The following is a 57,929-nucleotide window of genomic DNA, read 5'->3' as shown; positions in this document are numbered from 1 at the left end:
TACTAGGATTTACTGGCCATACTCAACAAACGGGAGCGGCTGTGTTCCAGTAAAACTTAATTTATGGACAATGAAACGTCCATTTCTTATACTTTCCACCGCCACTGGACCGGATTTGGCCTCTGCCCTGCGGTAGACAGACCCCTGCTCTACGAAGATGGCAGACAAGAAGGGACTTGGAAAAGAACCGAGATTGTGCAGCAGATACCAGGGATCAGATCGCTGCGGGGCCAGGTTGTCAACCTCCCTGGACGCCAGCGACCTCTTAAATGGGGCTGTGGCCCCCATGTCGGGGTGTGCGATGAGGGTTAGAAGAGAACACACGGGGAAAGCTCAGAGCTCGTACGAGGTGCTCCTCAGTGGGTAATTCTTTTTCAGCGGCCTCGCCTCGGAGGGGCGGACCCCACCCCGGGCGGCGGCTCCGCGGGGCCAGGGCGGCGGCGCGGGGTGAGGCCTGGCCTGGCCGCGCGGCGCGAGTCGAGGGCGGGGCGGCGGCGCAGCGTCGTCGTCGGCGTCCCCGCCTCCTCCCCAGGGGCCGCGTCGGAGCCTCGGCGGCGGCGGCGCTCACAGCCTGAGGAGAGCGGCTTGCCTGGAAGCGGCGGCGGCCATCCAGACCCACCCGAGGCGCGTCCCCCTCGGCCTCCCCGCGCTCCCAGGCCGCAGCGCCCGCGCCCCTTTAGCTCGCTCGCTCGCCTTCCTTCCCTGCGGCCGGCTGCGCCATGGCGTTGGCGTTGGCGGCGCTGGCGGCGGTGGAGCCGGCCTGCGGCAGCCGGTACCAGCAGGTGAGCGACGCCGAGTCCCGCCCCGGCCCCCCGGCCTCCAGTCCTCGGTCCCGGACCCTGCCCCGGCGGCCGGCCGCTTCAGGCGTCTCTGGCCCCAGCCTGTGGCCGACGCGACGCCGCGGCTTAGCAGGCCGCGCCCGGCCTCACAGGGCCGGGCGGGCCCCGCGCTCGGATTCGAGGCCGCCGCGAGCCCGGCCCATCCCTCCGCGACCTGGGGCGGCACTCGGGCGGTGGAAAACCTCTGCCCCGCAGCGTTTCCCGCAGTTCCCGCGGCGGGCGGGTCCCCGAGGCAGAACCCGCGACCCTCGGAAGGCAGCGACCGGGGGCAGTTTTCCTTGCTCCTCTTTTGGTTTGATGTCATTGGAAAGAAGAAAAAAAAAAAAAAAAAAAGCAAGCGTGAGATGGGAAAGGAAACGAGGTGGAGAGAAAAGATTAAAATCGCTGCTACTGCGGCCGACAGCTCCCCGCGACGAGATGCGATTGCTCAGGGTTTCAGAGCCTAGTCTGTTTGTCGAAACCCATCCCCCTCGCCTCTGGCTTTAAGACAAAAGTCAAAAAATGAGACGAGAGGCAAGTCCGCAGTTTGCAGTAGGTTTGGGAAAGGCGATGTTTAATTGGGGCGATGCCCCAAAATGTCGAGCTTCATGGAAGGCTGCAGGGCGTGTGCCTGGGTGTGTGTTTTGAAAGCTTGGAAATGACGTTTAAGGAGATTTAATAGCATGGCTGGGGAGGAAATGTATAGGGGTTGATTGGAGTATTATCCCGGTTATAATTTCTAAATTGAGGCCCTAGGGAAAAGAGCTGCTTGTTTTACTCGCCTGTCTCTGTAGCTGGGTTCCCCTCGGAAATTCAGAGACAATCTGCAGGGTTTTTAGTGGTATTTAACCTAACATATCATAATTGTGGGAATTAAGCCAGGTAGGAACTGGTGTTGATTGGAACCGCAGATAACTGCTTGCGTTTTGTCGTTTCAGATGTTTTTGATATAATTTGCATACAAATGTCAGTCGTGCTTTTATGATATTAAGTGTCCTATCATTGATGAGCTACAGTTTTGCGTTTTAGAAATAAGGAAAACCAGTATGATTAAAACATCTAGATTAACCCAATGCAGCCAGTTACCAGTTTGTTTTGCTGTCATCAGGGCTGTGTTGTAATTTCCTCCCTCCTCCAGCCGGACTTCTGAAATGACTGGTTAAGAATTTAGCTTCTTGGTTTCATAAACACGCCCAAACTGTGGCAGTGCAGTCTAGTCCTCAGATCTCTCACAGCCTGGGGTCTGGCACATGCTTTTTTGTATGACCTTGGGCAAGGCTCTGGGTTCCTCCCTGCTTTAATAAAATACAAATGACAAGTGTCACTTAACTGTCTACACAGTGTTCAAAAATCACATGTACCCCACAGTGTGATCTAATTCATTCTTTTCATCCTGCTTTGGATAAGGCAAACAAGCAAAAAGCTGTGGCTTTTCTTTGTACTGCCATCTTCTTGAGCTATTAGGTAATGCTGACATATTGCTGGAATACAAAAAATTTGGTGGAGTATCAAAACTATGCATTCCTTGGTGTAGTAGTTAATAGCTTTAAAGATGCCGAATTGAGCCATGTCAGGGAGAGACCTCATCTTTATTTTATTTTTAAAAATCATTATGTTTCAGAAATAACCTCCAAAAACCATGAAAAAAAAGAATCTTCCTAGAAAAATTGCAAAATATGAAAGCCAGCCCCCAAAACCCCACAATAAAAATCTATCACCCATAGGTAACCAAAGTTAATATTTTGATGTGTATCTTTGTGGACTTATAGTTATGTAAATATATGTAAGTATAAATCAGTATACATGTGTACAGATAAGGAAAGCTAATATTGACTGAGCATTTACTACATGCCAGTCACGGTACTAAGTGCGTTACATCCATAATTTCACTAATCCACATAAAACCCGCATGAGGCAGGGTTTGGTATTATTGTATAGATGACAAAGTCAGGACTCCAAGAGGCTCATTAACTTAAGGTCACAGGCTCTAAGTAGTGATTACAAGGATAAATACACACTCACCTACTTAAAACAGGCTCACATTCCAAATACAGGCATGTGCATTTAGCAGATGTATATGTGCATATGTATTTTTCTCTTGTACCCATACATATATACAGGCACATCTTTGTACACGTGTACCATTTCATGGGCCACTGATTATACTTGCACACATTTGGTGCATATGTGCACATGTGTATGTTTACACACGCACTGTGCCCATGTGTATCATGTTCTCAGACACATGTGCATTCACAAATTTGCAGGTACGTGTATTTGTTTACATGTATGTACAGAGGCACACAATATAGCTATATAGGGTGGTTTAATATTTTCATGTCTGCATAGCATGTAACTGGTTGTACCATAGTTCAAGTCAGTTGCCTGTTGGTCACTAAGTATGTTCATAATTTTTTTTATTCACTGAAGTTTCATTTACATACATCTTCATCTCTTTTCCTTAGTATAAATTTTCAGATGTGGAAACGCTTGGTCAGAGAGTATACATATTTAAAAGGCTTTTGCATTATAGAATATCGGTGAGTTGTCCAGGCAACTTGATAGGAGCATGATACTCTGGTTGTCACAAAAGGCAGTTCTGACTTCTGTTCGATCTGGTTAATCAAATAGAGCTGGTTCTCTAGTAAAGTAAACGCAGTGGAAGACTGTATGATTCATTACTAAAGACAAACACAAGTTTGCCTTTATGGGTTTTTTATTGGGAGTGCACTATGTGCACAACTTGAATTTAGCGTTATGACAGACTGCGCAGAAAGCCTGGGCTCGTAGGTTCCCCATGGCTTTATTTTTTTCCCCCTTTTTGCATTTTGAAGCTGAGATTGTATATCCAAACATTCAGAAGAATTGTTTCAGAAAGGTGTAGGGAGGCCCAGTGTTGTGAAATTTGTAATACGTCGCTCTCTCTGCAGGTGTTTATTCCTGTTCATCCATTCCAGGCCCTCTTTGCCTCACTGGACTGTATCTTTGCCTGTTGTATGAATTTTGCCAAATACTTCCTGAAATGTTTTCAGCTCTTTTGATTTGAATCTAATCTAAGGAAGCAACAATGACACTGCCATCTAGGCTTAAAAATAGACTGTGAAATGTTTAGTTTCAGACTTACTGCCTGCTGAAGAAGTTGCCCACTTGTAAGCATCACTAATAGGCTTGTAATGCAGTCTGATGACATTGTAGAGCTGCTTTGGGAATGATACCTTTTTGTATAAATTCTCTCAGGATTGTGGAGGAAGGTTTTGATAGATCAGGGAAAGAATTTCATCTCTGCCAAGCCAAACCATATTTATGCTGAAGTGTTAGATGAAGTCACGATCCCGGAGGAAGGGGCAGAAAGTGCCCATGTGGTTTTATTTTTTTAGTTTGAAAAGTTGTAATTATATCTTGGAATGCCCCTTAGAATGTTACGTCAAGATTTTAAGGTTATTTTGCTGTATTTGTGGCCCATATGTGCAATGATCAAAGAAAACTTTTCAAAAAATATTGAGATGGGTAGAATTGTTTTTTTAAAACTTTTTTTTTTTTTTTTAAAGATTTTATTTATTTATTTGACAGAGAGAGACACAGCGAGAGAGGGAGCACAAGCAGGGGGAGTGGGAGAGGGAGAAGCAGGCTTCCCGCAGAGCAGGGAGCCCGATGTGGGGCTCGATCCCAGGACCCTGGGATCATGACCTGAGCTGAAGGCAGACGCTTAACGACTGAGCCACCCAGGCGCCCCATGTTTTTTTAAAACTTTTAAAAATTGTAGTAAAAAAATGCATATAATTTACCATTTTGACCATTTTTTTTTTTTAAAGATTTTATTTATTTATTTGACAGAGAGAGACACAGCGAGAGAGAGAACACAAGCAGGGGGAGTGGGAGAGGGAGAAGCAGGCTTCCCGCCGAGCAGGGAGCCCGATGCGGGGCTCGATCCCAGGACCCTGGGATCGACCCGAGCCGAAGGCAGACGCTTAACGACTGAGCCACCCAGGCGCCCCCCCATTTTGACCATTTTTAAGTGTACAGTTCAGTGGCATTAAATACATTCACATTGTTGGGCAACCATCACCACCATCCATTTACAGAACTTTTTCATCTTCTCCAGCTGAAACTCCATACCCGTTGAACGATAACTCCTTTCTTTCCCCTTTCCCGGCCCCCATAACCATCATTCTATTTTCTATGAATTTGATTACTCTTAATACCTCATGTTAGTGGAATTATATAGTATTTGTCCTTTTGTGGCTGGCTTATTTCACTTAGCTTCATATCCCCCAGGTTTATCCATGTTGTACAGTCAGAATTTCCTCCCATTTTAAGGCTGAATAGTACTGTATGCATATAGCATATTTTGTTTATCCTTTCATCCAAAGGTGCCCATTTGGGGTGCTTTTGCCTTTTGACCAGTGTGAATAATGCTGCTGTGAATATGGGTGTACAGCTGTCTTTTGAGTGCCAGCTTTCAGTTCTTTTGGGTATATACTCAGAAGTAAAATTGCTGGTTCATATGGTAATGCTTTTTAAAATTTTTTGATTAAAAAAATAGTTTTCCATGGTACCTACACCATTTTACATTCCTACCAGCAGTGCATAAGAGTCCCAATTTTTTTTTGAAGAGTTCCAATTTTTAACATCCTCATCAACACTTGTTATTTTTTGATAAAGCCATCCTAACGGGCATGAAGTTGTATCTCACTGTAGTTTTGATTTACATTTCCCTAATGATTAGTGGTATTGAGAATTTTTTTATGTGCTTTTTGGCATCTGTAAATCTTCTTTGGAGAAATGCATGTTCAAGTCCTTTACCCACTTTCGAATTGGGTTCTTTGCTTTTTGTTGAGTTGTAGGAGTAGAGTCATTTCTTAGTAATATTTACATTTTCACCTTTTTACTATGAAAATTCCAAACATGTACTAAAATGTATAATAAATCTAACAACAGTAATCAACAAATGGGTAATGTTGTTTCATTTATACTCCCCACCATTATTTTGAAGCAAACCTTAGAAATCATGTTATTATATCCATAAATATTTTTGTGCGTAACTCTAAAAGATGTTGTAAGCAGTTCGTATGTGAGAAATAAATCATGAGAGCCCTTTTGTAATCTGTTAAGAATATGGAAACAGAATTTGTGTCAGGAGCTGTAGATCTACAACTGTGATTCTTATTTGACTCCCTCTTAGTAAGCAGTGACTTTTTTTGTAGCGGTGATGGATACTTGCTGATTCATTCTTAATTTTCTTGCCTGCTCCTACTGGTGACCACTTGTTAGGGGAGATTTAATTGGTTTTATCATTCTCTCTTTGCACTGAGGGACTAAGGCCCAATTGAGGAAATCCTGGCATCATCTCAGCTGACGCCACCCCCTGGTTTGCCTGCCTGTAACTTCAAATTACTTTATGCTAGACACCGATTGTATCATATTACTTTACATAAAATTATATTATAAAATAAATCCTTCTGTGAGAGTGACTTTGTATTCTTACTAATAAAAAAAAAAGGAAAGGCTTGAAGAGGTTCAAGTGCCATCTTCTGATTTATCTGTTTTTAGGGCTTTAAAATAATTACTTTGGTTTCTTAATAATTTACTTTTATGTTGTCTTTGAACAAGTACAGCTGTTTATGGGGTGCCTGGGTGGCTCAGTCGGTTAAGCGTCTGCCTTCAGCTCAGGTGTCCTGGGATAGAGCCCTGTGTTGGGCTCCCTGATCAGTGGAGAGCCCGCTTCTTCCTCTCCCTCTGCCCCTCCCCCCCCCTGCGCTCTCTCTCGCTCTCTCTTGCTCGCTCTCTCTAGCTCAAATAAATAAATAATAAAAAGTACAGATGTTTAGTGGAACATACTCTCGTAGTAGTGGATGGTGCCCATTTAGATAAAGCAGCTCCTAACAATTTAATTAGAAATTGATGCTGATAATAAGCTTGATGGTCTTATCTTTGTTCTCAAATCATTTTTGCCAATATAGGCAGTTGGTAGATACCATACATTGAATTTGTTGAGCTTTATATACTCCAGTTGTAATTGATCCTAGTGGCTGTCTAGATAGATGTGCAGGATGTGTTATTTTGCCTTCACCAAGTGTGGTAATAAAGTGAGTGTTAATAGACATCATTTAGCACTTCCTGCTGTTAAAATTAGGATGACTCATTTTTTTTTCCTGAATAACACAATTTATTATATTAAAAGTTATACATACTGGGTCTAAATACTGATCAAATTTAAGAATGTTTCTGGTGAAATATTTTCTTACTGATAAAAGCAGTTTGTTTCACATGTATGTTTTTTATGCCCCTTAGCAATTGAATATTGACATTTTTTTGGTTAAATTCACATATCGCACTAATATCAGTTACTAGTTAATGAGATGCTTGAATGTGATTTGGAGGTTTTTCTGGAAATTGGATAGTTTATGAATAGAAATACATGGGTTTAGGGAGTGACTTCTGTTTAAGTTTGATTTTATGTATTATTCAGTGCTTAAATGTGGCATTTAAAATTAAACATTTCTTGTTAGGCATTAGTACGCAGATATTCTTCATAGCCTCGAGTCAGACAGTACACTTGTAAAGGAAAGCTTGATTTCCCTTCCCTTCCAGTCTCTTCTCAGAGGTGTAAGTGTTCAAATTGCATTCTTCAGGCTTATTAAAAAAAAAATTTTTAAATAACCTTTAATTTTTGTAACATTTAAAAAATTTCAGAAACATCGAGAAAATGTAGTTTCCATGTACCCCAGATCCAGTTTTCCCTATTAACATCTTACATTAGCGTGATACATTTATGACATTAATAAACCAATACTGATACATTATTATTAACTAAACTCCATACTTTATTCAGAATTTTGTTTTTTAATCTAATGTCCTTTTTTGTGTTCCACAATCCCATACAGGTTACCACATTACATTTGGTTGTCATGTTACTTTAGGGTCCTCTTGGCTGTGATTTTCCTTGTTTCTGGTGACCTTGACAGTTTCGAGGAGTTTTGGTCAGATGTTTGTAGACTGTCCCTCAAATGGGATTTTTTTTTTTTCTGCAGTTTTATTGAGAAAATTGACATACATCACTGAATAAGTTTAAGGTTTACAGCATCATGGTTTGATTCACATATATTGTGAACTGATTACAATAGGTTTACCTAACATCCATCTGCTCGTATAGTCAGTTGGATTTGTCTGAATCTTTTTTCATGATCAAACTGGGGTTGTGGGTTTTAGTGAGGAAGACCACAGAGGTAAAGTGCCATTTCCATCACATCATACCAAGAATGCGTACAACCAATGTGACTTAACACTGTTGATGTTGACCTTGATCACCTGGTTGAAGTAGTATTTATGAGGTTTCTCTATTGTAAAATTATCCGCCGCCCTCCCCGCCCCGGCTTTTCATACTCTGCCCTTTGGAAGGAAGTCACTATCTATGTACAATATGCACTTAAGTATTGAAGAGTTATGCTCCACCTTGTGGAGGGCAGGGTATTTACATAAATTATTCAGAATTTTTCTGCACAGGATAGTTGTCTCATCCTATTAATTTATTTATTCAGTGATACCAGGATGAACTCATTTATTTTATTCTTTGGGTTATAATCCAGTACTAATTTATTTTGTGGCTCAGATATTTGCAGTTTTGGCCATTGGAACTCTTTCAGTTGGCACTTGTGTCCCTCTAACATAATTCCATCATTTTGGGTTTTTTGAAGCACTTCCTTCCTTTCTGGCATGAGGCTCATTGTGAATATTTCCTGTCCCATCCCGGAATCAGCTATTTCTCCAAGGAGCCTGGTTCCTTTTATTGGACAGTGATACTAGAAACCAAGATCTGTGCACATTGCTACTAGGGGGCCATTGCTTCTAGGCCTTCTAAGTTAACAGAGTAAAGAAATAGATGTGTGTATATGTATCTGTAAGTATTTCTATATGTAATCACCTGTATCTATATGAAACTAACCAACTCTAACCAATTACTACATGGATCACTGTAGCCTCCTGCCCTGGCCTGTCTGGAAACTCCCACTTTAGCAGTGAGAAATCTTGCTCCCACCACCCACCATCCATTTACTTAATTCTTCAATTCTAACATACGTGTGTAGTGGTGTCAGAATTGTTAACCTACACCTCTGTGAGAAACACTTTTATCAGCTAGAGGACAGGGCATTTATACAGTTTCTTTTGCTGTTAGACTTACTCTACTAGTTTCCAGAGTTGCTTAGGTACTTAGGTCAGCACCTTTCCCCTCACCTTCTTTAGTGGTGTTGTTTGATACATTTATAATAGGTTGTTAAGAAAAATGGTAGGAGTGATTTCTCTTTTTTCCCAAAGTTTCTGTTAATAATCATGTTTTGCTTTTTAAAAAATTCATGTAACAAACTTACTTGGAAATAGTTTCAACTTACAAGTTTCAAGAATAGAATAAAGTAACACCCATATATTTATTGCTCACAGTCACCTCAAACATTAAGGTCTGATTAACAATGAAATACAGTGCTATAAAAATTGAAAGCACTATAGGTAAAGCCCAAGTCCCTTTAACCTCACAATCCTTTCTCTATAGAATTCTATGCTTATTTTGCAATTTACTTTGTTATTAAATTATTTTTAAGTTATTTTGTCCTTGTGAAATTTAAGTGAGATTTTATGGACTAGGGAATCAGGAATGTGGTGTTCTTAGTATTTTGAAGCTCTCGTTTGAGGAGTTTTATTTTATAGCATCCAAACTTTTCATATAACTTTACGTTAATAAGCAGGGTTGTTGTTTTGTTTTGTTTTTTTTACAGTAATCTCTGTACCCAGCGTGGGGCTTGAACTCAAAACCCCGAGATCAAGAGTTGCATGCTCTACCAACTGAGCCAACCAGGTGTCCCAATAAGCAGTTTTTGAAGCTTGTAATGTAGACTTCAGTATCTGGAAGGTTCACTTTGGACATTAAGTAGAGACTGATTCAGGAGAAGGTAAAAGGACTTTATTAAAACATCTAATCAGTAATAGTCCAGCTCCTGTCATGAAGTAAGAGGTTATGTGACTGTAGGTGAGAATTTTAATCTCCTTCTAGCCTTATTTTCTCTTTTGTAAAATGAAGTAGTTGGACTATATCACTTTGACTCCTTCCAGCTTTATAGTTGTTTTTGTATGTAGAAGCTGGTGGCTTTGATCCAAAGAGATGGCATTCTCTTGATGATTTAGCAAACTTCTTTCGTGATGAATAATTATTTTTAAAAGTGATGTCATTAAATATAGATGGTGAGTTTATGCTAAAAGATAAAAGAAATTATGCATTGTTCAAAAATATAGAAAATGTCTCCCTAATAGTATATTTTCAAAAAAATGGGTCACTGAGTACAGAATACCATTTTGTCATTTTTCAGTACTAGTTTTAAGTCTTTCCCTTCTTGTCAGCTTCAAACATTATATATCATAGCAAAAAATTAATAATGCTTTTAGAAATCAGGAAAAGTAATAATTACAACTTTTTCAAATACATTTTTTTAGAGGGGGTGGGGCAGAGGGAGGGAGAGAGAGAGAATCCCAAGCAGGCTCCACGCCCAGCATGGAGCCTGACATGGGGCTGGATCCCACGACCCTGAGATTTACAACCCAATCCGAAGTCAAGAGTGGGACGCTTAACTGACTGAGCCACCCAGGCATCCCAATAAACTTTATTTTTTTTAGAGCAGTTTTAGGTTCACAAAATCATCACCCACTGTCACATAATTTTATTACTTCATAATAGAAGCTGGACTATTACTGGTTAGATGGGTTTTTTTGTTTGTTTGTTTGTTTTTAAAGATTTTATTTTTAAGTAACCTCTATACCCAATGTGGGGCTGGAACTCACAACCCCAAGATCTAGAGTCACACACTCCACCAACTGGGCCAGCCGGGTGCCCCTGATTAGATGTTTTAATAAAGTCCTTGTAAAAATGAGAAAAGAGTAATTTTAAAAGTTCTGTAGCTTTTTTTTTTTTTTTTTTAATTAAGCTGGCTCTTTGAGTTCTAGTATTCTCATTCACTGCTTTTAGTAGTTACATTTTCACAAGTTTTGAAATTCTCATGTAACTTGAAACAGAATAAGAAGTTTGATTTGAGGGTAATCTGCAGTTGAGCATCTTATACATGATTGATGGTTGATACTAGAGTCTTTTCAGCAGTTTGTCCTCTTGTAGCTGAATTGCGTTTTCAGATGTAGTATTTTAAACTGTGCTTAAAATCAGTTCTCCTCAGTCATGTATGTGAGGGTAGGCAGCATTAATTATCTCTGACATGTTGACCCAGTTTCATTTTAGGTGGCTAAGTGAGGTGATCAGAGTTATGTGATCTTGTGAGTTTCACAGCCAGCTTGCCACCTTTCAGCTGTGGCCAAAATGACCAGCTGAGTAGAAGGGGAGAAAGTTTATGGGGGGCATGAAAGGTAATCATTGGCTTATTATATTAGCATCTGCTATTATTTGGAAGGTTAAAATATCTTTTCATGTATCAGGTTTAATGTAATCCAAATGCCATTTTAAGTTTAATTTCTCATTTCAGTGAAATATTAAAGTAAGAATCTGTAACTGTGTTTAAAAGGATCTCAACAATTACTGGGGCATACCTTCTTTTTTTTTATTATGTTAATGTTAATCACCATAAATTACATCATTAGTTTTTTTTTTTTTTTAAGATTTTATTTATTTATTTGACAGAGAGAGAGATAGCGAGAGCAGGAACACAAGCAGGGGGAGTGGGAGAGGGAGAAGCAGGCTTCCTGCCGAGCAGGGAGCCCGATGTGGGACTCGATCCCAGGACCCTGGGATCATGACCTGAGCTGAAGGCAGACGCTTAACGACTGAGCCACCCAGGCGCCCTACATCATTAGTTTTTGATGTAGTGTTCCATGATTCATTGTTTGCGTATAACACCCAGTGCTCCATGCAGTATGTGCCCTCTTTAATACCCATCACCAGGCTAACCCATCCCCCCACCCCCTCCCCTCTAGAACCCTCAGTTTGTTTCTCAGAGTCCATAGTCTCTCATGGTTCATCTCCCCCTCCGATTTCCCCCTCTTCATTCTTCCTGGGGCATACCTTCTAACACTGATTTTGTGTTTCTCTTAGCAGATTGCTTTATTATTTAATTGTCCCGGGTTAATGCTGTAGTTATTTCTGAGAAAGGAACTTTTTTTTTCCCTTTAAAAAATTAAGACTGACTTTCAGATCCTGCAGTGGTACTACAAAAGGTTATTTAATGAAGGAAAATTCCACCATGCAGTTAGTGAAAAGGTTATTCAATTATTTGTATTTGCTCAAAAGTCTAGAAGGATAGCTGAAAGATCAGATTGGTGGTTTTTATTTTCTTCTCTATATTTTTGCCTTTTGAGTGATTCAAGAGAATGTATTATGGTCTTGATATAGTACTAATTATATTAATACAGAGAATGAGATTGTAGATAAAAGACATCATTTTAAGATGGAAGAGCTCACCTGGTTCCAGGTAGGAAGCTTCTGAGAAGATGAAACTTAGCTTGGCCTTGAAGGATGAGCAAGATGTAGTGAGGGAGACAAAGATTTGGGGGAAGGAGTGGACTCTCATGACTTGTTGTTTCCAATGGGAAATGTGTTTCAGGGCCAGGGCCTAGAGTGCATCACCCTCTCTGGTCTGGAGGCCTCCTCTTACTCTGTCCTCTCCCTGGAATGCTCTTTCCCTCTTAGCCCCCCATCTTAGTTTAGGTAGTCTGTCGTAAGGGGAGTTTGAGTAACCCCCACTCCCCCATTAGGTTAGTTTCCCCTGAGCATAGTGAGATTCCTTTTTTGTGACACATTTTGTAATCACATTTTATGTTTTTTAACTTTCAATTTAGTTTTTATATCAAAATTATACATGCATATAGGTTAGAGTCAAACCTTACAGGCTTATTACTAAACACAGTAGTCTCCTGTTTACTTGCCTGCTTCTTAGCTCTTTTAGCTGTTTCTTTCTTTTAGCTGTTTCTTTTACTGTTTTGTTATTATCCTTGTAGCTAAAGAACATTTTATAGTGTGCTACTTCTTGATTTTTCAGTTTTCACTGTTGAAAAAAAATTGACTTCACCGCTATGTGGTGTAAGGATTTGTCTTTTACCTCCCTCCCACAGTCGCGTATACTCCTACTTCCTGTCTCTTCACTTTTCTGATATAGTTGTATCCATTATGTGGTTAGATCAATATTCAGCATTTACAGTAATTGAAAGTAATAAATACTGTTCACAGCTGAGATATTTGGTATTCTGTGGTTTCTTGTCCTTGCCTGAACAGTACTTTATTTTCCCTGAAGTTAATAATTATTTTGGGGGGTGGGGAGATGGGTAAAATAGTGATGGGGATTAAGGAGTGCACTTGTGATGAGCACGGGGCCATGTATGGAAGTGTTGAATCGCTATATTGTACTCCTGAAACTAATACTACACTGTATGTTAACTACTGGAATTAAAATAAATTTTAAAAGGTAATTATTTTTTGTTTTCTTAATTTCTATGTACATATCATAAATTGCTAATAGCACTAATTCATCCTCAGGCTCTTAACTAATACAACCTCATAGTTTTTTTGATATGTTCAGATACATCAGGTATTTTATTGATATCATTGAGGGTGGGAAGGGGTCTTTCCTGGCCTTTTGACCCATTCTAGAAGATTGCTCCCAAGGTCTGCTGTTCAGTTGTCATCCTGGGGGTTTCCTTTCCCAGGGTTTTTAATTGAAGCCCCTTTCCTTGATTCAGTTTTCTCTCTTGGTTTATTGCCTCGTTTTCCTAGAACACAGCCTTCAGTATCTTTCTGAGGAAGAATGCATGGGAAGTTAAGCCCTCCCCCCCTTTTTTGAGACTTTGTACATTGAAGACTCTTTTATGTTACTTAGACTTTTGGTCTAGAAACATTTTCCTTTAGAATTTTGAAGGCATTTACTCCATTGCCTTCTAAGTTCAACTGTTTTGCTTTTAGGAAGCATGAAGTCAGTTTTGGTGTCTGATTCTTCAAATGGGGCCTACTTTCTCTAGCTCTCAGTCTCGTACTCTTGGAAGTTTTTAGGAGCTTCCTTTTGTTTCTAGTATTCTTAAATACTGTGTTGTACCTTGAGAGCTACTTTCATCCATTGTGCCAGGCATTCAGGGGGGTCCTTTTGGTCTGGAAGCCCATGTCCATCAGTTCTGGTAAATTTTAAAAAGTTTTTGTGTCCAAACTGTGGAGAGAGCCCAGATGTCCTTTGACTGATGAATGGATAAAGAAGAGGTGGTATATATACACAATGCAATATTACTCAGCCATCAAAAAGAATGAAATCTTGCCATTTGCAAAGATGTGGATGGAGCTAGAGTATATTATGCTAAGCGAAATAAGTCAGTCAGAGAAAGACAAATGCTGTATGATTTCACTCATATGTAGAATTTAAGAAACAAAACAGATGAACATATGTGATGGGGGAAGAGAGAAACTATAAGAGATTCTGAATGATAGAGAACAAACTGAGGTGTGATGGAAGGAGGTGGGTGGGGGGTGGGCATTAAGGAGGGCACTTGTTGTGAGAGCACTGGGTGTTACATGTAAATGATGAATCACTCATTTCTACTCCTGAAACCAACATTGCACTATATATTAACTAACTAGAATTTAAATAAAAATTTGAAAAGAAAAAAAATAAGTTTTTGTTTGATTTTTCACTGCTTTGGTTTTTTTTTTCTCCTCTCTTTGGATCTAGAACCTCTTGTATTGATTTAAAAATTATTTAGCCTCGTCTCATATTTTTCATCTTTGTCTTTTTTTTCTACTTTCTATGAGATTTCTCAATTTTAAATCTTCTTTTAAAAGTTTTATTTATTGGGGCGCCTGGGTGGCTCAGTCGTTAAGCGTCTGCCTTCGGCTCAGGTCATGATCCCAGGGTTCTGGGATCGAGTCCCACATCGGGCTCCCTGCTCCGCGGGAAGCCTGCTTCTCCCTCCCCCACTCCCCCTGCTTGTGTTCCTGCTCTCACTATGTCTCTCTCTCTCTGTCAAATAAATAAATAAAATCTTAAAAAAAAAAAAAAAAAAATTTTTATTTATTTATCTCTGCCTAACAGGGGGCTCAAACTTATGACCCCAAGATTAAGAGTCACGTGCTCTTCCAACTGAGCCAGCCAAGCGCCCCGAGATTTCTCAATTTTAGATTCTTTTTGATAAATTTTTAATCTGTTAGTTTTAATTTTCAAAAACTCTCTAATCCCCCCTTTTTTCTTTATAGTACACTGTCCTTGTTTTATGGTTCTGATTTTTTTCTCCTCTGAGATTATTGAAAACTTTTTCCTTTCTTTAAGTTTTCATCTTCCTGCCTACTTGTTTCCTCCACATTGCATGTATTCTCTTTGTTTTGGTCTTTTATGACCTTTAGAAGCTTTCATTAGGTGTGTGGTGATCTTCGCCTGCTTGGTTCAGAGTGTACAACCAGTAAAACCGTTTGGAAGCTCAGTATGCTTGATGGAGTCTATTGCTTTGAGTGACAGTGTCATTAGGTCTATTCTCTTGGGTTGCTGCATTTCCTAGAGAATAGGCCTGGCTGCTAGTAGGAAGGGAGCTGAATGGGAGGAAGAAGGCTGGGAGAGCTCAACATTTAGTACATAAGCGTCTCACTTCATCACTCTTTTCTGATATGCTACCCTTTCTCCTAAACTGTGTCTCCAGCCCAAAACTCTGTTTTACACTCTCCAGAGAATAAATTTCTAGTCCTCTAATGGGGATCTTGGGAGCTGTGTGTTTCTGGCTGCGTCTACAACCTTTCTGCTTTTAAATCTCATTGTCATTCCTACTTCCACCAGTACCTGCTGCCACTGCTTGAGCTTTTTGAGGATATAGTGCAAGACAGATTGCTTTTCTGCCTTCTGGGTTAGGCTTCAGTTTTCCTGGGTCTGCTGTGGTAGTTGACACCTGTCATCCTGCTTCTGGCTTTCAGGATTTTACTGCTGCTTCCTTTCCCGGCGCTCGGCTCTGTAGTTTTTTGCCTTAAAATTAAAACTTTACTGACATTTACATTTAAGATGGTTTTGGAAGGGATAAGAAGTGCGTGTGTGTGTTTAGTCTTTAAGTGGAGTATTAAAATTGCACTTAATTCTTTTGATTGTCTTTTCTTTGATAAACTGCAGACTTAAGCTAAAAACACCAGTCACCTTTACTGTTGAGTCCTTTACCCCACACCAGTCATGGCCTAACTTGTTCATTGAGTGGTGTTAAATTAATCTAGCAGTTAAACACTTGCATAATGGAACATTCTGTGATGGTGGAATGGAGGGAAAGATATGTAATGCTTAATGCATCTCTCTGTTTCTTGGCTCTCATTGTTCTTGGAGGAGAAGGGGACCTCATGATCAAACCTAAGTTAAGGCAGACTCTCTTGAATACCTTTTCCCATCCATAATCTCTGCCCTCGTATGCTCTACTCCAGGCATAATAATAATAATACAGTAATAAGCAAGCATAGCTTTTGGAACTTCTCAGCCTGAGAGAGTTCTGGTTGTTCACGGGGCTAGCAGAGCCAAGCAGGCTGCAGTCAGCGCTAGTCCCTGGCTTCTAGGCATGTCTGTCACTTTTGGTATCTGGACTTTGACTTTACTGTGTTTTTAATGTAGAATATTCCATTTCTTGGATATACCATTTGGTTGTTTTTATTTTTATTTTTTAAAATATTATTTATTTATTTATTTGACAGAGAGAGAGAGTACAAACAGGGGGAGTGGCAGGCAGAGGGAGAGGGAGAAGCAGGCTCCCCACTGAGCAGGGAGCCTGATGTGGGGCTCGATCCCAGGACCCTGAGATCATGACCTGACCTGAAGGCAGATGCTTATCCGACTGAGCCACCCAGGCGCCCCTTTATTTATTTTTTTTAAACTTTTTTTTTTCCTTTAAGATTTTATTTCTCCATTTGAGAGAGAAAGAGAGCACGGCAGGGTGGGCCGGGGTGGGGAGCGCAGAGGGAGAGGGAGAAGCAGACTCTCCGCTGATCAGGGAGTCCAACTCAGGGCTTGATCCTAGGATCCCAGGACAATGGGATCACGACCCAAGCCAAAGGCAGACGGCCAACCAACTGAACCACCCAGGTGCCCCCATTTGGTTGTTTTTGGAAGAAAAAAACATTCTAGGAATGACAGTGTGATTAAAATAGTAATTTTTCTTCATATGTACCACCTTTATTGAACACCTGTTTATACCTAGTGTACTGTGCTAAGTGTTAAAGGTTGAATACCAAATGTTAAACGTTTCTTATTTCTCAGGAGATAAACGTTGAAGAAGTCTGTTTCTCCTTTGTGTTTCTTAAGCTTTTGTTGCCATTTATTTGAATATTGGTAATTATAGAATCATAATGTTCTTTTTTTTTTAAAGATTTTATTTATTTATTTGACAGAGAGAGACACAGCGAGAGAGAGAACAGAAGCAGGGGGAGGGGGAGAGGGAGAAGCAGGCTCCCCACTGAGCAGGGAGCCCGATGCGGGGCTCAATCCCAGGACCCTGGGATCATGACCTGAGCCGAAGGCAGACACCCAACGACTGAGCCACCCAGGCGCCCATCATAATGTTCTTTTAATTTTTGTTATGAAATACACAATACATATACAAGGAATACATGTAATGCATAAGTTTATAAAGCCTGCAAATAAATCAAACACCTTTGAGTTTATAATCCAGGTCACAGCAATCTTCTGAAAGTTTCTTTTGTTTCTCACACCTCCCTTGCTTTTGGACCAGTCAGTAAGAAAGAGTAAGCTTTGTCTTTGTTGCTTTGTAAAGCCTGGTTTCTCATCAGTTTTCTTCATGTTTATGTGCTCCTGGTGCTAAGTAGTCATAGGGATGCCACCGGCTGCTGATGCTCACTCACGGACCTGTCACCACTGTCCCTTCCACAGATTCGGCACTCATCTGCATGTGGCTACATGCCTTGCCTGTACATGTATTTGGTGATTTGTAAAGTAATGTGAATACTTGAGATAAATGTGAACTGGTAGGTTAAGATGGCATTAAGATAAGCCACCGCTTTTTCAGGTAGATTTCTGTTAAAGCTACACCTCCAAGCCTGCTTTAGTCAGCATGTGCTAATAAAGTACCCCTGATGTGCCACTCACCGTTCAGTGCTGAGGTGAATACAGTGATGAACCATGCAAAGGTCCCTGTCTGCGTCATGGATACTCTTCCAGTCTCCTTTTCTTCCCTTCCTGAATTGTTAGTAAAGTATAATTTACGTACAGAACCATACACAAATCATAAATTGCACAGCTTAGTGTTCAAAAAAAGGTGAACATGCACTTCTAACTAGTACCCAAATCAAGAAACAACATTACAGCACTCAGAAAGCCCCCTTCAAGTGCCCTTCCAGTTACCCCAGGGTAACCACTGACTGGCATATGAGGTTTGCCTGGCTTTGATCTTTATATAAATATAATCATACAGAAAATGCTCTTGTTTCTGGCTTCTTTGGCTCAACATTATTTTTGTGAGATTCACCCATGCATTGTATGTTGTCGTAGTTTATTCACATTGCTGTGTAGTATTCCATTGTATGGAGAGACCACATTTAGTTATTAATTCATTTTTTTTTAAAGCATTTTTTAAGATTTTATTTATTTATTTGACAGAGAGAGACACAGCGAGAGAGGGAACACAAGCAGGGGGAGTGGGAGAGGGAGAAGCAGACTCCCCGCAGAGCAGGGAGCCTGATGTGGGACTCGATCCCAGGACCCTGGGATCATGACCTGAGCCGAAGGCAGTCGCTTAACCGACTGAGCCACCCAGGCGCCCTAGTTATTCATGCTGCTGCTGTTGATGGGCATTTAGGTAGTTTCCAATTTTATAAGTAATGATGCTTTAAACATCCTGGTGTGTCTTTTGGTGAACATATATGTTTCTGTTGGATATGTAACTAGAATGGAATTGCTGAGTCATAGAGTATGTATAAATTCATCTTTAATAGATAAGTGCCAAACAGTTTTCTAAAGTGGTTGTACAAATTTACAATCCCAGTTGGAGAGTTCTGGTCATTATATGCCTTCATCAACATTTGGTATTTTCTGCTTTTAAAATATCATCTGTGGTTTTAGTTTGCATCTCTGTGCTGACCAGTGAAATGGAGCACTTTTTAATAAATTTATTGGCCATTTGGATAACTTATTTTGTGAAATGTCTATTTAAGTCTTTTGCCTGTTTTTCAGTTGGGTGGTTTCCTTTTTCTTTTTTTCCTTTTTCCCCACTGGTTTTTTAGAAGTTCTTTATGTATGCTGGTTATGAGTCCTTTGTCTGAAAAATATATCTTTTCCCACTCTGGGTTGTGTTCATTCTCTTAATGGTGTCTTTTGAATGAATAAAATTTCTTAATATGAGAAACAAATGTGGGTGGACAGCTTCATGTCCTTGGACACGAAACAACTAACCATGAAGGAAGAAATTGATAGTCTACTTTTGAAGAACAGCAGTAAGATGAATATCTACTACAATTGCTGATAAAAATATGCCATCCCCTGTGATGACCCAAACACGAAGCTAATCACAGGGTAGAGAATACTGACATAACAAAACAAGTAGAGCCCAGAAGAAAGCAGTTACTGTACCTAAGAAACGACTTCCCTAGGTATTTTAGTGTAATGGTATATAGGAATAGTTCTTCTGTCAACAGATTTAATGGAACAGTTATTTTGTCCTTGTTGATCTTGATCTTAATAATTGTACATAAAACATCATTTAACAAATATCAGATTAACTTTTTAACATCCAAAATTATCAGCCTAAATAGTATTATTATGGCTTCTACTAAAACCAGTTTTCCTAGTAAATGGAAAAAATGGAAGTGTTCTTTCAGGAGCATTAAGGGGAAAATAATAAAAAATTGACGTCATCCTGGCATTTGTTAGTGCCTGGTAAAATTTTATTGAATGAAATATTCAAATTTCTGACTATCCACGAGAAAAGTTGTTGTGGGCTGTGGCAGAAGAAAAGGCAATGGAGAGAAGGGAAAGCTTGAATCACAATATATTTACATTTGATTATACTCCTCTAAGTTATATATCCACATTAATAGGAGAGGGAGAGTGCGAGAGCATGAGCAGTGAGAGAGGGAGAATCTCAAGCAGACTCCACATTGAGCATGAAGCCCCACGCGGGGCTCAGTCCCATGATGCCAAGAGCATGACCTGAGCTGGAACCAAGAGTCGGTCACTTAACTGACTGAGCCACCCAGGCACCCTGATAGGCATATAGTTTTATTATTTATTGTTTATTTTTTAAAGATTTTATTATTTATTTTTGCAAGAGAGAGGGCATGAGTGGGGAGGGCAGAGGGAGAAGCAGACTCCCCTCTGAGCAGGGAGCCCGACGCGGGACTCGATCCCAGGACCCTGGGATCATGACCAGAGCCAAAAGCAGATGCTTAACTGGCTGAGCCACCCAGGTGCCCAGGACATAGTTTTAATAATAATTTTGCATTGGACTGATTAAAAAGGGTTGAGTTCTTTTGTAATTTTAATATTACATTATATAATTGTTTTACAAGTCAGGATTTGGGGAGACATAGTATGTATGTTATACGTATCCTTAATGTGTGTATCTTGGTACATACATCTTTATATACACACCTGTGTGTATTAATGTATATGTGTGTGTGAAAATCTTAATAGAGGCTAGAAGTGTTCTCTATGCCAAATCCAGAAATTGGACTTGTTCTTAAGTCTAAAAGAATCCTTGAATAGATGATGCCATGCTCCGTTGGGACAACTTCCTTTCTTTTTTTTTTCCCCCAGAAAGCATTGCTTAATATAGCATTTTAAATGGTGAATATAATTAAGAGGTTGCTTTTGCTTCCATGTTGGTATTTTATAGCTTTAACATTTCTTAGATGAATACAACATACAGGGTTTTAAAAAAAAGCACAAACAGTATTTATCACTCTTGCATTTAAATTATGGACTAGACTTTATATATATATATAAATTATTTAAAAGTGAGTCTGTCTAGCTACTATTTTTATGTTGTTTATTCTCTGAACAAAAGATGAATGGTTTCTACCATCCTGTTAAAAGCAAGGGGAACAAGCCAAGTGCATACTTTTCCATTTCAGCTTGTCTTTGTTAGGACTTTTAATTATTTCTCCAAGTAGGCCCTAGAGCTCTGAAGCCTGAGTTTTCTTTATGGAATCATGAAGTGGAGAAGAGGTAGGACTCAGAATGTTACAGACGACATGGATTGGTTAGTAAATAGTTTGCTACTTCTCAAAAGCTAAGTTGAGAGGCAGAGAGACCTATTTGAAAACATTGCATGAGTGCCCCTCTTATTTCTCCAATCTTTATAAAACCATGAAGCCTAGGGAGGGTGGGGCTTATCATTAATTTGGAAGGCTCTCGGCTACAGATTTTGCTGAAGTTAAGTGCCAGAAAACACTAGGCTGTCATTTCCTTGACGCTGTCTTGGTGAAGCTATCAGTGGTGGAAATACTTGAACATAAGACATGGATCCCAGGAGGTGGCAGGTTGATGACAATTTTCTGGTCCCACCCAGAAATCTCACAGTGCCACTATCATAGCCATGGTTGGCTCATTTAGTTTGTGGAAGAGGAGTGATTTCTGCGAGTACCTTGGCTTCTTAGGAAAGTTGAAGTTGGAGATGAGTGGCTACTATCTTGCCTTCCTCTTTTCTCTCTGGATGGTATTCCTTGTTACTTGTATCTCAAGTGAAGAAACAAGAAAACTTATCAAGTTGGTAATCATACTTCATAGCATTTACTCTCATTTCTAAGGACTAAGATAAATACTGTATTTTCTCTCCTTCCAAACCAAATTTTATTCATCAGTTTTATTTATGTGTGTAGCAGTGATAACCACAAAAATCTTTAAAAAGCTTTATAAACTGATGGCCTTTCTAAGGGGATTTGCTGTGGTATTAGGATTTTCTTTTCATCTGTTACTGCATTGACTTTTTAAGGCATTATTCTGATTTCTTTTGCTTTGGTGAAGTTTGACTTTTAATCGTGTTTTTATTTTGGTATTAAAAGAGGATTTGCATTTAATTTTTTCTTCTGACATGAGACATATTGTTGGGGATAGTCTAATTCTGGTGTTTATTTTTAAAATTATCTTTAGGGAAGCTCTTGAAGTAGAAAAATTTAAATTAATGCTGCTCATCCTCAGCTCTTAAAATAGATTGTTAGCCAAACTATTTTGATTTCTTGATCCTAATATTTTTGTCAGGAGGGGAGAATATTAAGGAATTTTTTTTTTTACTACAATTACTTTGCAGCTCAGTGTGTTATTTTTCTTTATTTTTGTCCATTTGCAAGTATGTGTTCCATGTTAAGCCCTTGAGGATACTGATGGGATCAGGACCGTTCGCTCCTATTAAGGGGCATAGACATGGATTTAGCAAGAGAATGATGATTTGGAGCAGTTAATTTTCAGGGCTTTTTCTCCCCACCGTAAAAATGCCTTAAAGGTAGTGTCTTGTACAGTGTGTGACGTTACAACAGGAAAAAGAGCAAGTGCGCGCAGAGACGTGGCTATCCGAGAACAGGTTGTGAGTGAATAAGGAGCTCACACAGCTTCCATGCTTTACTGGCTCACAGCTCTAGGCTACCTCTTCCTCTGCCTCCTCCTAGGACTCGCCCTCCTCCTTGGCTGTGGTGTCCTGGTCCTGCTGGTAGTCGGACACCGGGTCATTGGTGTTGCTCTCGGCCTTGGTGAAGTCCGTCTCGTCCCTGCCCTCGCCTGTGTGCCAGTGCAGGAGGCGCTTGCGCTGGAACCTGGCTGTGAACTGCTCTGAGATACGCTTGAGCAGCTCCTGCGTGGCTGTGAACTGCTCTGAGATACGCTTGAGCAGCTCCTGCGTGGCCGTGCTGTTGCCGATGAAGGTGGCAGACAGTTTTAGCTCCCGGGGTGGGATGTCACAGCTGTTTGCATGTTGTTGGGGATCCACTCCACCAAGGAGCTGCTGGTCTTGTTTGGGATGTTAAGCACCTGTTCGTCCACCTCCTTCATGGACAAGGAGCCCCTGAACCCTGGGGCCACAGTCAGGGAGTGGCCACAGTCAGGGAGATGGCGTCACAGGCAGCCATCACGTTCTTGGCCTCAGATATCTGCTGGCTGAGGTCTGGCACCGTCAGGGCCCGGTACTGTGGCTGCCTCCGCTGGTCAGCGGGACAAAGCTGGGCCTGAAGAAGTGCAGGTGGGGGAAGGGGGACCGTGCTGACAGCCAGCTTGTGCAGGTCAGCATTGAGCTGGCCAGGAAAGTCCAGGCAGCTGGTGACCCCACTCATGATGGCTGACACCAGGTGGTTGAGGTCCCCATAGGTGGGTGTGGTCGGTTTTAGGGTTCTGAAGCAGATGTCATAGAGGGCCTCGTTATCCATGCAGTAGGTTTCATCTGTGTTTCTTACCATCTAGTGGACTGGGAGGGTGACATTGTAGGGTTCTACCACTGTGTCTGACACTTTGGGCAAGGGCACCACACTGAATGTGTTCATGATCCGGTCTCAGTACTCCTCCTGGATCTTGCTGGGGAGGAGGGTACCCACCCCAGACCCAGGCCCTCCACCCAGGGAGTGGGTCCGCTGGAAGCCCTGCAGGCAGTCACAGCTTTCAGCTTCCTTCCTCAAAATATCCAGCGCCCAGTCGACCAGCCCCGTACCTTCCGTGTAGTGCCCCTCGGTCCAGGTGTTCCCAGCACCACTTTGACATAAGACGAAGTTGTCTGGCCCGAAGATTTGCCCAGAGGGTCCCGAGTGCACACAGTCCATGGCACCCAGCTCCAGGCTCACGAGCACAGGTGGGGAAGTACCTGCCACCCTTGGCCTGGTTGTAGCACCCGTTGATCCATTCCAGCTGCAGGTCGCTGTCGCTGTGGTAAGTGCCTGTAGTGTTGCTGCCCTGCTCTCTGATGACTCCCAGAACTTGGTGACGGTCTGGTTGCTGCGATGGCTGGCCTGGTGGTGGTGGCATGGGTGGAAGGATACACCAATGCGAGAGCTGAGGAGCGGGTGCACAGAGTGCTCTGCAGTTTGGTTTTTTGAGTTTTTTTGGTGTGTTTCTTGTTTTTTGAAGTAGGCTCCACACCCACCATGGAGCCCAACACAGGGCTTGAACTCACAACCCTGAGATCAAGACCGGAGATGAGATCAAGAGTCCCACGCCTAACTGACTGAGCCACCCAGGCACCCCTCTTCAGTTTTGTTTTAACTAAAATTCACATTATGTAGGTTTGTGTTTTCAAAATTAGAAAATACTTTTTTTGAGATGTAATTCACATACTGTAAAATTCACCCTTTTAGAGTACACAGTTGAGTAATTTTTACTATATTCACAAGGTTTGGAACCATTACCAGTATATAACTGCAGAACATTTTTATCACCCCCCAAAAGAAACCTGTGTCCTTTATAGCAGTCAGTTACTCTCTCCTCTTCCCTTCCCCAGCACCTGGCAACTACCAGTCTTTCTGTCTCTTCTTGGATTTGCTGTTTCTGGTTATTTTGTATAAACAGAATCATAAAATATGTGGTCTTTTGTGACTGGTTTCTTTCACTTAGCATACTGTTTTCAAGTTTCATCTGCAATGTAGCATGTATCAGTACTTCTTTCCTTTTTTTTTTTTTTTTTTTTGATGGGATGGATTATTCTTAGCCATCCTTTTGTATGGATATACCATATTTTGTTTATTCATTCATCAGTTGATGAACATTTTGACTATTATAAGTAATGCTGCCATGAACATTCATGTGCAAGTTTTTCTGTGAAACTATGTTTTCGCTTCTCTTGAGTATATACTTAGGAGTGGAATTGCTGGGTCTTTTTATAACTCTCTGTTTAACTTGTTTTTGAGGAACTGCCAAACTTTTCCACAGTCACAGTTTTATATTCCTGCTGGCAATGTATGAAGGTTCCAGTTTCTCTGCATACTCAAAAACACTTTTTATTTCCCTTTTTTATTTTCTTATGGCCATATTAGTGGGTTTGAAGTGATAGCTCTTGGTTTGATTTTGCATTTCTGTGATGACTACTGATGTCGAGCATCTTGTGTATACTGCCCATTTGTAGATCTTCTTTGGAGAAATGTCTATTAAAATTCTTTGCTCATTTTTATTTTTTTTTTAAGATTTTATTTATTTGAGAGAGAGCGAGCAAGAGAAAGCAGAGGGAGAGGACACAGAGGGAGAGGGAGAGGGAGAAGCAGACTCCCCGCTGAGCAGGGAGCCTGCCACGGGGCATGATCCTAGGACCCTGAGATCATGACCTGAGCCCAAGGCAGATTTTAACTGACTGAGTCACCCGGGTGCCTCTCTTTGCCCATTATTAAATTAGATTTTTTTTTTTTATTGGTGAGTTTCTCTCTGTCAGAATTATTTACCTTATTTTAAATGTCACCCTCTAATTAATAGCAATATAATAGAAAATTGTTCTTGAATGTAAAGAATTTGGTGATGTTAGAATAACTTAATTTACAGTCAGTATACAATTAAAAACCTACAGGTTATATACAGTAGAAAATACACAGTCTTCGGGGCACCTGGGTGGCTCAGTAGGGCTCTCTGCTCAGCGGGGAGCCTGTTCCCCCCTGTGTGTGTGCGTGTGTGCTCTCTCTCTCTCTGTCAAGTAAAATAAATAAAATCTTTTAAAAAAAATGAAGCCCTATATAAATAAAGATTACTATTCAAAAACAAAAAAGAACATAGACAGTCCTTACAAACTTTGGTTATTTCTGAGTAACAGAGTAAAATTTTAGCACACTCGGTTGTTTACCTAAGGAAATGTGCTTGTTTACTTTCTGGTAATTATACTGTCTCTCTTGGTAGGATGGTATGCAGAAGTAGTGGGTTGGTAAAGAGAGGTTTAAAAATTGCATTGTAAGGTAAAAGATTTAGGATTTAACTCTAAAATTATAAGTGGTAAAATAACATTTAAAGCTAGAGTTTAGGCATTGATCCAGGATTTTTTGAGACTTATTGTTAATAACTAAAGAAGGGATTTAAAACTTACAAGATCTCTTGCTGCTTAAATAGGACCTGACCAAGATAAAAATGAATAGTGTGAATACTTGTAACTTTATGGATTTATTGGATAGTTCAGCGTTATTTTCCACATGCTTGTTGTGTTTGTGTGAATTAAGAGGTATATTTTGGTACCTCTTTTTTTTTTTTTTTTTTTTAAGATGTTATTTATTTGACAGAGAGTCAGTGAGAGAGGGAACACAGCAGGGGGAGTAGGAGAGGGAGAAGCAGGCTTCCCGCTCGCCTGATGCGGGGCTCGATGCCAGGACCCCAGGATCATGACCTGAACCGAAGACAGACCCTTAACGACTGAGCCACCCAGGCGCCCCTATTTTGGTACCTCTTGTCATGTATAAGGCTTTATGGATTTTTTTTTCTCTTAGTTGTTTAGTAGGGTTTTTTGTTCTCCCATTCTTTTTTTTTTTTATATCTGACAGAGACACAGCGAGAGAGGGAACACAAGCAGGGGGAGTGGGAGAGGGAGAAGCAGGCTTCCTGCGAAGCAGGGAGCCCAGTGCGGGGCTCCATCCCAGGACCCTGGGATCATGACCTGAGCCGAAGGCAGACGCTTAATGACTGAGCCACCCAGGTGCCCCTTTTTCTCCCATTCTTAGTAAATAGAATCCAAGAGTGACTTTTAAGAGCCTTAGGTACTGCCATCCAACAGTTGTAAATGTTGGCCCTTAATTTGGGCCTAATCCTAGTCCTGGCTCCGTTCTTGATTAAAAACAGCTCATTTCTAAATGGAAGACCATCTTTAGAACTTCTTAGGGGAGAGGAGTGAGGAGGCCTTCTTGCTGGAGTGGGAACTCAAGTTTAAGAATTTAAACCTGCAGGGTGTAAGCGTCTGTAAACTTGTTAAAATCTAGTTTGCTTCTGTTAGAACTAGAACTATGTATGATTTCTGTATGGGAGATTTGTTAAACTGTTGTTTAGGTAAAATGTCATGTATATAATTCTAATAGCAACAATATAGATAGGACACAGAGGAAGGTAGTAAGAAGGAGTCACATTCTTTATTTTAGATATGCTGCCTTTCTCTGGCTAAATCTAGAGGACAAAACATTATTAACATCTGTTTATAGGTAAATAATAAAAAAATAGAAAGTGATCAAGGCCAAGAGGTACCATAGCAGACTGTGATATGCAAAGTGGAAACGTGGGAGAGTTCTAGGGTTCTTCTAGGGAGGAGCCATGACAGTGTCTACTCAGAGTATAGAGTGGAACATGGGTAATCAGGAAAGTGGGGGCGAGAGCACAGTGGGGATGTGGTAAAGAGAAAGGCCAGACAGATTTTCAGATGACTGGATTATTCCTATCTCAGGGATGGAGACCTGGGTAATTTTAGGTAGTTTTGTAGTAAACTCAGTACTCTATATGGCATGCATAAGTAATTGTGTAATTAATTACTATTTTGAAAAAAAAATGCCATTTAAATAGAGATAAGTGAAATTGATCAGAATTGTTAAGGAAAGTTATATGACAGAAAAAGAATCAGTCCCCAGTGGGTATTTATTATCTGTCATAGATACAATCAAAGGATTCTCCCCACCCACCACACCTAATACCACAGCAGGGAGAGAGCAGCAGGTCTCCCCATGTTCCAACCCTGCCTCTCACAGTGTCCCCTACAGCCAGGATTCTGTGACAGGTTGGACTCATGCTCCCACTGACCTTGTTGATGGAAGACACTGGGCATCTTTCCAACACCAGCCCCAAAGTGACAATGACCCTAATTCTCTGAGAGAGTCTCTGGAGAGAGCCTGAATATCCCTGAGCCTCAGAGATGTGGCAGGGAGGGCTGCACAGGAAAGATTCCCAGGGACAGAAGAGGGAACATTAAAAATACATTCGGAAGTATCCAACTTTATTAAGTAACCAACTTTATAGCCTTATGGATATGTCCAACTGTAGTTCTAGTGTGCATTCTTTCCAACCCCCCCCCACCTTGTTAGTGAATACCTGATTTGTTTGGCTAGCAGAGCCAAATTAATGGCCATAGATGACCCCCAAGTGTAAAAAGATACATACTTAGGGATTCTGTTGTTTAGCACGTTACTGTTCACACAGATGGTGGTGACTAGATACTTGTTGCAGGTGGTTGTCTTTCTTTTTTCCCCACCTGGTAGTATTTTATTTTAAACACATTTCTTGGTGGAGCCTAAACTTACCACCAGCATATAGAAAATAGGCCAGTGTTGGGAAGCCTATAGAGTGAGGTCCTGGGATCCCAGCATGTGGAGCCTCCAAAGTCATAGTGGGTGTTTTTTATCACCTTTGTTTTTGTTTTCAGTTGGAAATAGTATTAGTACACGATTCTAAAGTGGTGAAGTTTAATGGAGGGGAAAAACTTCACCTGGAAATGTTTGTTTTTTCCCTCACTGAAGAGAAAATGGGGATTTCTGAGACAGTTGCAATTTCTTTGCTCTGTTATCTCGTACCTTGGTGTGGGATGATCAAATTGCACATCTCCAGGTTGCTAGGAGACAGGCAACCTATCTCATAGATACTGGCATGTAAGACCTCTTTATTCTCTGGCCTTGTGTATTTCTCAGAATTGTCATGCTTCCTTTCTAAACCCTAAATTATGCAGAGGTGACATGATTATTTGACCAAGCTCAGGAAATCTAAAACGGGTCAAAAATTCCAGGCTTGGTTTAGATAAAGAACATGACTGGCCACAGTATATTGAGGTAATATTCTTGTAAAGTCCATATTTGCCTCTGTTTTTGCTGCTGACTCTTTTGTGACATTCTCAGGGCAAAAGTGGTTAGGTGGGAGCAGGTTGAGAATACCCTGTCTAGAGCTTCTTATAATGTTGAAAGAATTACAAATGAACCATGGCTCTAGGAACTCTGTTTAAATAATTTACTGTCCCAGGAACATGTGGCTTTACTGTAGCTATTTTGACCTATATGCCTTCTTTAAAAGGAAATTCATCTTAGGTTACAATACAGTTCTTTTGGGGGTGCCCTAAGTTTAACATTAGAGTTCTAGGGTTCAAAAAAATGTGCCCAGATGGGAGATGCTGATGATAATTTGGCACAAGAATTCCTTTGAAATTGAATACGTTGCAGTGTTCATCAGAAAAGTTTTGTTGGCTTCTGATTTTGAATAGCATAATAACATAGGGAGTAGAGACTGAGATGGTTAATTAAAAATTTAAGGAATTAGGGAGCTCTACTTCATGTTACTGGAGGTCAGGCTCTCAGTTTTCCTGTCTCAATTCAAGATGGAGTTCTCCGTTGCAGTCAGTTTAGAGAGGTGTGTATTTTACAGGTGGCTCATGTGGCTCCGTATATTACGATGGCATATAGTAGGACCCGACCCCCAAGTTATTTACATCGATAAATATATTCTCTGTTACTACTTTACAGATTGACTCCCATTCTCAGCCAATTAATTTTTTTAAATGAAGTGTAGTTAATTGTCACACTAGAAAAATTAAATCCCACGTTCTATGAAGATGAGTTGGGTAGACTATCCAGACTGGCAATGGCAGAAAGACCCACTTTTCGGTGTGAGTTATTTAAAGTAACTGGGGCTGTAGATTTTGCAGAGAAAATGGCTGAGATAGGAAGAGGGAGATTTATTAACAGAGGTTGTATATGTAGAATTATGTAGAATTTTATGTTTTTTTTTAGAATTTTATGTTTTTGTAAATGTCTCAGTTATTTAAGATTTAATTTCCTGTGCACACTGAATAAATATAGTGGCAAACCTTGGTTTGCTGTGATTTATCTTGAACAGATTATTAGATTCTTTTTCTTTTTTTTTTTTAAGGTTTTATTTATTTATTTGACAGAGACAAAGCGAGAGAAGGAACACAAGTAGGGGGAGTGGGAGAAGGAGAAGCAGGCTTCCTGCTGAGCAGGGAGCCCGATGCGGGGCTCATTCCCAGGACCCTGGGATCATGCCTGAGCCCAAGGCAGATGCTTAATGACTGAGCCACCCAGGCGCCCCTAGATTATTTTTCTAACTTAAAAAGTTATACAAGTGCTAAATGTTCATTACAAAAAATTCAAATATACATATAAGCAACAAAAAGGAAAAATTCCCTTATGATTGTATCAGCTAGAGATAAACATTGTAAACTGTAGATGTCTCTCATTCTAGACCTTCACGTATCTGTCTTTCACAACCAAATTATATTATGCATACTCTTTGGGAAATTTTGCTTTTTTCATGTAACAGTACAGCATAAATATCTGTTCAAGCCATCACATTTTCTTTATTTTCATTTTTATGGATGCTTAGTGATCCTTTGTGAGATGAAGTATAATTTTTTTAATAAGTCCCCTGTGAGTGGAATTTAGGTTGTTTCTATTTTTTGCTGCAGTAACTTTTATATGTACCCTTTTTTGCCTCTTTGACTATTTCCTTAGGATAAATTCCTGAGAGCAGAATACTTTGTAAAAGATTTATACATTTTAAGCCTTTTGAAATATGTTACCAGATAGATTTCCAGAAGGGTTATTCCAGTTTTCAGGTTCTTCTCTAAGTGGCTTTGTACTTGGATTAAAATGTGGAATTTTTATTTAGTTGCAGAATGAGGAAGAGCCTGGAGAGCCAGAACAGGCAGTAGGGGACGCTCCTCCACCTTACAGCAGCATCTCCGCAGAGAGTGCAGGTAGGTAACTGGGCAAGGGGACTCTTGAACTCTTGAAATGCACTTGGCTAGAGGCTTGTCCAGTATGTGTCTATTCATCTTCGCCTTTGCTTCAGCTTTCCCTAAGAAGTCTGACATTATTTGTAGTTTATTGCCAAAAGTGAAAAAACCACAAAACTCATGTTACTCTTCTGGAAAACACTTAAAACTCCATTTCAGTGTGGCTTTTTTATGGAACTCAGTTTCATTCCAACAGAATATAAAGGAAGTAGAAATTAAGCAACCAGGTGATCATCTGATTTTTATTCTTTTTGTAGTTTCCTCATTAATTGTTTTGCTCTTTGTGATTCTAGTGCCTGTGACCTGGAACATAGTACGTTTGATTTCTTTTGTGCTAGTAAATTCTTAATAAAAAAACTGGAAGTCTCTCAGCTCTTTCATGATGTTTCTCATAGTAATCTTTCATCTTCACATCTCATGCCAGACTGTCTTTTACATTTTCACCTGTTTATATAGAAGGGATGGGGAAGAGAAAGAAAACCTTGACAGTTGAGGACTTTGGGTAGCTTAAAGCTGCCTGATGAGCAGCTCTCCTTTAGTTGCTGAAAATTGACCAGTTTTGATGGAACATCTTCCATTTTCTCTAACAGAGAAGTGTGGCAGTGTGGCAAGTATATGGCTCATGGTGCCACCACTGAACCCATCCTCTTCCCAGGGTAGATAGGCAAATTGAAGACAGCATTTATCCCAAACACAGCCTCAGAATCCTTTTCTATACAGCACTTGGGGGCAGCTATTGTCCGTTGATGTGGGATTAAATTTGTTGGTCTCTGTGGCCCTGAGGCTGCCATTATAATGAAGAAGAACATGGGTCAGAGAGTTTTTTACCTCCACTCTGGCTTCAAATTTTGAACCCTGTCTCCTTGTATTAATTTTATTTATAAGCATCAAAAACTAACAATGCTAAGTTAAAGTTTTTTGAGGAATTCTAGGGTGTCTCATGGAATTGAATGAGAACACCAAGACTTGAGAAAGAATCACAGTGCCATGCCATATTTACTCATTTCTACCCAGACTATAAGTACTGGTTTAACATTAGAAAGACATCCAGTGAAAATTGTAGCTGGTTAATAAGAAAGTTGGATCCCGTTTTTATTAATGATAAAAGTCCTTTGTATTTAAGTACCCAGAATCATTAGGAGGTAATTTTTTCCTGAATATCTGAGTTTCTACTCTCTGTAATTATAAAATCTTACAACCATTTTCAATAGAAATCTTTCTCAAACACTTCTCTCTCTTATTCACTTACATGTCATATTCTTTGTTTAAATTTTTCCTTATGATTTAGGTTACAATCAGAAACATTCTCTAGAAGGTATTCTATCCTATACTGTAGTGATACCTTTATTCACTGAGATTTGTAGAACTTTGGTTAAAGAATCAAATTCTCCCTTTGCTGTTAGATGGTATTTCCTATAGCTGTCCTTATGAAGTCCCTTTAATCTCTTTCTCCTTTGTTTTTGTTAATCTTACTGTGGGCCTCAACAGCAAATAACAAAGATTCTTAAGGTTGGGTATAAGGTAGAGGTAAACTATTTCTAGAATAGAGCCTGAAGAATACTCTCTCAAAGTCTTTGGGTTTTGTGGCATTTCATCTAAATACACAGAGGCCTTAAAAATAAATAAACAACCAAACTTTAAAAGAAAAATTTTTTTAATTTTTATTTTAAGTAGGCTTCACACCCAGTGTGGGCCTTGAACTCATGACGCTGAGATCAAGAGTCTCATGCTGTACTGACTGAGCCACCCAGGCACTGTATAAACAACCAGACTTTTATTTTATTTTATTTTTAAAGATTTTATTTATTTATTTGTCAGAAAGAGCACACACAAGCAGGGGAAGCTGAAGGCAGAGGGAGAAGCAGGCTCCCCGCTGAGCAGGGAGCCCGATGCGGGGCTCAGTCCCAGGACCCTGGGATCATGACCTGAGCCGAAGGCAGACGCTTAACGACTGAGCCACCCAGGCGCCCCTACAGCTTTAGTTTCAATAACACATTTTCGTATATTTTCTTCTAAAGGCTGTGATATTTTATTTTTCACATTTAGATTTCTGTTCCATCTGGTATTGTTTTTTTCTGTGTAGTGTAAGGTAGTGGTCAAGACTAATTTGTTTCTCCTTATGGGTAGCCATTTCGTACAGTGCTGTTTATTAAATCTTTCTTCACTGCTCCGCAGTGTCACCTTTATTGTAAATCAGGTGACCATATATGAGTGGATCTGTTTTTGGATTCATTTATTGTTCTTTGGTCTGTTTATTTATTTTTATGCCCATCCCCTACTGTTTTAATTATAGAGCTTTATAATCTTGATATCTGGTAATGTAGGTCATTCAGACTTTTTTTTTTTTAAGATTTTATTTATTTATTTGACAGAGAGAGACACAGCGAGAGAGGGAACACAAGGCAGGGGGAGTGGGAGAGGGAGAAGCAGGCTTCCTGCGAAGCAGGGAGCCCGATGCGGGGCTCCGTCCCAGGACTCTGGGATCATGACCTGAGCCGAAGGCAGACACTTAACAACTGAGCCACCCAGGCGCCCCCAGACTTTCTGTTCTTCAAGATTGCTTTGGTTTGGGCGCCTGGGTGGCTCAGTTGGTTAAGCAACTGCCTTCAGCTCAGGTCATGATCCCAGGGTCCTGGGATCGAGTCCCACATCGGGCTCCCGGCTCAGCGGGGAGCCTGCTTCTCCCTCTGACCCTCTCCCCTCTCATGCTGTTTCTCTCTCGCTCACTCTCTAATAAATAAATAAATTAATTAATTAATTAAAAAAAAAAGATTGCTTTGGTTTTTCTTGGCCTTTTGCATTTCCATATGCATTTTACAATTGGCTTGTCAATTTCCATAAAATGTAACAAAACAAAAACTGGAATTGTAGTTGGAATTGCACTGAATCTGGGGGTCAGTTTGAAGAGAATTTAACATCTTTATAATACTGCTTCCAGTTTGCAAACATGATATATCTCTCCATCTAATTAAGATCTTCTTTAATCCTCTCAATAGTATTTTGTAGGTTTCAATATTGAGGCCTTGCATGTTTATTACTAGATTTATTCCTCGTGCTGTTGTAAAAAATGTTCCATATATAATTTTATTTTCTATTTGTTGGTAGTATATGGAAATACAGTTGATAGTTTATATCCATCCAGAGACTTTGTATGCAGAGACTTTGCTAAAATTCATATATTAATTCTTGTCTATAGATACTCTTGGGTTTGATACATCTATAATCATATCATCCATGATTAAGGACAGTTATTTTCTTCCCTTCTAATACTTATGTCTTACATTTCCTTTTCTTGCTATATTATATCAACTAGTAGGACCTTTAAGGTAATGTTTGATAAGAAGTAGTGAGAGTAGGCACTTTTGTCTAAATCTCTAATTTTAGGGGAGAAAACTTAAAAATTTACAATTATGATATTTACTCTAGGTTTTTCATAGACACTTATGATCAGATTAAGGATGTTTTCCCTTATTCCTCATTTGCTAAGGGTTTTTATTATCAGCAAGTTGTTGAATTTTATAAAATGCTTTTTCTGCCCATGCGAGTACAATAGACTTTTTCTTCTTTTTTTGTTAATGAAGTGAACTGTATTGATTCATGATTTCAGTAATATGTTACAGTAAAATTGGAAGTTAATTACAATTAACCAGAGGGGAAAAAGAAAGAAAAATGTTAATCTTGATGAACTATAAGACTTTTTTTTTTTTCCAAAATCCTTGTTTTTTAAAAATTGTGCAGAAATTTAATACATTTTTAAATAGCTCTTTTCTAATAAATATTGAGTTTCTTGTAATAGGAGTTAATGAGAATGAAGATGCAACCTTTAAAAGAGGGAATGAAAGATTTAATCAAATAAATAATGGCTCTGTAACTGAATTAGTTACCTTAGGCACATCATAGAAAACAGTACATGGTAAAACTAATGTGAAGAATCAAAATGCTAAAACAAACCTGTGAGAAATGAATTTTAACTTCTTTATTAAGTTGGTTTTCCTGTTTATAAATGGGAGGAAACCATGGTACAGCTTACACACACACAGGTGAGGTATTTTTGGCTTAAATGCTGTCTTTATACCACTATTAATATTAAATACCTTTCGTGAACATACCATATAACAGTTGAAAATGTGTTTAAAGGCATTTGGAAGGGAAGGCAGAGTGATTTAAATGAATAAATTTAAATAATTGAAAGGTGGATAAATTTAAAAATCATTCTCAATCTCATATTCATACATAAACATTTCGATTCAATTATTCTATATGTACTCTTAGAGGAACAGCTGTTTTTTGTTTGCCAGAGTTAGGGGAAATCTTCTTTTTCCTTAGTTTAGCTAATGGTCAGATATTTGTGACTTCCTTTTTATTCTGCAGCATATTTTGACTACAAAGATGAGTGTGGATTTCCAAAGCCTCCATCTTACAATGTGGCAACAACACTGCCCAGCTACGATGAAGCTGAGAGAACCAAGGCTGAAGCTACTATCCCCTTGGTTCCTGGAAGAGTAAGTCCAATTTACCATGTTACTTGCTGGCTGCTTGATGGGAATTAGGTTCTTTTCGTTATTCACTTTTGATGTATTCCTTATGATTGTACTGATTAGTAGAAGTACATTAATTTTTAAAAACAAGTACATTTTCTTTTGGGATAACAAACTCTTACCTCTTCCGGAAAATGATGCATTAAAAGGTACAAATCAGCAGAAAATCACTAGTCAGGCCAGCTTATTTTCCCTGTATCTCTACTATTACAACCATTTTCTCAACTTTCCTGCCGTGACTGAAATGTCTTAGAGCAGGGTCTGATTTAGCAAGTACACTGTTTGCCTTGATTCTGCACACTTATTTTGGTGTTAGGTAGATAGCTGCTGGGGAGATCTATAGAGAGAATAAGTTCAACTTTGTAGAATTAAACTTATAAAAGGGCCCCAGCAATTGTCTCGATGAACCTCATGCCAGCAGCATTCTAGACCACTCCATCTGTGGGGACATAGTGAATTCAGATCCCATCTGGCCTGATGTTGATTCATGGGAGGGGGCACTGGGTGTGATGAAAGCCAGGAGGAGACTTTGGGGCACTCTTTGTTCTTGATGTCAGATCTGCAAGTGACTAGATGTGGTTTCATAAATATTCATCCAGGTTGAAGGGGATGTAGGTAGGGCCTTAGGCCAGATAATGGGAAAAGATGGAGTAGGATCCATTCCCTAGGAATGTGGGGCAGTCAGGGTTCCAGACTCGAGTCCTGGCAGGAAACCAGAGTGAATGATAAGAACAAAAACAGAAGATTAGCCTGAGCAGTGCAATGGCATAGGCCCCAGAAGTTCAGGCCTTATGGTAGTAGACTGTTTACAGACCACACCTACTATGAGTGATGGGGCTTCTGAAACCACTGCTTGGCAGAAATAATAGTTTATAAGCCCAGTCTAGGCTGATCCTATATGGTGGTGTGTGCTCAGTTCTTGGAGATGCCAGGGAGAAACTAGCAACCTTCAAGGAGCTTATGGTCAAAGGGCAAAACAGTTTTAATGTAATAACCATGTATTGGGAGCAAATGACATGCTTGGTACTGTGCTCAGTTTCCAATATATTGTTTGAAGTCTTCACAATAACCTTGCAAGGTAGAGATTATATTATCCCCATTTTACAGATTCAAAAATTGAGGGCCAGAGAGATTAAATAATTGGCCCAAACTCATACAGCTAATAGGTAGCATAGGTGAGAGTCACACCCAGATATTCCAGACTCCATAATCCTGTGTGTATTCTGTAGTCTTGTTAAACTATATGGTAACTGTCCCATGGAAATAGACGAAGTGATCAGCTCTGATTAATAGCAGAACTCCTTAGAATACTTTTATTTGACAAGTATACATATTTAGGAACCTGTTAAACGTTATTTAGCAAACATGTGTAGACCACTTTTTTATACAGTGTGCTATGTACTTTGCAATGGATAGGTAGAAAACTTTGAGTGAGGCAATACTCCTACATACAAGCACTTAAATATAGCTGGGGAAAAGGCCCACAAATACCAATACCTAAGCAGCAGTACAAGTGCAGTGAGCATTAAGAGCTGTGACTTTTTACTGTGTGGTTGTGGGGAAGATGGGATTTGAAGTGGGCCCTGAGTTTTGATGGATAAGAACATTCCAGAGGGAAAAGGGCAGAAAGCAGATGTGAATCCAGTCCCGTGTGGGGTAGGGTCTGTAAATGTAGTAATTGATTTTGCTTGAGCCAGGAGTTTGTGACCAGACTATAGGTTGTAGAATGTTGTGAATGCAAGGCTGAGGCAATTAGACTTACATGTAGGTCACACAGACTCTTTCAGTCAAAGTTTTTGAGCAGGGATAAGACAAGTATGGTATTTTAGAAACATTAACCGAGCAACAATTTGTAGGAGTAATCCAGTAGTAGAGATACCAAGGACAGGAAGAACAGTTAGAAGGCACCTGCAGTATAACTAGAAATTCCTTCCATGTCCTTTTGTAGTATATCTTTGAGTATTTATGCAAAAAACCAATTAGTGTCTAATTAGGCAAAGCCTTATTTTTCCTAATACGACGTCAGAAACTGGGTATTTAGTATTTTAAAAAACATAAAACAAACACATTCTTATAAGAATTTTCTAACAGGAGAAGAAATGTGTTAAGTTAGAGATGGAAGCTGCCACTGACACTTTCCTATCTCTAGTACTCCCTCCCCAGACCTGTTATGGACTTCCCAGCCCCCTTTCTGTCTGTGTAGGGAGAGTTTGGACTGTCCCTAAAGTTTTTTTTTTTTTTTTTCATTTGGGGAATCTTCACTGGACTGTGTACAAATCTCACTTTTACTTGTAAATGTATATTCATATATTTTTCAGTATTTCAACACATAACCTACATCAGTTGAAAAGGTGAGCCACATATGTGGGTGTTAATGTTGGTGAGGATCGTGTTCCTTCTAGACTTGGAGTATTACGTTTTCAAGTTAGGATGGAAAGGATCCTATCTGCTAATAAGCTTGGAAGTGAGGTTGTTTCAGACCTATATGCTAATGTGAACAAATGGTTATGGAGTTGAGCAGTGGGTAGCCCTATAGCCTCTTCATGTGTGATCATGCTGTCCTTTTTCTCATAAAGCATTTGAGCTCCTTCATAGGTCCTGGATTACTAATATTCTGGGCCCCCAGCAGGCCTTGGGTTAGTGATTTTAGAACGTAAGCCAAATATATATCTTTGCTTTAGATATATATGAATTAATACTTCCCATTGAACTTTATAATTTTTGAAGCTCATTGTTAAAGAACTTGGGTTATAAAATGAACAATTCGTTTAGAAAACTGTAGAGATGGAAGAAAGATTTTTTTTTCTCTAATTAGATCTTTTACTTAAAAGACAAAATGAAATTTTTAACACATACTGAGCCTCAATGCTCATAGTTTTGAATTGAGCCAAAGCAGTAAATTTTCTTCTTGGTACTCATTTTTATCCCCTGCCTTACTTTTCTTGATGCCTTTCATTTGCCTATGAATAATTCATTGTGAATTTACCTTATTCTTTTTTCTTTTCACTTAGGATGAGGATTTTGTGGGTCGGGATGACTTTGATGATGCTGACCAGCTGAGGATAGGAAATGATGGGATTTTCATGTTAACTTTTTTCAGTAAGTAAATACACATAGCAGAGCCACCTCCCACAAACTGGAGTGCTTTGAATTATGGGTGAATCTGACTGAATTAAAATTGACTAGGTGAGCTAATATTTTAATACATTGTGCTTATTTGATGCCTTTTACTGAGATGTTCAGAGCTTAGTTCACTTTTATCTTATTATCCCTTCTGTTTGTCTTCTATTTCTACAACTATCTATAGAAAATGTAATTGAAGCAGTTTTGGGGATGCTATATTTTTACATGAACTGAGCCTCATCTTTTAGGTCTGCAAAGATCCTTAGCATTGCTCCTACTCATACCTGACCTGTAGAGTAGGATTAAAGGCCTTAGCCTGATGGAATTTTTTTTTTTGCATGCTTCTATTTTCTGACAGATCAGAGTCAACTGAATTTTTTTTGCCTCCTCGGCGTTATTTTGCATTCATCTTTCCATGTGTGTCACTTAGAAGTGAGCAGCCATTTTTTAATTTCCTATATTAAAAAGATAAGATATAAAGGAAACGTAGTACTTTAGTGGTAACATTATGTAAGCTGTCAGAATTCATAGAAGTAGGGGGATGAATAACTTGAATCAGATTTTATTTACTGAAGTGTAGCATATAAAGGGTACAAGTCATAAGTATACAGTTTGGTGAATGTTAAGGCATTTTTGAAAGTAAATAGTAGCAGACATAATAGTGTAATACCTGATATTCAGAGCAGATGGTTTCTTGTTTGTTTTTGGGAAGAAGACAGAAAGTGGATGTTTTGGGGAGGTAGGGCAGGGGTTATGGTGGGTGGGCTGGTCTGGGCTCTCTTTTATCCTTGGAAAAGCCATTTAAGCAGAAGCAAGTGTAGAGATCACTCTTCCTTCTTGGGTAACAGGACATGTCTGACATGGTTTTTTTCTTCTCTGCCTTTACAGTGGCATTCCTCTTTAACTGGATTGGATTTTTCCTGTCTTTTTGCCTGACCACCTCAGCTGCAGGAAGGTATGGGGCCATTTCAGGATTTGGTCTCTCTCTAATTAAGTGGATCCTGATTGTCAGGGTAAGTTGTATACCAGAAAAGATAGACCCTGTAGAGAAACAATAAGTAGAATAACTTTGACTATTTGTTTTGTTTTTTTTTTTTTTTTACATTAGTTCTATGTTTAAAATGATTTTAGGTTTGTCTTTGTTCTGGTTTCATGAAGTTGAACCTAAATCATTTGCAGGTGGTTCATGCATGTTTATAGTTAAATCCAGTGACTATTGGTGGTCCCAAGGTACCTATCCTACAGGTTGTTCCCAAGTTGCTTTCTCTGCTTTTAATGTTTATGATATGATAATATGTGTTTGTTCTGAAATTAGTTGTTTTTGTAAAAAAAGGAAAGATATCACTTCTTTGTCTCATCAAAAACAGGCATTCCTCACATTAATTCTATTAAAGTTTTGGTCTTTCTTCTTCCCTCTTTCCTTTTCTTTGTCCCCCCTGCCCCCCCCCCCCTTTCCAGGGTTGTTTATCAGTAGCATCATTGGTTATGCCAAAATGTTTGGAAGCTGAAACTGTTTAACCAAGTGCTATTCCATTAGGGGGCCTTATCTCTAAAGTGTATTAGAAATCTTCAGTGATTTGGGAATTATCAGGTAGTCAGAATTGCTGAAGTAATTTATACTTTAAAAGATCTAGTCTCTTAAAGTGTACTGTGATTTCAGGTAAGTTTATTGCTTTTGTCAACTTAATAGATAAAAATCAATGTATTCGTCATATATTGGCATTATTAACTAATTAGTGGGTGTTGACTGACCACTGGACTTTCTCAGATTTATTTATTTATTTATTTACTTACTTACTTACTTATTTATTTATTTTAACCAGTTGTTAACATTGTTAACACATAGGATTCTGAGTTCCTTTGAGAATCTGTTAAAAGTTATGGGCTTTTCCCCCAGGCAGCTAATACATACTCATCTAAGCCATGGACTTAGGTAAGGAACCCAAGCCCTAGAGAGGTTTTTCATTCCTTCTCTAAATCTTAAATTGTTATTCTATTAAGAAATAATATACTGTATTTTAGTGCACAAACTGTGTTAAACCCTTGGATATCAAAGCCCCCAATAGAAAACAGATAACATTAGTTACCAGTCTTTTTTTTTAACTAAAATTTTCACTAAGCTGACTAAAATGTTAAAACTGAATTGAATGAATCAACTCGTATCAGGATGCCTTTGTCTGGGAGTAACAGAAAACTGAGCTCAAAATGGCTTAGAAAACAGTGGGGAAAATGTATTTCCCATGGAAACAAGTCCTGCCGTGGAGGATAGTTAAACCAGTGTTTCATTGACATCATTAGGGACAGTCGATGCCTCTGCTCAGCAGGTTGGTACAGCTGCCCCTCCGGCAGGGTTCTAACGCCTATGGCAGTTTCAGGCATCACGGCAGAAGCACAGCCGTGCTCAACAGAAGAAAGAAAACAATTTCTTCTCTTCCTTTGCTCTCCAAGTGCAGGAAAACCTCAGCAGCCCTCGCTTGCCATTGGCCAGAATGTGCCATTATTTGGCAAAGGAATGGGATTATTGTGATGTACATGATAAAGCTTCCGAGGTCAAGGCGTACCTGGAACAACGGGACAAAATAATTGGTTTTGGCACCGGGCAACCAAAGTAAAAGTATCATCAAAACATAGTTCTAAGGGCACCTGGGTGGTTCAGTCGTTAAGCGTCTGCTTTCGGCTCAGGTCATGATCCCAGAGTCCTGGGATGGAGCCCCGCATCGGGCTCCCTGCTCAGCGGGGAGCCTGCTTCTCCCTCTCCCTCTGCATGTAGCTCCCCCTGCTTGTGTTCTCTCTCCCTCTCTGGCAAATAAATTTAAATAAAATCTTTAAATAACAAAACCTGTATTTCTAGAAGGATGAATATTATGTGGGGAAGACTATCTTTAAAAAAAAAAATAAATAAATAGATCAGAGAACTTCAAAACAAAGAGTCTATAAAGCCAGAATTGTATTTTGAGATTGACTTTCCACGAAAGGAAATACATCTGCATATATGATAATCATTTCAAGTCAGTAATATATAAAATATTTCCACTTAAAAAAATTGTGAGAGCTAAATGACAGCATTAGTGTATGAAAGTCTTGTGTTTTATGTGCCCTTAAGTTAAAATGTGAATTTCTACCCGCTAAACTACTATAAACTAATTTGCTTTATTTTTCAGTTTTCCACCTATTTCCCTGGATATTTTGATGGTCAGTACTGGCTCTGGTGGGTGTTCCTGGTTTTAGGTAAGTGCTTTTAACATAGACAAAGGAGAGAAAAGATAATTGTTAAATTTTAGAAGTAAAATTACTTTTAATCATCCCTCATCTTGCTTACGATACAGTAAGAGAATAGCAATATAAGTATGATTTTTAAAATATTTCTTAAAGATTAGTTTGTCATCACCATTCGAGTAACGTGCATGTTAATGAAACGTTTCATAGTGGTGGTCGAATTTTTCCTAACCCATTCATATATACTTCTCAGGTTTCCCATGTGACCAGTGGGACCACACTAATAAGATGACTTTATAGTCTATGAGTTTTTTTCCCCTGGAGAATTATTGCCACAGAAGGGTTCACAAACTCCACCCCAAATTGTTTATAGGTATATTTGAACCAATTGAACTAGTCAGGAGTGTATGCGGCCAATCTTCAGTTGGATCTGTCAGCAGGAAACAAAATGTATAGCCTTGCTAGAAATAACTTCTGGGAGAATCATTATTGGGTTTCCAGAATTCTTTAGTTCAATACTGATGAGAATAAGAATGATTTTGCAATGAAGAGGAGGCCTTTTTTTAAAAAAAAAAATATGCTAGGCATTTCAGGTTGTTCATTTTAAGATTATCTTTTTTGCTCTAAGTATTTATTTTAAAATCTCTTCTTTCAAGACACGTTAAAGCAAAGAAATGAACATTGGGGTGGATAGTGTTGGCTTCTTCATTCTTTGTATAGAAAATCTATATGATACAATAACAGACCACCATCCCTGCTGCCATTTCTATGGAATTATAGCAGGGCCAACCTGTAGCTGTTAAAGATGGTATAATTGCTTTGCCCCGCTTCTGTGATATCACTTGCTCCTGTCTCCAGTTTTGGGCCTTCTTGTTGCCTCCGTAATTAAGATCTCTGGTGGCAGTGCTGCTAATGGGTCTAGTTAATACAGTGTAGACCTACCTGCTTTGCCTATGGTGATAGACTGAACCTAAATTTTACTTGGAAAATACAAGTCTTAAATCACACCACCCCCAACCTCTCCAACAACATCATCTACTCTGCTGATAGTCATTGGAATTCCACGGAAAGAGAAATCATGATTTCCCCCCTCCTTAATTATTGAGACACTTAGTAATAAAAATGCCCCAAAGAAGAGTTACTTTGGAGGAATAGTTTCTTGGTTTGCTTATTCTCAAAATTGTATCTTTAAGAAAAAGACTGACTCCTTCCCCACCACCCCTAGCGTAAATCCAAGCAAATCCTGAATGGACCAAAGGAGAGCCATTTAAGCATATTTTCAGGTTGATTGTTGACAGCACAGATTATTTAAAGAAACTTAATGAATTTATTGTCTTCCTATATTGAAGTTTCATGGGAAATTATAATACTTGTTATTAATTGATCTTTCTGTCTTACTGTTTACTAGTAAGCAAAACAGGCTTTGAATATCATTTGTGCATTTGGACCCAGTGTGTGGGTCTTTTTTGGGATTTCTCTTGCAGAAAGAACCAATTTTGGGGTGTTTTGTTGCAAGGAACAGGGCCACACAGAGCTCTCAAGCTGGCAGCCTGTGAGCTACATCTAGCCGGGAGTTGTGGTTAGTTTGTTCCACAGTTATTTTCAGAGGTTTTTTTTATTAGCTGCCATCATTTAAAAATCAAGAGTTTCCACATAAAATACCTGAATTTTTTTTTTACTTTTCTTAAAAATTGGAATATCTAGCAAAACAGGCCTCTATTTCCACATGGCACCCACCCTTTGACTGGAGCTGAGTTATAGGTGTCCCTCCATACAGGTTATGTGCTCTCTATTTCACTAGGATTCCCCAACCCAGCACTTAACGGGGTGACCCCTGCTCTATAGTCACTTACTGCTTTTGGTACCAAACAGAATGGGAATGAGGAGTGATGGCTGAATGGGTACCGATTTTTTTAGGGGTGGTAAAAATGTTCTAAAATAAAGATAATAGTTTTGGTTGTACAGCTCCATAACTATACTAAAATTAAAGCCAGTAAACTGTATACATTAAATGAGTGAACTTCATGGTATGTGAGTTACATCACCATGAAGGTGTTTTTAAAAAGCCCTCTTAAGACTCAGACACCAGCTCTAAAGGAGGAGGACCAGGAGCATGTGAGCTATCCTGGGAGGGGGCACATCACCTTCCCCACAGATTGTTAGAAGAGGTGCCAACTGTGAATGTGTAGCTTCTGGCATAGATACACAAAATTAGTCTTAACTCCCTTAGTGTCTGGTAAATAAATGGCCAAGTGTACCCTACTTGTCTATATTTTTTAAAAATAGAGAAATAGAGTTCAGAGTTGAGAATATAAGAATTGGTGCTAAAGGAAAAAAAAAAAAGAATTGTAATAGATAAGGGGATCCTGACATCTAGTGGACAGCTTATGTACAGTTGACAGAAAAAAACCATGACCAGAAGGGATGGTGGACTTGTTTTTTTTTTTTTGACTTGAGAAAAGTATTTTATAACCTGTCCTTTATTTATTTATTTATTTGGAGTTAATTATCTTGAAATACTTTTTTGGAACCCAGAAGGTAGGTTTTGATAATGCTTCTCAGGTTGCCAAATGTACATGTTTAACTCCATCTTATTTTTTATTTCCCTTTTAGATCAATTAGATTCTTGATGTGCAAAAAGTTTCATTTGGGCTCTTGAGATTATGTCTTCTCATTGAGAAATGGAAATCCTTTGGAAGTTTTGGAGAAAATTACTCGTTTTGATAGCTTTTAGCAGAAAAATGATAAAGTAGTGCTATCAAGAGGGATGTTTTTGGGGAGGGGACTTAATACGGAAACTATAAATTCATTCTTGACTTTTCTTTTTTAAATCAGGCTTTCTCCTGTTTCTCAGAGGATTTATCAATTATGCAAAAGTTCGGAAGATGCCAGAAACTTTCTCAAATCTCCCCAGGACCAGAGTTCTCTTTATTTATTAAAGGTATTAAAAAAAACAAAACTTGGGGCGCCTGGTGGCTCAGTCATTAAGCATCTGCCTTTGGCTCAGGTCATGATCCCAGAGTCCTGGGATCAAGCCCTGCATTGGGCTCCCTGCTCAGCGGGGAGCCTGCTTCTCCCTCTCCCACTCCCCCTGCTTGTTTCCCTCTCTCGCTGTATCTCTCTCTGTCAAATAAATAAATAAGAATCTTTTAAAAAATGAAATAAAATAAAAAATCAAAACTTTATTCTAGTCCTAGTATAATCACGTGATACATTGCAGATTGCTATTCAGGTTCAGAGTAGAGTATACCTCCTGTGGTAGGAAATACAGAGAAGGTAAAGAAGCCTTCTTAAGGTCTTTGCCTTTTAGCAGTTTCTAGTTTAGTAAGGGGTGTTTTCATGAAAAGCTGTTGAAAAGGGCAAGTTAGAAAAACTGCCACAGGAGAAAACATTTTCTCATGTTCTGACAATACAGAAGAGGCAGGAGTCTTAGTGTAGTCATCAGGGAGCTAGGATATTTGGCTGCAACTATGGGGTCCTAGATCTTTGAATCTTGAATCCTGAAGCCACTGCTTACTGTACCAGTTCCGGAGGAAAGATTGGGAAGGAGCCTTTCAGGCCTCATCACTGAGCTTTAATTAGATCCCCTAAACCCCAGAGCTCCAAAGTGAAGAAACCATTGGCTGCTTTAGAAACTCCTTTTGTCGAGGCGCCTGGGTGGCTTATCGGTTAAGCGTCTGCCTTCGGCTCAGGTCATGATCCCAGGGTCCTGGGATCAAGCCCCCCATTGGGCTCCCTGCTCCACGGGAAGCCTGCTTCTCCCTCTCCCACTCCCCCTGCTTGTGTTCCCTCTCTCGCTGTCTCTCTCCCTGTCAAATAAATAAAAAGAAACTCCTTTTGTCTAGTTTACTTACAAGCTCACCAAGGCTTCCATCTCTTAGAATTAGTCAGGGAGACTTTCCTGGTGCCCTTCTTCAGGTTCATAAGCTGATATTACCAGTCTGGTGGTAATGAGGGTCAAACTCAAGGAAAGGAAGGGGAAAGGGCCTTTTCCCCTGCCTAGCTAGAACAGAAGTCTAAGCCCTGATTTTATTCCTAGGTGGTTTTCCCCAGAGCTGGTTTCATCTTATATCACTGGCTACAAAAAGGAAGAGCTCTAGCCTGATGCGGGGTTCGATCCCAGGACCCTGGGATCATGACCTGAGCCAAAGGCAGACACTTAACCGACTGAGCCACCCAGGCGCGCCTAAGATTTTATTTTTAAGTAATCTCTACACCCAATGTGGTGCTCAAACTCACAATCCCGAGATCAAGAGTCGCATGCTCTACTGACTGAGCCAGCCAGACGCCCCCCAAAGATCAGACAAGGTTTTGTAAAGGGTGTACCAGTTGCGATGAAGGTTAAGTGGTACGTAGAATTTCTACTAATGGAAATTGGATAGGGTGGGGAAGATTTCAGAATCACCTGAAGCAGAGTGAAGAGTGTAAATAGAGGCAAGGAAGAATGGAGTTTGCTCCAAGGGACAGCAGTTTGATTGTAGCATAAAGGAGTGTTGAAGGTCAAGGCTGGAAAAGCCAGGTTGAGACAGTGTTTTCAAATATCTAAGTACTAAGTATCTAAGTACTGAGTACTAAGCCCATTTGCAGTGGAACTATAGAATTCATAGAGCAGCCCTAAAAATCCGTGACATGTTGGCTCATTGCAAGGTGACCCTTCATGAACATTAATTTGTTCTGTATTTTCTGCTGGGTAGTCAAGAGTTTGTGTAGGTAATCATATGCTAAGAGTGGAGTTCTCAGTTTTGAAGATTCATGGTGGTATCAGGATGTGTGCTTCTAGGAAAGAAAGTAGCTGCCATATATAATTTGCCAGGTGATGGGAGACAGCATTAAAAGTTTGTAAGCAACAGAATAATATGATGAGAACTTCTCGAATATGACAAAAAAATTTTTTCAAGCATGGTATGATAATATTTTTCAGCACTCATTTAAGCACTTTATATGTATAATTAAATATTCTTATGTAAGTAACAGAAGGTTATAATGATAGATGAGCTCAGATACCCGCATAGTGGAGTATATTCATAAGGCGTTTCTTATAAAAGTTAAAGCATACAAAGAACTTAGGCTTGTGTTGGTTAAAGTTAAGTTTCTTCAAGGGAGTATGTATTTTATTTGAAAGAAAAGTTTAGTCATCAAGATTACCACACCTGTTGATTTTTTTTTTTTTTTTGAGAATGTTTTATTGCATGTTTAAAAGTGTGTGGCATATCCTGAATTTGAATTAGGACACAGGTGGACATTGACATTGCTGGCCTAGCCCCTAATGCCCATGATGTGTCTTTGTGTCTAGGACATCCTAACTTTAATAAGAGACTTATCCGATGTTCTCTGCAGTTTTATGCAGTTACTGTTGTCATCTTTTTTCTTTCCTCTCCATATCTGATTATAATTGGTAATTATTTCTAAGCCTCAGGTTTAACTCTTACCTACCAGAAATTCAAAAGTTAATTCTTTTGGGTTGCCATGGTTCCCCTTCTTACAAAGGGTACCAAAATCACCTATAGATTTCCCCTAATACATTGGTGCCCAAAAATATCCTGAGGGACAGATTTCTTTCTCTCTCTCTTTTTTAATATCTTAAAATTATTTTTAAGTAATCTCTGCAATGTAGGGCTCGAACTTAGAACCCCGAGATCAAGAGTCACATGCTCTATGGACTGAGCCAGCCAGGTGCCCCTTCTTTCTCTTTTTTAAAAATAATAGATTCCCTTATCTAGTCAAGTGGTAGCTTTGAATTTCTGAATGGACTGAGATCACGCCTCTGTCTATTCATTCTTCAGTTAGAAGGAAGTTTTGATGTTTACTAGGGGATTGCACACCTTCCTCATCTTGTTTCTTTCTTTCCGTTTTTTTTTTTTTTAAGATTTTATTTATTTATTTGTCAGAGAGAGCACGCGCACAAGAGTGCGCACAAGCAGGGGGAGTGGCAGGCAGAGGGAGAAGCAGTCTCCCTGCTGAGCAGGGAGCCCGATGCGGGACTCGACCCTGGAATCATGACCTGAGCTGAAGGCAGACGTTTAACCGACTGAGCCATCCAGGCATCACTTTGTCATTTTGTTTCTAATACATAACAAATAATAGCCAGGTTGGGAGAAAGCCTGAACTTCTCAGTTTTCCTATACTGTTAGAGACTGTATTGAGGGGCTTTTGTTTATAAAAATTGTTATTTTTTGTTTGGATTTTTAAAAATTCTGAAATGTCTTTATTTGGGGTTATGATTTGAAGTAGGCAGTCCTTAGTACTAATGCTCATGGAGCTGTGGAGGGACGTTATAGGCCTGCGATTCTCTGTATTTTGGAGTCAGAAGGCTTATTGTGCTTTAGGAGTTGTCAGAAATTTCGAGCATCCCCAGTGGAGGGCATAGTTTTCTTTCCTTTTCTGTCTGACTTTGCTATTCTAGTTGATTTGAAATAATTTCTGACATGCCCAGAGGATTCAGAGCTCTAAATTAGGGGTTTGGGGACTTAGAGCAGCATTTAGAATTTTAATGACTTCCTTACTAATTGTCAGTATCCCCAGAGTGAATCTGAAAAACCATAATATCCCATGGGACTGATTTTCCTTTGTCCATTGACAGGGGTAAGAACTGTTCATCTAGATCCAAATGTAGAATGTTTCTCTAGGTCAGAGGAAACTTAATTTAGTTTGAAGTTGTGCTAACCAACCATCTTATAAGGAATGAAGATTTTATTTTCTTTTATAGAGACTTCTTACTTCATTTAATGTAGTTGTCACTAGTTAAAAGCTAGCTGTAGGCTTACTTTTTGCCAGAAAGACACAGGTAGGGACTTCTAAAATAGCTTTGCCATAACAGAAAAATAACTTAATTCCCATGCTGTCCTACGATCTGGCATTTTACTGGAAAGAGGTCTAAGAATAGTGACTTTTCTTTTCAGACGACCCAAAATACAGTACACACAAACCAACCTTGAAATGACCCAAAAGCCCTCTTTCTAATCGGCTAAAGTAGTTGTTACAAAAGCCAAACACTAAAGCTCATGTACTACTATCTTCGGGGCCGCTTTCAGGTTCCCTTTCGGGAGCTCATTTAAGCTTAAAAAGGAAATCGGGTTTCCTATCCCATAGCAAGAAGAGCCAAAAGGAACTGCTAGAGGTGGGCCCGGCAGCATCAGGAAGTGTGTGACTGGGAGGAAACAGAAGAACAAAATGCCAATGCTCCTTCTGTATTGTTTAAAAGAAACAGATCCCTTTTAGAAACCTCTTTATCTGAAATGGTCAAGATGTAAAGTGTTCATACTTTTTCTTATTTACCAGCTAACTGGAAAGTAAATGTACGTGGAGTACCACTTCCTCTGATGCTGCCAAGTAATTGAGGGTTTAGCTGCAGCGGCTGGAGCGTGGTGTCCAGCACTACTCCGAAAGTACTTGCACCTAGGAAGCATAGTAGATTTTAAATTCTGTTATTTTAACTACCTGTGAAAGAGGAGGAAAGAAAGTTTTGGGGTGTTTTTTTGTTTGTTTTGTTTTTGATAGAGAAAGAGCAAGCGCTTGCACGCTGGGGCTGAGGGGCAAAGGGAGAGGGAGAAGGAAGCTACCCGCTGAACAGGGAGCCTGCTGTGGGGCTTGATCCCGGGAACCTGGGACCATGACCTGAGCCACCCAGGCGCCCTGAGGAAAGAAAGTTTTTTAAGTCCTGACGTTAATGAGATAGGGCCCTTCATAATTAAATGATTCCTCTGACCTGGTGAGGTGTACCTAATAGACACCAGATACTTAAATTTTTCCCCCATATGGTGATAAATGCTTTGATTTTTCCCGTTCTGTAATCTTCCCCCTCCTAATACCTCTCAGTTTATTAAAGGAAATTCACCTCAAGTTAGTTTGATTTATTGGCCTGTGTTATAAAGTAGCTAGGTAGTAGAAATGTTTTCAGTGGAATTTTTGCTTTAAAAATTCACATAACGTTCAGGAAGACATGGTTGTCTTCCTCTTGAAATTAAATGATCTCTGGGCTCCTGGTTCCTTTTGTTTCTGAAGTGATCTGATCTACAGTTTACTAATGAAGCCCACAGTCCCTAAAACCCTTCTGTCCTCCGTTGTGTGCCACCATTGTTTTTGTAACAATTTGTGAGTCAAGTCCATCTGAACAGGCCTCCAGGTCTTAGAGAGAAGTGAGCGCCTCTCTAGCAGTCGTTTTCCCCTGGAGTCTGTACAGTGATTGAGATCAGCCATTACTCACCTGTCTAGGTGCTCTTAATGGAATTTTAATGTTCACTGGGTGGCTCTGACTTTGAGGGATCTATTAAAGCTAATTCACCGCCGGGGAAGCAGCATGGTCTAAGGAAAGTGGCCAGGTAGTTTTCTGGACTGCATCATATGTTCGTGCAAATTTTAGTGTTTTGCTGAATAGGAACAATTACATCAGTTTTCTTCTGTTCATGGAAACGGCTAAAATTGAAGTTACTTAAGTTTGTAATTAAGTCTAGCCTTCTGGCAGAAACCTCCATCTGACGTCGGTCTGCCAATACTCTCTGCTTCTTGGTTTTTCAAGTTCCTTGTGTTTGCATGTCTTTGTCCCTGCACATCCTGAGGTCTCTCAATCTAAACAAAAGTTGCTCTTGTGTCAGTGGTACTGGTTTCCTTGAATACCTACTGAATTTGGGATCTGGTAGAATATTAACAGTTTAAGAAAGCATATGTTGATTTCCTCTTTTGTTGTAGCTCCTCTGCGTTTTGTCAGCCTTTTAAAGATTGATGCAGTTGTCTAATCAGAAAAGTTAGAAAAGGTTTGCTTGGAGCTTTTACAGGAATTTGGAAAGGCAGAAAAGTAAGCTTAGGGCCTGCGTAGTAGCCCATCCACCTACGTAGTAGTAGGTGCAGGGTACCACAAGGTAGTTTCTCAAATATTTATTAAGTAGTATGTATCTCCTTAGTGGTTTTCTTTAGCATGAATATCAGGAGTTCCTTATACTTTTCCCCATTATTTCCGTGAACACCAAAACAATTATACCAATACAGAAATGCCTCAAAGTATTGGAGTGAAAACTGGACTTTACAATATATGGACATTATAACTTTTTTTTCTGAGATACATGCCCCCAAATACAGACTTTTCCCCTAGTTGATTAAAAAGAAGTATTGGGGCACCCGGGTGGCTCATCGGTTAAGTGTCTGCCTTTGGTTCAGATCATGATCCCAGCATTCTGGGATCGAGCCCCACATCAGACTCCCTGCTCAGCGGGGAGTCTGCTTCTCCCTTTCCCTCTGAGCTCTCCCTGCTCATTCTCTCACTCAAATAAATAAAATCTTTAAAAAAAAGAAGAAGAAGAAGAAGTGTTATGTGTGGGCACCTCGGTGGCTCAGTCGGTTAGGGGTCTGCCATCTGCTTGGGTTGTGATCGCGGGGTCCTGGGATTGAGTCCCGCATCTGGCTTCCTGCTTAGTGAGGAGCCTGCTTCTCCCTCTCCCTCTGCCCTGGCCCCCCATACCACTCATCTCCCCTCCCCCATCTCAAATAAGTAAAATCTTTAAAAAAAAAAAAAATATCTGTGATACCTATGAGTTTACAGTTGTCTTTTAACTTTGCCATGTTCTGAGTACAGCATGACATCATTGGCATCCTTATTGGAAATCATCTTTGTGTGAAATCTGACAGAATTGGCAGGGTAAACAGTAGCTTCGGGTGTATCAGGAAAATTACTTGTGCACTTGGATTCTACTGTGTCATAGCCCCCAAGTTACAGTCATTGCTGTGAAGGTTAAGTGTAGGGTAAAGGAAGTGGTATTTGCATTTCATTCTTTTGTGAGGAAGTTTGGAGAGAGAGACTCCTGGCCTCATGGGTTTTAGAGAAAGCATTCAAGTTCTTCCTAGTTCTAGAGTCCTTGGTAACTTTAAGAACTGAAATTTTAATGTTTATTGAATAGTATGATGTCAGTGTATAGTAATCTTAAAGCTATGTTAAAATGTACTTCTTGTGTCTCCAAACATCCTGCCTTCTTTTGTGACTACATCCTTCTCTTGGCCAAAATAACAAGCTAACTAGAGTTTCAATATTCAATATCCTTCTCTGGCAGATGTTTTCTGGCAAAGGCCTTCCTGCGTTTATGAATTCTCTCTGAAGAAGCAAGAGAACACCTGCAGGAAGTGAATCAAGTTGCAGAACACAGAGGAATAATCACCTGCTTTAAAAAAATAAAAGTACTGTTGAAAAAGATCATTTCTCTTTATTTGTTCCTAGGTGTAAAATTTTAATAGTTAATGCAAAATTCTGTAGTCATTGAATCATTAGTGGTTAATGTTTGAAAAAGCTCTCGCAATCAAGTATGTGATGTATTAATAATGCCTTATCTATTGTTTGTAGTCATTTTAAATAGCATGAGCCTTGTCCCTGTAGTCAGTAGGGGGCAGTCTTGCTTTATTCATCCTCCATCTCAAAATGAACTTGGAATTAAGTATTTTAGTGTAAGATATGTATAATGCTGGCCATTTTAAAGGGGTTTTCTCAAAAGTTAAAACTTTTGTTTTGACTGCATTTCTGCACATAATCCATACTTGCTGTTAAAATTAACCTGGAAATTTATTCAGTTGTACTGTGAACACCTGGAAGCAAAATCATAGTGCAAAATACATTTAAGGTGTGGTCAAGAATTTGTTCTTAATTGGTAAATAATAAGCATTAATTTTTTATAGTCTGTATTCTAAATTTTGCAGTACCTTATTGTTCTGTGTTATGAATCTAAAAAATTGTAAAGGCGTTGTCACTGTATAAAATAAAAAGGACAAGGGCAAATGCAGCTTAATTACTAAAATGCAATTCTTGACATTTTCTGTGTGATTAGAGTCCCTACCCCCTTTTTTTCCCCCCTTTTTTCCCCCTTTTTTGGGGGGGGGCTGGTCTCCTGATGATTAGGCCAAGGGCTGGAGTAGGGAGGGGAATAGGTACTTAGGAGCAAAGAAAGAATTAGTTTGGAACTTTTGAGATGATCCCTAACATACTGTAGTACTACTTGCTTTTACTATGTGTTAGCAGAAACCGATGAGTTATAAACGTAGAATGATGTGCTTTCTGCCAAGTGGTAATTCACCTTGGTTTGCTATGTTAAAACTGTAAATACAACAGAACATTAATAAACGTCTCTTGTGTAGCAACTTTTGCTGTAGATTAGTGTTTAATTTCTTGGTTTGCATTTGTTCATTGCCAAGGCAATTTTTTCTAATCTTTATTCATACAGATTCATGCAGAATTACTCACTAAATAAAAAAAAATTGGTTTGGGGCCAATTTTTTCTTTTTTTTTCTTCTTCAGCACAAGAAGTTCCCTTCTCTTATACTCAGTATGTTCCTGAAGATGTATGTGAAAATTAGTTCTGCAAAACATAATGGACTAAATGGGGAGGAGTTGTAGAGATCTTAAATTATTCCAGAATTCCTAATCATGCTTCATTTTTCAGACATAATCTTAGATAATTTATTTCCAGTATTTTCTGCATGTTCCTTGCCTTTGCTCTTTTTCTCATTCAAACACAATCCCCCGGTTTAAGTCCTTTGAGCACCCTTTGAGGTGAAAGATTACTCATTCCTCCTGATTTCTATTCTTGTCCCCGTTGTGTTAAAGACCAGTGGTTCCTATAATGTCAGCCGTTTGATTTTTTTTTCTTACCTTCTCCACTTAAATAAAATATAAAGCAGCAAGATGGTCAAATAACTACACAAACCAGCACCAGTGAGGTATGATTGCTGCAAATGTTACTTATCTGTTGCATGTAAGTATCTGGAATCAGCTTAGGAAGTCTCTTTAGGGGTGTCAGTATGTAATGCACAGAAGTATGTAGGTTGTTTGAAAGCCAAATAGGAAAATTGAGGGCCTCCTGGATGGACGTTTCAATGATCATTCTAACTTACTTATTATAACTAATAGTATATGTTCTTGTTCATATTTCAAGTTATATTTTGCAGTTAGGTAAGCAGGGGGTTTTAATGAAAGTGTCTGAAGACTTTTAAATTTTGAATTAGATTATGCCAGCAATAGAGTTTGGAAAATTTTATAGCCTATTGTGTTCTAAAGTTTCAGAATGAATATATCTCTAACAATCTGAATAAATTTGGGCAGTGCAACAGAGAGAGCTATTTAAACTATCTTACAGGACAAAATAGAAGGGCCCTAAATCACATAAACTGAAACATTTTAAACTCACTTTGGATTTATTACTTAGGTCCTTGTGCCTTATTTGGTTTTGTATATTCAGAGAACTGAAATATTTGGAATTCCTATTTCTACATATTTGGTGGTCCTTAAGACTTTCTCACATGTAACCCTACAGTGTGACATGCTTTCAAAGTACTCAGAAGGGTGATTTCTCTTTTTTCTTTTAAATGTTCTACATACTAAAGTCTTTTCAGACATGTAAAGTTGATACCATTTGTTAACTGTTAGGATGGAGATATTTATACTGTACTGTTACTTTTCATTTTTGTCTCTCATTCTTTTCTGTTTCCCTTTGGTAGATTCATAATTAAGAATAATAGTTTATTTGAAAGGGTATGTTGAGGAACCACTGTTACTCGCCTGAAGTTAATAAACTGGCCTTGATCCTGAGCTAAGGGACAACTAGGGCTTATCCATGACCACAGAGGTCCCTCACACCTCTTACCTGTTCATTTGGAATTATACAAACTATGTTTAAAGGATTCTGTGTAGCAGTTTCTTTTTTCAGAAAATTAGATTGTGTGGGAATAAAAGGTTATTAAAATTTACTTGTTAAAAAATTGTAAGAGTGAATATCTTTACTAATGGGATCAATTTTGTTTAGGGTTTTAAAGCAACAAGATTTTTAATGAAGTAAATGTAAGTTATCTGACTTGGGCTGTGGCCCACCATGAGTCATTGGCAGCACATAGGAAATGTCTTTTGACCTTCACTATTTTCTTAAACTAGAATATATCCCACAGCTATAAATGGTTTAAAGGAAGATATAATTACTGAAAGGGAGTTCCAGGGCCAATAAAAGTGATAATTCAGTTGAAGTAGCTGCTGAGGTGGCAAGATTCTGAGGTCAGAATCAACAAAAACGGAGTGTTCTTTAGTTTTGAATCCAACCCTACCACTTCTTCTGTGTCTAACCTTGAAGGTTAACATGGTAGAAACCAGAGAAGCACTTGGCCCTGATTCCATTAAATACCGATAATCGAATTTTAACTTCGAACATGCCAAGGCTAGACACAGACCTATGCATTTATGTAAAGTATGCGGGAGTGTTTTGTGAACAAGGAGCTGGGGCCCTTGTGCCCTACGTTGAATCTGGTTCTTGGTGAAATCTCAGTGATGAACACAGGTAAGTTGTGTGTAACATGTAGTTTAATAGTTTTCAGAATCGCTGTTTTTCAGCTATTTAGATTTTCACCTTTTTAGGCTTTAAGAGATGATGAGAGGTGTAACAAAATGCAAAGAAGCTTCTGTAAATAGTTTGTGCATTTTTAAAATTTTTTGCATTTTTAATGCCAATACTATTTGTAGTCTGTATGGTATTTAAAGTGGATTGAGTGAGAGTGTTTGTTAAACCAATACTGAAGTGCTCTTGGTTTAACTCTTCCTTTTGCATATAGCTATGTACCTTTGCATATGTGTATGGTTGTAGTCATTTAGAGCACCCACAGAGTGAAAAAGTGCTTTTGGCAGATAGCCTCTTAATAAAAAACGGGTTTTGGTGGGCTGTGCTACTAAAGTGGAGAACAACTCCCAGAAATACACCAGGAACTCCTGAAGGGGAGAGCAGGTTTGAGAGTAAAAGGTTTCCAGAAGGAAACTGATTGTGTATCCTCTTTATTCTAAAAAGAGGCTATCTGATAGCCCAGTTCATTGTCTCACCTACAACTTGGTGGCCTATAGAAAGACCTGCTCTTACGGGAAATCGGTGAATTGAGAGCTGTCCTCCTGAGGATAGTTTCCCTAGCTATAAATTTGAAATACCATCTAATGCATGGCATTTTAATCCCCTCAGACCCTCCAGTTATTCTCAGAATTTGAAACTTTTAGAATGTATTACAAGTTTTTGTTTAATACCTGTTCCTACCAAAAAGCATTGTTTGCTGATTTTTGAGAGTTTTAACTCTTAAGTTCAATTGGTGAATTAGATATAAACTTAAATGCAAATCTATTAAATCACTATAGAATATATGAAACATAGAGAATTCTCTTGGATTTTGCAGGATTTCATCCAGGTCAGAAACTGAGATGCAGTTGTATAAAATAGACTTCTCCCAATCCTGCTTTGTATGTTGTCCATCGTGCTCTAAAAGTGATTCGTTTTTACTATTTATATGGGAAATGAAATGTTTCACAAACTTGTCCCCATCCATATGTGATTGTGGGTTTACAGACAACAAAAGTGAGAAAAGTGGTCCTTTAAGTCTTACAAAGATGAGTGCTAGGCTCTGAGAAGACAGTATTCATTGTTACTCATTGGGACGTTCAAGAGTGGTATTGGTATATGCAGCCTGGGAAGCAAGAAAATGGGTCAAAAACCTAAAAGGAATCTCAAATAGAAAAGGTGATTTCCTGACGCTTTGTATCAGCTAAACGATACAGCTAGGGAAGTGCTGCCTTCTGGCCATGAAACAGCCTGACTCTTCTGAAATTCATCCAGAGCTGCAGTGATTTTCCACCTTGCACAGTCAGGGTTTGCATTCATGTCCCCTACTGAGAGCTGCTTCCCCCATTTAAGCCAGTTACTTCCTGAGCCAAGTGGAAGATTGGAACAACCTATTATCATAACTTGGCTAGAGTTAACGCTTGGTGAAACATCCTTCTTTTCTTTTGCACAACAGTCAGAAATGCCTAAAATGTCCCCTTATGTGAGGTTTTAGAAAGAATTGTGCCATCTGCTTCCTGATTTCACATCTTTATTTTGATGGGACATTTCATAGGCTGTGTTTGGCAGTCGCTGGGTTTAGATGTCATTCTGGTCATTTGGGCATGTTCATTTCTTCTCTTGAGTATCAACCTTAAGGATTTTTATATCAATTTATTTCTAGTTCATATTTTAACTGGATTTGCAGATAATAAATTAGTAAGGGAGCCACTTGGTTTGTTAGATCAATATTTTCACGAACCCTTTTATTGCTAGCATCATTTGGTACTATGTAGTTTTTAAAAAGTGGAGACTGGTGGCCTAAAGAAGCAAAATTAGTCCATGTTTTTCTAGGTTTGACTCTGACTCTCAAATTCTGGATCTGTGTGTCCATCATCATGTATATAAGAAACACCTTTTTGGGGGATTGTTACATATGTTATATATGTTTTCCCTGAGACTACATATGTGAAGTGGGGTTTAATCTGTATGTAGTTCTCCCACCTGTATTCGGCCTTAAGCCCTTCTGTCGTCATTTAGCAGTTCACTAGATTTAGTATTGAAACAAAACCTTGTTTTTCTAGGTTCAGTTTCTAGGCTCAGTTGGTTAAGTGTCTGCCTTTGGCTCAGGTCAGGAACCCAGGATCCCCGGGTCCTGGGATCGAGCCCCACGTCGGGCTCCCTGCTCAGCGGGGAGCCTGCTTTTCCCTGCCTCCCCCCGCCGCCAACTCGTGCTCGAAGAAAAAAAAAAAAAACGTTTTTCTGACATCCGTCCTGTAGAATTATAGTCAGATTTGGTTTCTGTAGCAGTTCCATAGAGCTTCTAAATAAGGATAATAACGTAAGAACTCGTCTCGAGTCTTGACTTTCCACAGAAGGTTGGATAGAAGAAATTTGTAGAGTTGTATACCTACACCTAAAATTAAGAGGTAATTTTTTTCATTAGAATATTTTCAGGGCATTGTTTGCTGGGTAAAATTAATTATTTTGTCTTCAAAATAGGTCTGTAGGTCTTCTCAAAGGTCATGACTACAATACTTCCTCTTTATAGCAGGACTATGGAAAGGAGTGTGTTTGCAGAGCAACAGGGAAAGGCCATAGGGAAATTAATTTCTAAATATTTGGCTAAGAATGATTGTGGACTCTTCCTTGGAGGTCTTTAAAAATAGAGTGGATCCTCATCTGTTTGAAATGGTTTAAGGATAAAGGAAAAGGAATGGATTAGCAGGCTCCTTAAAATCCCCAGAAACTCTAGAGGTTTGTATGTGGCCCACATCCTGACAGATTTGGAACAGTAAGTTCGACAGATGTCATGTCTGCCGTTCCCAGGCGGTGCTCGTTTCAATGTGGTGACCTTATGAGAGCACTGTCCTAAATAGTCTGCAAGAGGGGAAGGAGTGTGTCCAGACTTCTGGTAAACCTAACTAGGGAGGCTTATTACCTACAACTACATTTGTTTTAAGATCCAATGACCAAAAAAGTTACACTTCGCTCAGAGTTCCAAAATGAGAAAACAAAAAAGCACCCTCTAGTTTCTGAAGCCATTTTCAAACCTTTGTATATTCTGAAGGAATTTTGTTTAGGTGGCATTAGCTAATGTTACCTTTCCGAATCCTTCCCCTAAGGGACCATGGGAGGAAGAAAGAAAGCAGATTAGGTGGGTAAGGAGGGCCCTAGAGGAAATGAAGTCTGATTTGTTAAGAAAGGACTGATGGAAGAGGGTAGCAAATCGTTTCCTTTTGTTCTTCGGTCCTGCTTTAATCCTTTAGACTCACAGGATA

General features: G+C 39.4%; 1 protein-coding gene and 1 pseudogene across 1 annotated transcript; one reads left to right on the top strand and one right to left on the bottom strand.

Annotated features, from left to right (window-relative positions):
* Positions 1-512: 512 nt before the first annotated feature.
* Positions 513-52,450, top strand: NDFIP1 (Nedd4 family interacting protein 1). The gene is made up of 8 exons (XM_036116412.2): positions 513-782; positions 30,335-30,422; positions 34,833-34,963; positions 38,011-38,098; positions 39,011-39,135; positions 41,284-41,350; positions 44,174-44,279; positions 51,376-52,450. The coding sequence occupies exons 1-7, from the start codon at positions 720-722 to the stop codon at positions 44,275-44,277; spliced, it is 666 nt and encodes a 221-aa protein (XP_035972305.2). The 5' UTR covers positions 513-719; the 3' UTR covers positions 44,278-44,279; positions 51,376-52,450.
* Positions 22,380-23,562, bottom strand: LOC118550946 (tubulin beta-4B chain pseudogene; annotated as a pseudogene).
* Positions 52,451-57,929: the final 5,479 nt, after the last annotated feature.

This window comes from Halichoerus grypus, chromosome 2, assembly GCF_964656455.1.
Source record: "Halichoerus grypus chromosome 2, mHalGry1.hap1.1, whole genome shotgun sequence".
Lineage (NCBI taxonomy): Eukaryota > Metazoa > Chordata > Mammalia > Carnivora > Phocidae > Halichoerus > Halichoerus grypus.
The sequence above is the reverse complement of the archived record's forward strand: the minus strand, read 5'-3'. Positions and strand labels throughout refer to the sequence as shown.

Bases quoted from the DNA above. Each gene is read 5' to 3' on its own strand.
- NDFIP1 (XM_036116412.2), top strand. From the start codon at position 720: ATGGCGTTGGCGTTGGCGGCGCTGGCGGCGGTGGAGCCGGCCTGCGGC. The intron at 34,964-38,010 runs GTAAGTCCAATT...CTTTTCACTTAG, and splicing joins TCCCCTTGGTTCCTGGAAGA to GATGAGGATTTTGTGGGTCG. The intron at 39,136-41,283 runs GTAAGTTGTATA...TTTATTTTTCAG, and splicing joins AGTGGATCCTGATTGTCAGG to TTTTCCACCTATTTCCCTGG.